Source organism: Urocampus carinirostris, chromosome 1, assembly GCF_059441175.1.
Source record: "Urocampus carinirostris isolate Australia breed hairy pipefish chromosome 1, RoL_Ucar_1.0, whole genome shotgun sequence".
NCBI lineage: Eukaryota > Metazoa > Chordata > Actinopteri > Syngnathiformes > Syngnathidae > Urocampus > Urocampus carinirostris.
In genome coordinates, this window is record NC_142349.1 from 14,883,708 (window position 1) to 14,955,209 (window position 71,502).

Sequence of the window (71,502 nt, forward strand, 5' to 3'; positions counted from 1 at the left end):
ACCTGTTTTTCAGAATTTTGTCAGTGATTTTTTTTTTTTTAATTAAATCTTTGAGTTTGAAGAACACTCCAAGTACCCAAGGGATTTATGATATTCTCAAGAATGTATTGATTAAAACACGTTATATTTTATTTATTTTATCTATTTACTGTCTTTGCATTCCTACAGCAACTCATGTTCTTTTGAAAAATGTAACTCTGTATTTTTGTTTGTAATTTTGTTTTTATTTTTCCATGTCAATTTTGTACAGCATTTGCAATGTTCAAGATCGTTTAAAAAAAGATCACCATGAAGTAAACTACTTTAGTTGGCTTACAGATACAGCAATATATTGAAAGCAATAGTATTATTTAGCGGGTCTTAAAAAAAGCATAAACATTAATTTAAATGATATTTTAATGTGTGTCAATGCACAATTTTCTAGAAGCAAATGTGACGTAATGGTACTTTGACTTCTGAGTTCCTGTCATGCGCAGTACGCCACGATCTGACGACTGTGGCAATGATGGCGTCTTCCGCAGCCCGAAGTTCCATGCGCTGGCTGTCTGTCATGGTGTCCTCCGGGCACCACAGCCACCCCTCTGCCGCGTGGGCCTTCGTGTCCGCTTCACGTAACTCGCTTCGGGGTGTCTGCACGTTTGGAAAGGCGACGTTATGGACCGGCGGGAGCTCGTCGTGCGGCGGCACTTGGTTGACATTGAGGGGACTACCAGGTAAATTACGTTTGTTTTGCGCATTTGGCCAAGGTTGGCTAAACCTGGGAAAAGTTCATCTTGCCCGCCCTAATTTTCCGTGACTGTCAAAAAAGAAGCAAGTCTTTAGCCCATTTCTATCCAAAATGATGATTTTTTTTTTAATAAACACAAACATTCGCGCCGCTAGCGGGCAGTAAAGGTGTAAAAGTAGGTTTAATCTGCCTGTTCAGTCATTAAATATATATTGGATTTAAATTGTTATTATTTCAAAGCAGTATGACCGTTGAGGCCAGCATATTATTTATTCATAGCCCCCACTTGAGTTTTTGTTTGTGGTGAGTTGGTTCAGATTTAATGCTGCAACTTAATTGTTAAAATAAACTACCGGTAATTGTTTAGAAGTGAAATGCCAAACATGAAAACTATTTTATCCCGATTATTTGCGAATAGATTGGCTGTGCCTTGAAAAAATCCCACCATCCGTGCTTGTAATTTGTACAGTAGGCCAAAAATGAAGGCTGAATGTACCTTGCTGCCTGGTAAGTATATTAGTACATAAAACAAAGCTAAATATTTGGCTTTTTTTCACTGATCCGGTCCTCCTGAGAACATAAAGCCTGGATCCAGATCCCAAAGTTTGACATGCCTGGGCTTATCCGTACTCAGTTTTTTTTTTATTTCCCTTTAGATTTCTTCTCTGAAGTTCAAGCCTTTGCGGGTTGATAAAAATGCTATCACATACAACACAATATACTTTATCTGTTTGTGCAGATAACAGTGCGATCATTTTAGTGAATTGCTGCCCCTCATGTTTGGGAAAGCAGTTACGTTTCTCAAGGCCTTCAGGCATCCACATTTGACCCAATTCGAAATTGGATTGGCTGATTCAATAGTGATGTCCCAGCTATTTAATGCTGCAGCGCCGCCTGCACATATAATAGTGCAGGCCTACTGGTATATTTCTGAGCCTAGCAACAAGCAATCTTGAAATGTGATAGGTTAAATGCTTGGATAGGAAAGCACATGTCTGGAGGGGAAAAGCAATGAAAGGAAGCTGACAATTTGGAATTACTGTCTTCTGTGTTCACTATCATTTCTTTTGTTGGCTTGTCTCAGAAAGAGATTTTACTTTGCTACTCAGACTTGAAGGCCAGCATCTCGAAGTCACCTCTTAACTGCAGATGTTGAAGCTGGTGTTTAGTGGGAACTATTTAACCAAGCTGCTAGTTGAGGACCTGTAGGGTGTGTATTTGTCAAACAAGATACTCTAATGTACTTGTCCTCTTGCTTTGTTCTGCCTCTTAATTCTCTTCAATCTCTGGTTAGATCCTGTGTGTTCTGTTCTCTGAAGGGAGTAGTACACACCGCTGTAGGAAATCTTGGCAAGTTCTCTCATGTAATAGCCTTTATTTCTTAGAACAAGAATGGACTGTCAAGTTGCACACAAAGCTTTATTTTTTTGTCATTCTGAAAGTAAAATCACGCCCACAAATTTGATGATCCAGATAAGAGTTCAAAGGAAGGCCAGTTTGGTAGCTTCTATAGCCAGCTAAACTCAGTTGTGTTAACAACTGAAAGGGTTCTATCTGCACTATTCACTTTTACTTTATTTGAATTCATTGATTTTATTATGTTTTATCTGTGGTTTTATTGCATTTTAAAAACCACATTTTAAATTTTCAATGTCTTTTCTTCTATGTTTTAGCTGTAATTGTGTGTTTTTAACCTGTCTCTTTGCCATTTCTGTAAAGCACTTTGAATTGTCTTGTGTATGAATTGTGCTATACAAATAAACTTGCCTTGCCTTGCCTTACCTTAACTTGAATACACAGGGTTTTCTCATCCTTTATTAGCCGTTTTATGTAATTAGCAAACACAATGTACTATTAGAACACTGGAGCGCTGGTTCCTGGAAATGGGTCTTCATACTCCTATGTAGATATTGCATTAAATACCAGACAATGGCAGCTAAAATAGTTAAGTGTATGGGGTGTATTTCTGATTAGTTTCATGTTCATTGGGAAAAAAAACAAAGCTTTTCCTTGGAAAATAAGGACATTTTCTAAGAAACTTTTGACAGTAATGTATATGCAGATTGTTGAACGGTGCCATGTAAATGTTCTCATTAAGGCTATGTTTTATTAAGTTAAATATTTTTGTTAGCATGTCACAAAATGATTTTGTAAAAAAAAAAACAGGCTTTTTTTTTTTTTAAGTAAATTATTTATGTATTTGTTTAACACAAAGCTTTTTGCTGTCTTGTCCCCAGGTTTCAAAGCAACACAATGCACATTTCACACGAGCACTTTAGCTAATAATAAGCAGGACTTCTACCATGTCCTTGGTGTTCCTCGCACTGCATCTCAAAAGGAAATCAAGAAGGCCTACTATCAGGTTTGTTTGTGGCAGGTAGATTTTCACCTCAATGTATCTGTAGTTCTAAAGCCAGAATGTTTGTCGTCTGCAGCTGGCTAAAAAATACCACCCGGACACAAATAAAGACGATCCAAAAGCCAAGGAGAAGTTTGCTCAGCTGGCTGAAGCTTATGAGGTTTTGTCTAGTTTTCTTCTTGCTTGTGTGTCTATAATGCAACGTTTGTTTGTCAGGTCCTCAGTGACGAAGGAAAGCGGAAACAGTACGACACGTACGGCTCTACGGGCTTTGACACCGGACAGGCTGGAGGAGGACAGCAGTGCTGGTCCGGACAGTCACAGAACTCGAACCCAGAGGAGCTTTTCCGCAAGATATTCGGGGAATTCTCTGCGGGACGAGGATTTGGAGATTTTAATGCCATTTTTGATCAGCCGCAGGAGGTCTGTTGTACAGTAGTTGCAATATGAGCCCTATCATACTTTGCCATGATAGTTGCTTATCATTGCAAGATTAACATTACCGCATCTACAGTGGCTTGTGAAACTATTTGGCCCCATGAACTTTGTGACCTTTTTGCCACATTTCAGACTTCAAACATCTAGATAAAAAACTAATTTCTTGTGAAGCATCAACAATAAGTGGGACACAATCATGAAGTTGAACACACTTTATTGGATGTTCTTAAAAAGTGGGTGTGCAAAATTTTTCAGCCCCATTGAGTTAATACTTTGTAGCGCCACCTTTTGCTGCGATTACAGCTGCAAGTTGCTTGGGGTACGTCTCGATCAGTTTTTCACATCGAGAAACTGCTATTTTTGGCCATTCTTCCTTGCAAAACAGCTCGAGCTCAGTGGGGTTGGATGGAAAGTGTTCGTGAATAGCAGTTTTCATTTTTTTTCACAGACTCAATTGGATTGAGGTTTGGACTTTGACGGCCATTCTAAAGCCTTGATATGTTTTTGGGTGAACCATTCCATTGTAGCTTTTGCTTTATGTTTTGGATCATTGTCTTGTTGGAAGACAAATCTCCGTCTTATGCGGACTCCATCAGTTTTTCTTCCAGAATGGTCCTGTATTTGGCTCCATCCATCTTCCCATCAATTTTAACCATCTTCCCTGTCCCTGCTGAAGAAAAGCAGGCCCAAACCATGATGCTGCCACCACCGTGTTTGACTTTGGGGATGGTGTGTTGAGTGTGATGAGCTGTGCTGCTTTTACGCCAAACATAACGTCTTGCATTGTTGCCACAAAGTTGGATTTTGGTCTCATCTGACCAGAGCCCCTTCTTCCACATGTTTGGTGTGCCTCCTAGGTGGCTTGTGGCAAACTTTAAATAACACTTTTTATGGATATCTTTAAGAAATTGCTTACTTTTTGCCACTCTTCCATAAGGCCAGATTTGTGCAATATACGACTGATTGTTGTCCAATGGACAGATTGTCCCTTCTCAGCTATAGACCTCTGCAGTTCACCCAGAGTGATCGTTGGCCCCTTGGCTGCATCTCTGATCAGTTTTCTCCTTGTATAAGCTAAAAGTTTAGGGGGCCGGCCGGCCCGATCTTGGTAGGTAAGCAGTGGTCTGATACTACTTCCACTTCAATATTATTGCTTGCACAGTGCTCTTTGGGATGTTTAAAGCTTGGGAAATATTTTTTGTATCCAAATCCAGCTTTAAACTTCTCCACAACAGTATATCGTTCTTCCTGATGCTCTCTGCGCTTTAAACAGACCCCTTAGACCAGGGGTGTCAAACTCATTTTAACTCGGGGGCCACACGATAGAACAAACATTCTGTCGGGGGCCGGACTACTAGATTAAAGAGAATGAAAAAGAGATACAGAAATAAGAGATGGAGGGAGGGTGGGACAAAGAGAGACAAAAGAGATAAAAAAGAGAAGTCATGAGAGAGGGGGAAAGAAAGAGAGCGGAAGAAAGAAATCCAAACAGAAATAGAAAGACAGAAGAAGAAAAAAGAGCGCGAAGGGTAGGAAGAGAGAAAGATAAAAGAGAGAAAAGGAAAAAAGGAAGTTAGAGCAAAATAAGTTAAAAAGATACAGAGAGAGAAAGAGACAGAGCAACAAAGGAAGAGAAAAAGAGAGACACAGAAAGTTAAAGAGAGAGAGAGAGAGAAAATAAATACAAGTACAGTGTCTTTGTTCGAGGCACCTGGCTTTGGCAACATGTAGTTTACATATTTCAACCTGCAACTCATTTTTCTCTTGTGTTTCTTTGAGTGCTGTCTCGCGGGCCGGATTCAATCCCTTAGCGGGCCTGATCTGGCCCGCGGGCCGCCTGTTTGACACCTGTGCCTTAGACTATCACTTAGACATTTAGTTCAACATTGAATCATTCAGAGACCCGCATTGAACTTCTGGACAGAGTTTGCTGCACTGAAAGTAAAAGGGCTGAATAATTTTGGACACCCACTTTTTTGTTTTTTGTTGAAGTTTAAAATATCCAATAAAGTGTGTTCCACTTCATGATTGTGTCCCACTTATTGTTGATGCTTTACAAGAAATTAGTTTTATATCTTTGAAGTATGAAATGTGGCAAAAGGTCGCAAAGTTTAAGGGGGCCAAGTTGTTTCACAAGCCCACTGTATCTAAAATGTTCAATGCTATTTACCATTGTGGGATAAATACATATTTTAAACTTGTACAAGTTACTACTGTATCGAAAATGTTAGTGTAGGATGCCTTTCTCAACTGAAGGTATTCAAACTATATTAGCAATAATGTAATGAGTGTTGTTGTTTCCAATGCACAGTACATTATGGAGTTGACATTCACTCAAGCTGCCAAAGGAGTCAATAAGGAGATTTCCATTAACACAGAAGCTGCATGCCAACGCTGTGATGGAAAGGGCCACGAGCCAGGCAGCAAGGTTCAGCACTGCCACTACTGCAATGGATCCGGAATGGTAAGACTGTTTTTTCCTCACATTTCCCTCTCATGTCTAAAACCATATTTCTGATTTTAGACATTTTATGAAACTCTTTTTACAGTCATCCATTGTTTTTCACAGGGGTAGTGTTCAAAAAAGTCTTGCGAAAGTCAAACGCTGTGAAGTAGAAACACATATTTATTGGTTATTAGTAACATAATATTTACAAATGATCTACAAAAAAAACACAACACTGAGTTGGAGTTGAATAAATGTCTTTATAGTCATTACTCAATTGTACAACAAAATTGGAGGGCTTCTCATTTCAGTGTAGGAAAGCTATTTAAAGAGTGGCCAGGTAGTTGCGTGGGATCCTTCGATTAAGCCAGGCCTTTGTCATGATTAAAATATCACAGTAGCAAATGTAAAGGTTTACCACAATTTGTAGCTCCAAGTAAACCATTTTATGGATAATGGATATGGTGTTGGTGAGATACAGGCTTGACAGGGATGCTTTTTAGAGCTGTTACATAGACGCAACATAAGGTTAGACCTGTAGCTCTATAATTGCTTCCTCTCCCGATGCCGCCTCAGTCTTTCCCCGATCCGGATAATAATCCACAGAGCACCAGCTGATGATCAGCATTTCTTTGCACATTTTTCACTTTCCTAAGAGTACTGTTTGATTGTAAAAAAATACCGTATTTTCCGCACTATAAGGCGCACCTAAAAGCCTTTATTTTTTTCAAAAGCTGACCATGCGCCTTATAATACAGTGCGCCTTATTTATGGATCAATATTAAGTCGCAAAGTCTTGCAACTGACTTGCAGCCGCCGACTAGATTTTCCCCCGAACGCCAAGTAGTCCGCGGTGTATGCTGGGATTTATTTACCGGCGTTTCATTGGCTAAAGTTATTCGGAGTTAAAGGGGCAGATCCTTTTTATCATTTACAGGCTGGCATAGGCTTGAGCGGCAAAACAAAGCCTGCAATTGGCCGAAAAAGATGTGTCAATCATCAGTTAAATCGATCACTATTGGCTAAAGTTATTCGGAGGTAAAGGGGCAGATCCTTTTTATCATTTACCGGCTGGCATAGGCTTAAGCGGCAAAACAAAGCCTGCAATTGGCCGAAAAAGATGAATGTGAATAGCACGTGGGGTTGACGGCATAGAGAAAGTATTTTTTAATATTCTGTATTTGTAAATATTTTATTCTCCTGGATTTACTACACTCACGGATATAAGAGGACCATGGCTGCACATTATTATTGAACACAACGACTTCGGTGAGCTATATATTTTCCCTGTATCTTGTTTCAGACTGAACTCGATGTTTCTGTGATAAGCGGTGCAGATAATGGATAGAATGGAGTGTCTATTTTTAAATTAAACTCAATTCCAAGTGTTTATTGTCATATGCACAGTAAAGTTGCGAGCGAAAAAGAAACTAGAAACTAAGGAATGGTTGGCATTTCTTGAATCCCAAGACTTTAACCTTCCGAATGATATTTTGAACGATGCATTTGAGTGACATCGTACGGACACCGCATCCGCACGTGTTCTCGACACGTGTTTGCTTCTTTGCAAGCTTTCGGAATGTTAAGGGGGTAATAAGTTTGACTGAACTATCTGACTGTTTTGTCGACGTTCCCATTGTAGCGCCTTATAATCCGGTGCGTCTTATGTATGTCAAATATAGGACCAAAAACTATTTTTTCGGTGTGCGCCCTATAACCCGGTGCGCCTTATAGTGCGGAAAATACGGTAGATGTAAGTACTGCTAAAATACTAGCTGTCACCGTGTTTCTCAATTGATTAACCATGGACTTGTGCGCCAGCCCAACTATTTGGCTGACCGCATACACCAGCTTATCAGTCGCCCACCCACATACACACAGCCCACCGCAACCTGCCCCGTGGTGGTATTTTCTGTGCGTTGCCCCTGCAGACCCCAATGCACAATGAAAATCCGCAAAGTAAACCGCAATACAGCGAGAGATTTTTGTACACCTCAACTTAATCCGCAACCATTCTTCTGACGTGGAAATAATTGTTTTCCCTGCAGGAGACCGTAAACACTGGTCCGTTTGTAATGCGCTCCACGTGTCGACGCTGCGGTGGAAAGGGGTCAGTCATTTCCAACCCTTGTCACACATGCCGTGGGACCGGACAGACCAAGCAGAGGAAAACCGTAACAGTCCCTGTGCCTGCAGGTCCGCTTTTCAGGAAAATGTCGTTGATGGTTACCAGCAACAACGAACCTGTAAATGTGCTTTCTTTTCAGGAGTGGAGGATGGTCAGACTGTGCGGATGCCTGTTGGAAAGAAGGAGATCTTTATCACATTCAGGGTGAGTGACCATATGGTACTTTGCTGCGTGAGTTGTTAACTTCAATAAAATGAAAGACTTGCTTCAACTAGTGCTTCCGTTTGTCTTTTAGCAGGTTAGAGTGTCACATTACGTCCTGTTACAATTATTCTTCGATTAATCATTAGATGGGCACCAGAGCATCCTTTCAAGTACATAAGTATAATTTGTTTTGATTTGTTCACATTTAGTTCCAGAATTATCTATCAAAATTCGAAATATAAGTCAGCAAAAGTCATCACTGTGAAAAATGTACTAGTTGGAACACAACTCTGTGCTTGATTGACTCGGTGTACTAGTTGAGGCCTCTTGTAATACAAACAAATTTCCAAAGCAGGTGTTGATAAAACTTCCTTTGCAAATAGAAGATTTATTTTCAGGAAATGTACCCGTCAACGTTTTTTGTTTCAGGTCCAGAAGAGTCCAGTGTTTAGGCGGAATGGCGCTGATATCCACTCGGACCTTTACGTATCTGTGGCTCAAGCAATCCTTGGAGGCACAGCCAGGACACAAGGCCTCTATGAAACACTCAATTTATCGGTAATTGCTTTTTTTATAAAAAAGTTATGCAAACAAATAATTTGATTTTGATTCGAGGGATGTTGCTCTGGTACTTGGATCAGATCCCAGCTGGTGTCCAAACAGACCAGAGGATCCACTTGGCAGGGAAAGGAATCGCCCGTGTCAGTGGCTATGGCTTTGGAGATCATTATGTCCATGTCAAAATTAAAGTACCCAAGTGAGACAGAAGAAAGATTTTGGCAGATTTAGATTAAAAAAAGCAAAATCATTTTGGCTAACACTGTTTTTGATTCTTCCCCGTAGGACATTGACAGACCGCCAGAAAGCTCTTGTCATGAGCTACGCTGAGGATGAGCCGGACGTGGAAGGAACGGTAAACGGTGTTACAGCCACCACCACAGGTAGATTTTGCTCAACATTGCTTACATAAGAAGAGTGTAAATATAAGCACACCCAGACTAGGGTCATCGTACTGTCTCCAAGCATGCTTGCTGTTAAAGTCCTGATTTAGTGAGTTAGTGTGACCACATTCAATCCATGCTTGAGCAGGGTACAGATCCCCAGCTGGGTACACTTAGGAAGGGTTGGCCAAAGCGTGGTAAGACTTCCCGCATGGCCACAGGGGTAATATTTGCACAAATGTAACCATGTTGTCACATTCAAACGCGGAATGCACATTGTGACCTGTCAAAAATGAAAAAAAGTTATTGCTACCAGTGTTCCGTCTAAGCTGCGCGCGTGCTCAATTGCGCACTGCTCGCACATTCTCAGCGCACAAGAAAATCTAGCCAGCGCACAAAAATGAGGGCTCAAAATTACTAACTAAGAAGCGACTTAAGTCAAAGTTGCAGTGCATAAAGGTAAAAATACACGGGTTCCCCTGACGTTGTGTCTTAAATGCGGTATTTTCAAGTCGAGTTGTAGTAAAATGAAGTTGAGTAAAGTTAGTAGAGAACCGGCTTCTTCGGATCGGCTCACTAAAAGGAACCGGCTCTTTCGGGTCCTAAACGGCTCTTCAGGTTGTTTTTGCTTCCTTAATCCCAACATGACCAAATATTAAGTAAACTTATGCACAACATGACTTAAAGGGGGGAATAGAACAAAAAAGAAAAAATACCAAAATGAAAAAGTAGTGAAAAGCTGAGAAAAAAAGAAGGAAAATTTGAGAAAAAAGGCCAGAAAAAAAGAAACGAAAGAAATGTAGGAAAAAATTAAATGGAGAACAAAAAGAAAAAAGTAACAGCTCGGAAAAAATAAACACAGTGAGATTTTTTTTAAAGGATTTTTTTTAAAAAGTAGAAAAAAACACGGAAAAAAGAAGAAAAAGTTTGTGTTTCATTCAAATAATTTCCAATCATATCAAGTGAATCTTGTTGCCAACATTGGTCTTCCACTAAAAAATGTGATTAAGTACAGTTCTGTATCTTACAACTGACTAAATAAGCCCCCAAAAATGTTAATATGCGACAAAATATGTCAGGAAATAAAAAGAAATGGATATCTTGTGAAAGAATGTAAGAACAAACGACGTTTGTAGGCCGTACAACCTTTGCAATAGTACATTAGTCAATTCATTCAAAAGAGAAAAATAATTTTGCATTGCCGGAAACTCAGCAAAATGTAACTTGATGTCAAGTTTTGGACATGTTTGATGATTATCTTGCCACACTTGGGATTATGGTTGCTCACCATTGTTTCAAGCGTTGCTCACCGACTTTGTGTGAACGCTCAGACCAGTGGAAAACATTGATTGCTACCATAGTTCAACTAAGCCAACTAAACCATCCGCCTATAATGATCTCTTCTATGATGTATCAACATGACGACAAATTCAATATTTTAGAGGTGCCTGGGCAATATGGGGGGTGTTGAAGTCAGGCTTCAGCACTGTACAGGACAAATAGCCCTAGTGTGACTCCACCCTTAGTATGTGTGTCATCAACATTCAATGGAGTGAGTGTTTTGGCTGCCAGGTGCTTTTATAATGCATACACAACTGCATTTTACATTTTATTTTGCCAAAGATAATATATTGTCTTAAGATGCTAGCGTTAAGTTAGGGTATCTGCAGAATTTTATATTGTGTTCACCATGAAGCTTGCATATTTTTCTGATACAGGCATGTCAAACAGCCCGCGGCCTGATTTACCGTATTGTCACGACCACAGGGTGCACTGTGTTAAAAGTAGTCTCTGTAAATGGTTCCTAGTTCTGTATTTAACATGTACCATATTTTCACGACTATAAGGCGCACCCAAAAACCTTTATTTTTTTCAAAAGCTGACCCTGTGCCTTTTAATGCAGTGCGCCTTACATGTGGATCAATATTGAGTCGCTAGGTTACGAAAATAAGGCAAGCAGCCGCCGACATGGATATATATACCGGAGTTTCATTTCCTAACCAATGTGTCAATCATCATTTGAACCAGTCACTATTGGCTAAAGTTATTCGGAGGTGAAGGAGGCGGATCCTTTTTAGCATTTATACAGGCTTGCATAGGCTAAAGCGGGGCAAAACAAAGCCTGGAACTGTCTGAAAAAGATGAATGTGAATCTTACGTTGGGTTGTTCTACGCCATGGAGAAAACATTTTTTACTAGTGTATTTGTAAACAGGAATTATGGGGCTAAAAAGACAGCTAGCAACAAGCAGTGTCTATGGATGCAGGTGCTTCTCGGCGGATTTTTCTTTTATTTGTTGGCATTATTGCGTGTTTTGGAGTCTATAAATATTTTACACTGTTGGATTTACTACACTCACGGATGTAAGAGGACCATGGTTGCGTATTATTATCGAACGTGATGGCTGCAAGACGACTTTGGTGAGCTGCCCCGGCTTTATTTTTCCAGTATCTTTTTTCAGACTGATCTAGATGTTTGTGATGAGTCTGTTTTTAAATTCAATTCAATTCAAAGTGTTTATTGTCATATGCACAGTAAAGAATGAGGTTTCCCTGCACAATTAAGTTAATACTTTGCTGTCCACACAGTTGCCAGCGAAAAAGAAAATAGAAATTAAGAAATGCTTGGCATTTCTTGAATCCCAAGAGTTTAACCTTCCAAATGATATGTGGAATGACGCATTTGAGTGATTATTGACTTCGTACAGACGCTGTATTTGCTTCTTTGCGAACCGCCAGAATGTTCAGGGGTTAAAAAGTTTGAACTATCTGACTGTTTTGTTGATGTTAGCACAGTAGCGCCTTATGTATGGAAAATATAGGACTAAAACTTTTCGGAGGGGGTGCGCCTTATAGTCGTGAAAATACGGTACATACTGCGCACTTCATTATTGGGCGCAGGTGCCCTCTGCTGCGCCTGCCTAGCACACAGACAAGCATATAACCGTGTCTATTTAAAACTACAACAGGAGCAAAACTGAGTTTGTTTGTGGTTTATTTTAGTACTGATTACAAAGCACGAACATTTTTTTAACCATCAAAAGGGCAGGCAGGGTGAAAATCACGGATACACTTTAAAAAAAAAAAAAGAGTTTGGTAATCACATTTTTCCCGGTAATCTTTATCACAGAAAGGCATTGAAGTCATCATTCTGTTTCTGAACACAACAGCTCCGCTGAATCTCAATCAAACGGTTCACTTTCTTCACTGTCGGTTACTTTCCGTGCCGTGCGGCCCCTGGAAAATGATGCTGGCTTTTGCAAAAGCTCAAGCAACAGTCGCAGCAGACACGTTAGCCCAAGGGACTACAATCCATTCACAAATTGGGGCGTAACTGTCTTCCACTCTCTGTCAAACTGTGGTCTCCATTGGTCATCCATTGTTCCCCCGATGCTTGCATCCTTACTTTGAACAGACTGTTTCACACCACTTTCCAGCGGTTAACGCCCTTTGGTCAGGCCTTCTGGGATGACAGTAAGCGAAGAGTTCTTTTGCTTCACTTTTTCTTTACGAGGCCTGTCTGGGAAGAAACGTTTCATCAGTGACATACCAGTGTACTTTTTGGCTGATTTATATCGGCTTTATAGTTTTCGGGTACCTTGTTTCCGACTGATTGTGATGTTCTCTGATGAGTACATTTTGGAATGGTCCTTGTATCTTGAATTCCAGCAGTTTAACCTTCCAATGATATGTGTCATGACATATTTCAGTGACTGGTCACATCGTGAAGACACGACTTTGCTTCTGAACAGTCCGACACCCTCTCGTCTGGAACGTTAGGGGTGAAAAAAAAAACATGTTCTGCATAACGCACATACCCGTTCTTTCATATACTTTCCCACAAATCCCCACACTGTACGCTTTGGCCATCTCATGGTCTCCTCAATCATGTTCGCCCAACAACACACACAAGGCGCACTGCAGGAAAGAGCGCGCCACACAGTTTGAAGAAAACAAGACTTTTATGTGCGCCCTACTGTCGTGAAAACACGGTAATCTGACCAGCTGTGAATTTCTGAGTTTGTCTAAAAGAAACAAGTCTGTAGCTCATTTCTATCCAAGTCTTTAACATTGTTTTTTATATTTAATACAAACCAAATGGTCCTTCTCGTCGTTAAAGAGCTGTAAAGGTGGAAAAGTCCAACAAAAGGTTCTAACAATGTTTGGGACTACTTTGCGAACAGCTGTTTTTTGGTGAACAACAATGAAACAAGGCAGTGCTCAAGGTTAACAAACTCTTGAATGACATGGTTAATGCGCTGTTACTCCGGATTCCACACAGATATTGATGCACTTGTAAAAGCAAAATATGCCAAGTTTCGGGAGCAAGCAGCAGCAAGTAGACTGTGGGAGGGCAATGAGAAGGGACAAAGGTTTGGTGGCATATCTTTTGTTTGCACAGATCATTTATTACAAGATTAACCTTGTTTCATTTTAAAGACGATATTGTGAAGTATTTTCTCAGCTTCAGTGTGCCCAGCCTGGAAGTTGTATCTGATGTTTTTGCCTGTTCACTGCTAAATCTCCTATTTTATATTTAATGTTTTCAAAGCAGTATGACTATTGAGGCAAGCATATCTTGTTCATAGTGCACTTAAGTTAATTCAGTTGGTTCAGATGTAAAGCTGCATTTTTTTTAGCCGTTAGAATAAGCAAATTAACCCATTCTATGCTAAACATGAAAATCGTATTTTCCGTTATTTGTGAATAAATGTGTTGTGTTAAAAAAAAGATCCCATCCGTGATTATCATTTTTAGGGTAAGCCATAGTACTGAAAAACAAAGCTAAATATTTGGCGTTCACATTTTTTTCCTGATCTGGCTCACCTGAAAACAGTCTAGATCTGGCCCCAGAGTCAAACTGAGTTTGAAATGCCTGTTTTGATGTATGTTTGTACAATGTGCAGCTCTATTTGTTTTAGTGTATACTTAAAGGATGGAAAATTAGCAGTGTTTTCTTTTCAGAGCTTTTGGCCCATTCGAACTATTTCTCACTAAAAAATCAGTTAACGTGCAATGCTTGGCTACAACTACCTGTCATTGAGAGTCTGGCAACCCCGCAGGGTTCCTGCGTATCCTCTTGAAAGGCATTTAATTCATTATTCTAAACGTGAGTCCAAAATTCACATTGAAATGTCTGAAATCCAATTTTTAATAGTTTTAAAAATGTGAACATGTTCATAAGATTAATATTTGTTTGAACTAAAAAGATTTGGTAACATTTCTCAATCATATTTTTTAATAATTCACTGTTTTACTTGCCAATATCACGTGACCACAAAAATGGCACTATCAAAACAGTGATGTGGTTTCAGTCAGGCCTTCAAGAGCAGACACTTGTCTTTGGTCTACCCACAATACACATGGCAACTTTTTGCCAGGTACTGTGTACGAGACACGATGCATTGTGTGCAAGATATAGTTGTGTCCGTTTCAATGGTTTTTTCTTTTTGGGTTTTTTTTGTGTTTTTTTTTTTACTTAATCTTAAATTGAATTTCAAAAGGCTTAAACAAGTTAAAAAAACAACTCTTAAGTCTCAAATTCAGCCCAGCTCCAGCACATTTTGCACCTTAACAATCATCCCTTACTGTTCTCTGCTTGGGTGCATTTTGTTTGTACTAGTCTCATTTTAATTAAAACACTAATACACCCGTTTATTACACAAATTCTTCCCCATATAAGTGTTGGTTAAAAATGACAGTAATGTGTAGCATAGATTTTCAGTTGCAGGAAGTTCTTCCTTTTACAATTTACAACTGGGAAACGCTACCTTATCATTTTCCATTGTCCAGAATAATTATCCATAAGTAATCTGTTATCATTGCATTTATACACATTCCATAGTGCCCTGTTTAGGAGTAGCATGCACCTGTCCTCTTTGGCGCTATGTGTAGGGGTGGGCATGACATACCCTAGGATGCCATACAAACTGCAGCTGGCATTTATCACGAGTAAAGAATATGCAATGGCAAATTGAAGCCACCGGAGAGCATTGGCAGCGTCATTTTTAAGCGGACTTGAGAAACATGGTAACAATTTTTAGCATCTACAAGCGCTTTACCCAAAATTCAAACACTTTTCAATCATTGAAAAGATGTTAAAATTCAAGGATTTCTAGAACCGAAACAAACCCTGTTTCTGTCACTCTGGAGCAGGGGTTGGCAACATATGATAAGTGTGCGCACGGAAAAAAAAAATATATATATATGATATATATATGTTTTATTTATTTTTTAAAGCGCATTTACCTGAAATTTAGACATTTTCAGTTGCGCGCTGTGTTAAAGGCTTTACGGTCACGCCCCTCCTCCTCTGCTCCGTTTGTGAGCGTGCGTCTGCGCGGCGCCAAGGAGAAGAGAGATCCATGTTTTAACCCAGCCAACGAAACAGGCGCTTCTCCAGCAAAAATATCTCGTTCTTTTCAGCCAGCGTGGACAGATGACTGGGGCTTTGTGCAAGAAAAATGACCGTGCTGTTTGTGCATTATGCCTCGAGAGCGTTGTGCCTCTTATATCAAGGGTTAAACGTCAATACGTAACAAATCATGAACATTTAGGGACGAGTCTGACAAGGCGGAGACATTAAAACGCGCTGTGTCCAGGTACGGCAAACAAACACAGACCCTGGAAACCATTGTCAATGCTAAAACGCCATTGCTCAATGCATAGCAAAGTATGGAAAATCTTTTACTTAATGCGAATATATTAAAAAAGCTCGGAGGTTTTGTTTGGTGGCTTACCTAACAAATAGACAATCAAAAACAAGAATAAAACACATCCCCATGTCAGCCAGTAGTGTTGAACGTCAAGAGGATGGGCTGGAAGATAGATACTTTATTCATCCCACAGGGAAATTCACAAGGCGTGTGTGTGCGTGTGTTTCAATTTGATATTTTCTGCAATAAGATTTCATTGGTGAATAGTATGGTAGCCGTCCATATCACTTGTTTTTGATAGTAGTTCATTGTTGATGAAGAATGGTTGATTTTTGTGGTCAAAAGTTAAAGTCATGGATGTCTACAGGCCTTTCCACGCATTGCTCACATTATTTGAGTTTATTGATGAACAAGAATAGTGGAAGATAAATTGGTCAGTTATACGATTTCAATGTATATCCATGTTGTATATTTGGACTGGTGTAAAATGACAGCTCTGTTGGATTTTAAAATGTTTTTGTGTGAGTCATTATTCTTGGTGTGTGGCACAATGATTTACAAGGAAATTTGTAAGTGGCACTCCTCACAGAAAAGGTTGCTGACCCCTGCTCTAGTGCCTTACGTCTAGGTGACAACTGTCTCCATCAAACTAACGTTTACATTAAAAAACATTGCCATTATGTCAAGGGTAAGATATAACATTAATGCCTATAGTTTAGTGTGGAACCGTTTCAAACTGCAGGATGTATCCCGTCCAATTATTTATCAATTTCAAATCATGGTGATTTTTCACTTAAGGCCAAGCTCGTGTACAAAGAAAGAAAACATGTCAGTAAATTGAGGTACAAATACCCATATTAAAACTTTTCCTTGGCCTGAATATGCATCGTTTCCTTAGTCGTCTGTTGACTGATGCAGGATGAATCTGTGTCCAGCTGGGGGCAGTCATACTGAGTTATTTGAGGAAGGGCATGAACGAGGAAACTAGTTTAAACTGGGGTTTTATTTCCTCCACACTGAAGAAATTGTTTAGTTCTTCCTGACAGCCGCAAACCAGGTAGGGTGGTGAGTATGGTTCACCTCTGGTTTGTGGCTATCAGGCGCTAATGTTCTCTGAATTTCTTTCTCATCCAGGTAAAAGGTCCTCATGGAACTGAGATGATGCAAATATGCCCAGTGCAAGTGAAGCCAAGTTGTTCGCCCTCCTGTACGAATCCATCAAGGAAAATAAAATCTTATCATGATGGATTGACACTTTAAAAGACTTTAAAAGATGGCTGATCATAGCGGTCTTCATCTGCAGAAATGTAAATGTTTCAAGACACATTAAAGGTTTGTCTGTAAATGCTCTCCTGGTCTTCATGCTTTACTACACACGGAACCACTCTTGTAAACTTCAAGGTTGAAATTTAGCAGATTTGAAATGTGTGTGAAATAAATTGAAACTGCTTTTAATTTTGCGCTGCGTCTCATTAATTACACGTACCTTGCGTGGCCTTCAACACTTATGCACGGTATGTGAGGCCTTTATGTACAAAGACCCATTTATAAAATGTGTACATTTTCTAAGATTTTGGTGGCTGAAAAGGTCATTTCGAGCACATCTGTCATAAAACTTGGAAAAAATGACATAGTAGTGATTGGCTGATAAAACTACTATTGATACAGGAATATCAGCCAAACACTATTCAAGAAAATATGGTAAATGTACAATTAAACCAAAAGTATGCTTCCACATCGATCAGAGTTTATTTCATTACAAAAGACGTTTTTTTTCCTACAATCCAGTTTGGGGATTTCGATTTGTCCCAAATAAAATGGCACTGTAGGGAGCAAACCCCAAACCGAATAAACAGCCTGGAGAAGGATGGGCACCACTGGGTTATACTTGCCTAAGACACCCACATGAAGTGCTTAAGGGATCAGTATAAGTGCATGAAAATGTTTAAGCTTTGGGTTTAAATGTACAAGACTGTCTTCAAAAAATAGAATATTCGGATAAAGTTCCTTATTTGCGGTATTGCAAATAAAAAAAATGTAATTTTCTGTGAATCGTTTTGTAGTTCAGTGTTGTGTCAGCCTGCGGTTTGTCAGCTTGCCTTCTACCACATTCCTTCTAAGAAGCATCACTTCAAAGAGCATTAAGTTTAATTGTCCTTCACAACAATCACAAATCAAATGTTGCAATTTAAAAACAAGTTAAATACAAACCATAATCACAAACGTGCAATTAATGAATCAGACGGCGCCTAATTTCAGCCAATTAGATGGCGTGGCAGACGACAGCCCAGCCCCTTTTGTATAGCAGACAGGCATGGAAACGCTGTTGGGTCGGTCAGAGAGAAGTTTGTACGTTACTGCAGCCGCTTTACTTTGAGTAAGTCACTGCGCCCTAGTTAGCATATGACAAAAACAAATAAAAGCAAAGGTGGCGTTTTTCATTACAGTAAAACTTGTAAATGTATATATTCATATACTATTATCTCACGAATCTGTTTCTATGTGTAGTTGGTCCGGGGCTTCTGACTTCCTCATAGATTGCCACCATTTTGCATCCACTCTTACAAGGTTATTAGCGTCTTTGGGCTTTTCTACTGACGTTTGCGATACATTTGCATAATAAAGGAGGAAATTATACAGCTATGCTATCGGGAATAGCGACTTAAGAGTCACTCACTTGTTTCAGCCGCCCCATTTGCGCCGCGTGTGATACATGGATACTGTAACAATGGTGGGCGTGGCTTGGCGCTCTGTCGGAACACTCTTCTCCACAGTCTTATTCTTTAAAATATTACCGTATTAATAGTAAAGGCTTTTTGGCAAGTCTTCATGTGTTTAATTTCTTCAACCTCAAATAACTTCCCATTATGGACGTCCTTGCGCATAGCAGATTTTAAGATATTGTAATGAATTTGCACATAATTACAGGGTTCGTATGGGTGCTTGAAATCTTTAAAAATGCTTGAATTTTAATGTGTTTTCAAAGAGTGGAGAGCGCTTGAAATTTGGGTTAAGTGTTTGTAAATTTAAAATGGTTGTCACGTTTCACAAGTCTGCTTAAAAATGACACCGACACTGCGGGTGGCTTCACTTTGCTATTGCATTTCTTCCCCTTGTGATTAACACCAGCTAGCATTTGCTTGTATGGCATTGGCCTATGAAGCGTCATCAGCCCCAACAGTCCCAAGCAGATAGCTTCCATGTTACACTTGAAATATGCAAGGATAATGTATCAATTATAGACATTTGTTATGGGCCATGGTAAAATTAAAGTCGAGTTTCCCAGTGATATAAAATGAAGAGCGTTCTGCGACTGAAAGCATTAGCTACATGTAACTGTCATTTGTACCTCACACCTACAGTATATGGAGAGATTTGTCTCAAATGTATTTACAATTTTTGAATTTGGCCATAAAATGTATACGAACCCTGTAATTAAACTTGATTTATTTGAGATTCATTGTTTTGAATATTTGATAGGTAAATGTAATCATCCCATATGTAAAGAATGACTATTGTATACATCGTAGCCCCCACATGGGAATGATAATGTTATATTTTTTAAATGTTCAGAGTCCACATCAGTTTAGACCAGGGCTCTCTAACCTTTTTCCAAGATGAGAGCTACTTTTTGTTACTTATCAGCCCAAAGGGCGCCCGTTTTGATATGCATTTGTATCATTAAAACATGTAATTACTACGTTGTTACTCTGTTATTACCAAGTTAATTTGAAGGAGGATTAAATACTGAGTCAACCACTAAAAAAAAACATTTCGCTAGAAAATCACAATGACCCAACACTGGTAAGCCATTTATAGAACAAGTCCGCAGGCAACCCACTTTGTCCTTAGGGGGCACCCTGGTGCCCGCGGTCACCATGTTGTGAGACCCCTGGTTTAGACTTTGTAGAATTCAACATTAAATAAAATACTCAAGATTACATGTGAGAAATCAACTGCTCTATCAGTAAATATTTCACAACACTTTGTTGCTGTTTGATGTATGAAAGTGCTATAGGAATACATTTGAATGCAATTAAAACACATCGTTCCTGAGTCAAATTGAGTCGCTGTATGGCCAACATACAGAAGTTCGCTCTTGGTTAATTTATACATAGTCCGTTTTACCAAGCAAATATTACAAATCTTTCAATTAATGTACAGCATAATCTGTGTTTAAATCATTTAAATTAGAGGGAGGTGTGAGAAAACCTGATGCAACAACCACTGTACTGGAGGGTGGGGGGGTGCAATAGTTGCTGTTGCAGAGATAGAAAAGCGCTTGCTGGATGAGTGAGAGCGTGAGCATTGTCCTTAAGATTAACGCATTGGAATTCCACATCCAGTTCGATTTTGTGTGGCTTCACGAGGCAAAATCCAAGCTTTTGGAAACGTCCGTTATGCCTTTCCTCCTTCTGCGCCTCTTGTTTCCTTACATCACGTACCATGCGGCAAGGCCGGCTAAAGCAGCAAACCATGTGGCGATGAGGACTTGGCCTGTGGGGTGACGTAGGAAGCCCATAGCCAGCTGGTTCGCGAATGCTGTCCCACTCGTGGCTGCTGAAATAAGACGAAAAATACTATAAAAACCCGTGGTGATGCCACAACTACCCGGACAAATATACAGTAATCGCTTGCTACTTCGCGCTCCAGTTATCGCGGGTTCACTTATTTGTCGATTTGGAATAGAATTGTCTATATCGTCATTGCTAAACATATTGTGCTCTGCAGCAGACAGCCGACAGCAAATGCTATCACGGGGCAAGTTGTATGTGTGTGTGCGTGTGTGTGTTGGGTGGACATGACTGCCTGTGTGTGGGAGACTGTGACAGGCTGGTTCATGCAGTCAAACAACGAGGCAGGCGCACAAGTCAATATGGCCACTATATCAAATTGAATCAATGTGGCCACTAAAACAAACTGCAAAGCTTTTAGCGGCTTGTTACATTGAAAATAAATTCATGCATTAAATTGGACTCTGAGGAATGTCAGAAGAGCGCACAAAAATGGTGATCATCAGCGGGTTCTCTGTGTATTGTTATCGGATTCAAGGAGAAGAAGAATTTACTTTTATTGTCATTCTTTGTAACCATGCACACAGAACGAAATGTCGATACACCTGACCTGTACAGTTAAACTGTAGCGAGCCGATGCAGCCGCAGCCAAACAGGGCGCAGCCATTTTAGTCATCAGGTGACCAAACCCCCCAATTCCAACCCTTAATGCCGAGCGCCAAGCAGGGAGGCAATGAGTACCAATGTTGTAAGTCTTAGGTATGACTCGGCCGAGGCTTGAACCAGCGACCTCCCAGTCTCGAAACGGGCGCCCTCCCATCTAGGCTACCGAGCTGGTGGAGTAGAAGCGACTGAGGCGGCGTACTGCAAATCCGACCTACTGCGGCTAACAACCTTGACAAGCCAACCCTGCCGAGGATGTATAACCACCACCGCCCAAACCATTACCATGAAACTCGTGGGAAGCGGCTACAGTAGGGATGGTTGTACTTGAATCAATGTCATGCTCAATCTAAGGATACCCGATGCTAGCTTGCAGCTAACCAACCACTCTCTAAATTGCTTTCTTACACTGTAAGGAGAAGCCCTTCAATTTTGTTTTACTTTTGTATAGTGACAATTTAGACCATTTAGACAATTCTGTATTTTGAGTCTTTATTTGTAGATATATACCGTATTTTCCGCACTATAAGGCGCACCTAAAAGCCTTTATTTTTTTCAAAAGCTGACCATGCGCCTTATAATACAGTGCGCCTTATTTATGGATCAATTTTAAAGTTGCAAAGTTTTCCAACTAACTTGCAGCCGCTGACTAGATTTTCCCCCGAACGCCAAGTAGTACGCGGTGGATGCTGGGATTTATTTACCGGCGTTTCATTGGCTAACCAATGTGTCAATCATCATTTGAATCGATCACTATTGGCTAAAGTTATTCGGAGGTCAAAAGGCGGATCCTTTTTATCATTTACAGGCTGCCATTGGCTTAAACGGCAAACAAAGCCTGCAATTGGCCGAAAAAGATGTGTCAATCATCAGTTGAATCGATCACTATTGGCTAAAGTTATTCGGAGGTCAAGGGGCGGATCCTTTTTATCATTTACAGGCTGCCATTGGCTTAAACGGCGAAACAAAGCCTGCAATTGGCCGAAAAAGATGAATGCGTATAGCATGTGGCTGACGGCATAGAGAAAGCATTTTTTTCTATTCTGTATTTGTAAATATTGTATTCTCCTGGATTTACTACCCTCACGGATATAAGAGGACATAGCCTGCACATTATTATGAACACAACGACTTCGGTGAGCTATTCCGGGTTTTATATTGTCCCTGTATCTTGTTTCAGACTGAACTCAATGTTTCTGTGATAAGCGGTGCAGATAATGGATGAAATGGAGTGTCTATTTTTAAATTAAACTCAATTCCAAGTGTTTATTGTCATATGCACAGTAAAGTTGCGAGCGAAAAAGAAAATAGATACTAAGGAATGGTTATCATTTTTTGAATCCCAAGACTTTAACCTTCCGAATGATGGAACGATGCATTTGAGTGACATCTTACGGACACCGCATCCGCACGTGTTCTCGACACGTATTTGCGTCTTTGCAAGCTTTCGGAATGTTAAGGGGGTAATAAGTTGGACTGAACTATCTGACTGTTTTGTCCACGTTCCCATTGTAGCGCCTTATAATCCGGTGCGTCTTATGTATGTCAAAAATAGGACCAAAAACTATTTTTTCGGGGTGCGCCCTATAACCCGGTGCGCCTTATAGTGCGGAAAATACGGTAGTTGTTATTTTGTTAGTCATTTACTCTCAGTTGATAGTGACGTCATCTCGGAGCAAGTTTGACCCTTGAGGGTTTTTATGAAGGGGCCACGCTACTTTGCCTATTTCCATCTTTCGCGGGGGGTTCTAGTCCCCCTTTAACCGTGATAACTGAAGGATTTATTTATACCTACATGGAAGATATAACGTTTATATGACAAATAATCTATTGCTTTTAAAATAGGATAAATATAATAAACGATACACATGATTGTTCAGCAAAGATGATTTACAATAAGTGAATAAAATAATAATATAATATTACAATTATCATAATAATATATTATAATTATAATGAACGTATAAAATAAAATATGTTCCTTTTATATACGTTCGGGTGAAAAAACAAAAAGAAGCGTACCCATTTTGGCAGCATAATAGGGACATTTGCAGATGTCGCCTCCTGCATCTCCATGAACGGGCATTTCTGCTTCATGTACTTCCTCCTGGAATGTTTTTCCAATTTCTTCCAGCTCCTCAAAAACCTATCAAAATAAAATCATTTCAGACGATAGAACAAAGTGGACTTCATGCATCATAAACATTTTAAAATACTTATTCTAGTGACTTTAATTAAACCTCCTGAAAAGCTAAAAAATATACTACAATAGTCAGATGAAAAAGCACTATTTTCCAATAGCTCTTTCCTTCTTTTCCTTGATATAAAAATTCCCATTACCGGGTACATGTATTTTGTCTTTTTTTTTTATGGGAGGTTTTTTTAACACTTATTAGGTGCTAAATAAAACAATGTCCCTTTAAAATGTCGATTTTGGCAGTTTAAAAAAAGGTAAATATTATGTACTCTGTCTTAGTCTTTTTGGAGAGTAATTTGGAAATGTTCAACATTTAATTTGTATCTAAGGCAGACATGTTAAACGTAAAGCGTGCAGGCCTGACCCGGCCCACTTAAATTGCCGAGTATAGTTATGACAAAAAATATATCAAGTCCCTAGCTCATTACTATCCAAGTTATGATCTTAAATACAAACCAAATGCTACTTCTGTCTGCTTTGAGGGCAGCAAATGTGTAAGAGCTGACATTTCAGTCTGGTTTCATTTTAAAGAGATTATTGTGCAGTATTTTCTCGCTTTGTGTAGGCCCAGCCGAGTAGTTAGATCTGATGTTATAGCCCCTTTACAGCTAGAACTCTATTTTATTTGTAATTATTTCAAAAGCTATAGAACTATTGAGGCGGATTATTTTCATAGCTCCCACTGTAATGTTTGTTTTTGGTGAGTTGGTTCAGATGTTAAGATGCTTTTACTCAACTGTTAAAATCAACAAATTAGAGTATTTTCCATGATTAGAATTTGTAGGGTAGCCTACAAATATAGGATGAAGCTAAATATTTGGTATTTACATTTTTTACGTGGGTCAAACTGTTTGATATGCCTGATCTAGGGATTCGTTGTAATAGTAAAAATCTAGAATTGCAGGTTACAAGACTGGCTTTTACCTCAATGTTGTACTGAAAGGCCTCTTTGGCCTCATCCACCAGGTTCTTCTTGGTCTCAGCATCCAGTTCTAACTCGTTCATACGGCTGCGGTAAAGCTGCTTGAAAGCCTTGGCGCTATCAATGGCGTCAAACTGATAGAATTCCAGGCCCTCTCCTGTGGGAGGGAGCTTTAAAGCTCTTTGCGCCACCTTCTTCAGTACCTGACCCCCTGACAGGTCGCCCATGTAGCGGGTGTAGGCGTGGGCCACCAGCAGGGCCGGATCCTCGCGGCCCACCTGGTGGATTCGGTCCACGTAGCGTTGGGTGGCTGGCGAACAGCTGATCTCGCTCTTCCATTCGGGGCCGTAAAAAAACTCCAGGTCGCGGGCCAGGGCTTCGTGGCGGTGCAGCTCTGACGGGAAATAAAGCGGGGCAAAATGTGGGTGGTCCTTGTTGAGTTCAATTTCCTCCTCCATGGCGCTGTAAGTGTAGTAGAGGGCTACGGCACCCAGCTGTTGAGGAAAAAACACTCATCATAATTTCATTTGCATCAAAGCCATCGGTGTTGCTTTCATCTTGTAGTCCCTCGCTCACCTTGAAGAGCTCTTTGTGTATCCGTCCTCTCAGGAAATCCTTTACAAATTGTGTGTTTTCTGCCTTTTCATGAACCTCTTTGGTGCCTGCAGCTAGCATCTCTGATAGATCATCAGGCCTGGGGAGATGAAGGAAATAATGTATTGTGCTTTCTCTAACGCAAACTATATTTTTTCTTTAAACACAACATACAATATAGATTTTTTAATCATAAGACACTTAAAATGACATAGAAATTTGTATTTCTTTTTTAATACTCATAGATGGAGACATTTTTTATTTCACATAAGATGAGGCTCACTTACAAGGAGTTGACATATTTGTCAGTTTCTCTTTCCTAAGGTACCCTTCGGGAAGACACTGTATTTTTCTTTTTATTCCAATTTATTTTTGTTCTTTCTTTCACCACTTTTCTCATTATTTTTTTTATTCTTTTTGCGCTATTTTCTATTTCTTTTATTCTTTATTCTTTGACTTCCTATATTTTCTTCTCACTCTCTTTTCAATTTCATCCCCATGAATAGTACTTCAACAGGATGAAGCCACATACTTACAGTGGCTTGCGACACTATTTGGCCCCCTTGAACTTTGTGACCTTTTGCCACATTTCAGACTTCAAACAAAAGATACAAAAAAACTGTAATTTCTTGTGAAGAATCAACAATAAGTGGGACACAATCATCAAGTGGAACATACTTTATTGGATATTTTAAACATGTTTAAAAAATAAAAAACGAAAATGTGGCTGTGCAAAATTATTCAGCCCTTTTACTTTCAGTGCCGCAAACCCTGTCCAGAAGTTCAGTGAGGATGGCTTGTTGATCTAAATGACTAATGATGATAAATGGAATCCACCTGTGTGTAATAGAGTCTCTGTGTAAAAGTGCAGAGCATCATGAAGAACGAGGAACACACCTGGCAGGTCCGAGATACTCTTGTGGAGAAGTTTAAAGCTAGATTTGGATACAAAAAGATTTCCCAAGCTTTAAACATCCCAAGGAGCACTTTAGGAGCACTGTGCAAGCAATAATATTGAAATGGAAGGAGTATCAGGCCACTACAAATCTACCAAAATCGGGACGTCCCCCTAAACTTTCAGCTCATACAAGGAGAAAACTGAACAGAAATGCTGCCAAGAGGCCCATGATCACTCTGGATGAACTGCACAGGTCTACAGCTGAGGTGGGAGAATTTGTCCATTGGACAACAATCAGTCATATACTGCACAAATCCGGCCTTTATGGAAGAATGGCAAGAAGGAAGCCATTTCTTAAAGATATCCATAAAAAGTGTCGTTCAAAGTTTGCCACAAGCCACCTGGGAGACACACCAAACATGTGGAAGAAGGTGCTCTGGTCAGATGAGACCAAAATCCAACTTATCTTGGCCATTCTAACAAATCAAGGTGTTAGAATGGCCAAGTCAAAGTCCAGACCTCAATCCAATTGAGAATCTGTGGAAAGAACTGAAAACTGCTGTTCACAAACGCTTTCAAAGCGGCGCTGCCACAAGCGGCTGCCTTTTCCAGCAGCTGCCCTATTGTTTTATTGTCTGCTCCTATCTTAGGTGTTTTTCTTCCCGTTTTGACAACTACACTATGGATTACTTCTATCCTATGGACATGGGTTTTAGCGCACAAAAATGCGTTTATTCAAGGAATCAACTCCTTTCCCTGAAGAATTCTCGTGCCGGCGTGATGAAGGGGCCTATCGTGGAAGAGCCGGAGCTAGCTAAGCGGCTAGCGGCATTATAAGTCTTCGGTACCATCCGTAATCATGGCAAATAAGATCATCGAGTGCTGGTGGAAAACATCGAAGCGCACAGGGAGCGCAGTTGCTGTGTTTTGCGGAAACGTGGCTCACATTTAGCATTCCGGACGCTAACGTGTAGCCACCCGGAGCTATCCGGCTTCAACGCCGCTATACAGAGACACGAAAGCCCTGGGGAATCGGAGAGGAGGCGGACTTGCTAACACGAGGTGGTGTATCCCTGGATTTTCACAAAGAAAATATTTCCATCTGCCGCAGGGATGTCGAACTTTTGGACTAGCGTGACGTCATCCACACGGCTACAAGCACCCCTAGGGCATCATGTTAATCGGTTAATAAACAACGGGGTAGACTGCTGGAAGTGTGAATTTCCCTATGGGGATAAATAAAGTATCTATCTATCTATCTATCCATCCATCCAACCTCACCGAGCCGGAGCTGTTTTGCGAGGAATGGGCAAAAATATCAGTTTCTTGATGTGCGAAACTGAGAGACATACCCCAAGCGACTTGCAGCTGTAATCGCAGCAAAAGGTGGTGCTACAAAGTATCAACTAAATGGGGCTGAATATTTTGCACACCCACTTTTCTGTTTTTTATTTGTTAAAAATGTTTATAATGTCCAATAAAGTGTGTCCCACTTCATGATTGTGTCCCACTTGTTGTCGATTCTTCACAAGAAATTACAGTTTTATATCTTTATGTTTGAAGTCTGAAATATGGCAAAAGGTCACAAAGTTCAAGGGGGCCTAATAGTTTCGCAAGCCACTGTATAAGTCACCATCTCATTGATGCCAATTTGAAATCTTATTCAAGTGACTTTAAAAAATGACGTTCTTAATTTCCTTTTAAAACTGTGATTGCAACACGGTTAACGGTTAACTATTCACCATGGAGATACAATGCCACAGGAAATCTAGGCATCAACTACTTTGCCCGTGTGACAAACAAAACGGCGCTAAACACCAGCAGAGGGCACATTGGACCCTACAAAGAATTGTTGTCAACTGTCCTCAGCCAACAACTTCAGTTGTATGGTCACATGACAAGATCATCAGGACTGGCCAAGATCATTTTCCAGGGCACAGTAAAAGGGGACAGGAGGAGAGTAAGCACAAAAAAGAACTGGGCTGACAACATAAAGGAATGGACTGGTGCCAACTTTGCTACGGCCCAAAACCAGGCCAGGAACCGCCAACAAAGGAAAGAGCTGTCCAGAGTTGCATCCTCATTGGTGCCCCGACTGACCCGTGCGGTTATCCGTAAACACAGTTGCAATCACAGTTAATAAGAAAAAAATAAGCACCATATAACACACTTTTTTTCTATCATAATTCATTAATAAAAGTAATCAATTGTAGTTACCTCGTCATTTATTTTTTGCATTTGCATTTCTGCCATTATTTGTTCTCAAATCTTTTATAATTCATTGTGAAAAGTTAAAGCAACAGATATTCATTTTGATTCCAAACTTGAATTTTAGCTGTTATTAAAAGGTGTATATTTCAGTGAATTGAAAGGTTGTCAATAGTATATTGTACATTTGATAAATGTTGACATTGTGCTGTTATAGCATCTTTTATGTATGTATTTAATTATTAAATACATAAATCATTTGAATAACGATACAAAAATATACAAAGCACAAAGTCCTTTATTGGACAAAGAGCCTTCAATAGGTTACAAATGCAAGAGACATCGCATCGTGGCAGCAAGGTTTGGTTTTGAAAGCCATAAGCGTATAGTCCGATGTGATACTCAAAATTTTGTAACGAAAAAGTTTTTCCTCTGGTTATTTAGAGCGTGGGGCAGTAGCTCAGGAGGTAGAGCGCTCGTCTTGGGATCAAGGGATCCCAGTTCGAATCCCGGCTCGTCCGTGTTACATGTCGAAGTGTCCTTGGGTAAGACACTGAACCCCTAATACCCCCAATAAGCAGGTTAGCGCCTTACATGGCTGCAAGGCCGCTATTGGGAAATGTGGAGCACATTGTAAAGCGCTTTGGGAAGTCATTGACTTGAAAAGCGCTATATAAATGCAAATCATTTCATTTCATTTTCATTTCATTCAAACTGAATGAAAATATAGATTAATATTTCAGCAATAATAATAATAATAATTTCCTTTGTATTGTCATTCTTTGTAACAATGTACACAGAACGAAATGTCGATACACCTGACACGGTGTAGCAAGCCGATGCAGCCGCAGCCAACAGAGGGCGCCGCCATTTAACCAATGTTATAAGTCTTAGGTATTATTTTGTATAATGTACAATATTGTTGTGAACTGAAAAATTTTGAACTGATAACTGATTTGTATTACCGATAAATTGTGATGATTAAAACTGAATGAATATATAGATTTATATTATATATTTGTCGCCGAGTTACAATTTCAACCTCGATAACACTATATTTTGGGGACCCATAGATCTCTGTTGGGACCCATAGATTTTTGAGCATGCGAGTCCCAGGGACCCATCACTTTTCAGAGGTAAAATGAACACTGTGTGTGTCTCATCTCATCTCATCAGCCGTACCGCTTATCCTCATTAGGGTCGCGGGGGGCTGGAGCCCATCCCAGCCATCTCCGGGCAGTGGGCAGGGGACACCCTGAACTGGTTGCCAGCCAATCGCAGGGCACACAGGGACAGACAACTCATTCGCTCATTCACACCTAGGGACAATTTGGACCGGCCAATTCACCTGAAATGCATGTTTTTGGAACGTGGGAGGAAACCGGAGTGCCCGGAGGAAACCCACGCAAGCACGGGGAGAACATACAAACTCCGCACAGGAAGTCTGGAGCTGGATTTGAACCCACAACAGGTTCCCATGACATGAACTGTGCCGCACAAGCGCTAACCACTGCGCCGCCGTGCTGCCACTGTGTGTGTATATATATATATATATATATATATATACACACACATATATATATATAAATGAGAAAGTACACTCTGCAAAAACAATGTATTTAACAATAATAATATTCATCCATCATCTGCACTGCTTATTCTTAGTAGGGTCACAATAATAATACATTTAACAATAATAATATTACATACAATAGTACTGAATTGTCGTGTTTTAAGAGTTGCTGAAACAAGAAGAGGAAGGTTAACCTGAGGGTATCTCCTTTCTCCTCATACAAGGACCCACCGCCATTGGGCAGGCTCTCCGTCATTGTGGCCATTTTGTAAAACCGTTGTCCGACCTACAAAATCTTCAGAAGAAATCATTATCAATTGTTGGATATAGAAACATTAACGAAAGAACCAGGACATTTAAAAGCAAAGAAAATGAAAATAAGCGTATGATATCCTGGTCAATCAGTTAGGGGCTACAACAGTGGGGATCAACCCACCCACATTGCATGTGGATGTGAAAAAGCGATAACACGACTTAAATTACGTTTTTATTGTGGGGGAAGGGGAGATTGCAGATACAGTGGAGGCCGAACAGGGGTGTCTGGTTGTACAGTACTATAGCTGCTTTTAGAACATCAAGAACAAGCAGAATTCCAGCTATATTGTTGGTATTGTGTTTTGTCAGATGCATTGTATACAGTGGTACAGCTCGAGGCACGTGCCCAGTTGTGACTGACCGATGTTATAATGCTGTTCACAGGCACGAGAATGGGTCAGGACTTCAGAAGGTGAGGTGTGGAGGAAATACCGTATTTATCAAAAATCAGTATGAAATTGTTTGAAATTTTCTCAGCTCGAACTAAGCATTGAAAGTGACAAATGTTGATTACAAGATTCAAATAATTTATTGACAACTAAGAACACAATACCAACATAAATTGTACAAAGTATTTATCTCATGTCCTAAGTCTGATTCATCAGCAGGTACACCAAGGAGTTTTTTTCCCATGTCGTGCTTTTTTTTGCGCTTATATCTTTCAGGACGATGTTCTGTTTTCGCCATTCTCTAACATTTGTCTCTGGTACCGTAAATAAAAAGTGTCAGAATGAGATTATAGCTGATATGCCTGCACAAGCTACACCGATTTAATCCAAACTTGAGTCTTTGAATGCCCAATTCACTTTGGGAAATCTCACAAAACAACCCTAAAAACATCTCTTCTCATCTCATAAGCCGCACCGCTTATCCTTAGTAGGGTCGCGGGGGTGCTGGAGCCCATCCCAGCAATCATCGGGCAGTGGGCAGGGGACACCCTGAACTGGTTGCCAGCCAATCGCAGGGCACACAGGGACAGACAACTCGCTCGCTCATTCACAATTTGGACCGGCCAATCCACCTGAAATGCATGTCTTTGGAATGTGGGAGGAAACCGGAGTGCCCGGAAAAAACCCATGCAGGCACAAGGAGAACATACAAACTCCGCACAGGAAGTCCGGTAGCTGGATTTGAACCCACACAGGAGGTTCCCAAGACCTTAGAACTGTGCCGCACAAGCGCTAACCACTGCGGCGCCGTGCTGCCCTGAAAACATTTTCTCCTCAAATCCCTAGTACAATTATCATAGGTCACAGTTTTTTTTTACTTCAGAACGGTGATATTTCTCTTAAAGGTGATAAATCAGAGGTGGCGAACACGTGGCTCTAGAGCCGCATGGGGCTCTTGGCCAATAAGAATGCGTCTCTTTACCTCATCATATTTTCTATATACTGTGGCTCTTTGCCTTGTTTCATGTTGGGTTTTTTTGTGTGTATTGAGGGTGGACACTTTCCTTGAAATCAACACAAGAACAATACTTTTTGTATTGTAAGGAGAGGAGTGTGTTATGGGAAATAATATGTTCTTAATCGTGTGTGTCTGTCTGTCAAGGCAGGTCGGTGCGTGGTGTGGCTCTTTGACTCTCACAGTTAAAAAATTCGGCTCTTTGTGTCAAACTTGTTCGCCACCCCTGTGATAAATTGTCTTACTGTCAACCAAGACCAGAATACATATTTTTGTTTTTGAACATGAAATAATTCCTAGTTGTGTTAAAATACATCCGTAGCATCTGTTTTTGAATTACACCACATGTGAAAAGTTTTAACTGAGCACTACATACTTTTGCAAGTAATGACTGAATGACTACTTCTAACTTTGAGTTGAAACAAATTATTCCAATAAAAGCATACTCCTAATTGAGTCCATTTTTAATTCTTCTACCCACCAGGTAGGGGATTTGCCAGATCGGGATAATGGTCTTGGGAAGCTTTTCTGGCTCTGCTGTCTGGCTGATTTCCCTGGGAGGGTGAAGATAGGCTGCTAGATGAATCTGTAGATTTAAAACAAGACGTTGTATGGATGATACAGGCGAAGCAAGATTATCAACCGACCTGGAATTTCTCTGTAGGACAGGTCTAATGAAACACCGTGTGGTTAAAATCACACTTTTAATGGCAGGCAAAAAAAAGGAAGACAAAGGCCTTGTGTCACTCAACGTAGTTTATATGTGTCACGGCTACCACTTGGTCACCTGTTATCAATTAGAGCCATTTACAACCTTTATCTAAATACGAGGGATTAATCGCCAATTTGTTAGGGCAACATTGCAAATTACGTCACGATGACAGTAACAGCTAACTTTACTTGCTAACAATACACAAGCTAATAGCTAGCAAGTTTCTCGTACAAAAATACGCAATTGAAAATTCACGACAATAGTCTTTTAGCTTCGTTTGCTGTTAGAAATTACGTTTGAAAATAATCATTGGTGTACTCGAATAATTTTACGCCGTACTAACCTTCACTCCAGCCACTGTGGGTCGCTCAGATGAACTACAGACGTCTAGTCGGATCTCTACTAAGGGTAAACATATCGATTTAAATATCGATATTATCGATACTGAGTAAGTAGTAGAGCGGATCGATATTCTTGTCTACTAATTTTAATGAGCATTATAATAATGTTAGCGGGTCATTAAATGATACATACATTTTAACTTTCGAATCGGATCCAATAATGGCTACACTTTATCTGCATTACCGATCCTATTTTCAAAACGTTGTACAATTAAATATTTTTCAGACTATAAGGTGCAACCTGATTATCAGACGCACCTTCAACAACACTACGAAGTGAAAGATTATTTTTGATATATAAGGCGCATCAAACTATAAGGTGCACGACATTAAAACAGAAGATAAAACCTATATACTGTGATAGAGAGTCTTGTTTCACAACTAAAGTGAATCGATTGATTCATGAATGGTTACTGTATGTAAAAGTATTGCGTTGTGATTAAGGGTTTCTGGATTTATTCACTGTATGTACCGCACTGGTTTATAAGGTTCATGTTTGAACCTTTAGTCAGTTTTTGGATGAGTCTTATAGTCTGGAAAATTTTGTATTTTAGTAGTCCGGTTAACATTATATAACTTATACAGTACTTGTATTTCAATCACATAGCTACTTTTTTGGTTTGAATCCCTTGATTTTTGTTCTAAAAAGTTTTTTTTTTTTTACCAGAAATATTTATTTTTTTATTACTGTTTAAGGATTTCAAATTGCATTGTTCACACTATTTGCATTTTCAGACTTTATTTTGAACATATTGTGCTATGTAAAGTATTATAGTTTTCGTGTCGACCTTGTTGTATAGCAAGGTGGTCTTCCATATTTTCCTACTCTGCCAAATTTTCCTCCCGGAGGCTGATTCGATTATGAAAGTAATAACATTTTCATTCTTCACATGTATTTTATATACCGGTAATATATATACAATAACACATTCAAAAAACTCGCTCAGTAACGAGGAAGAGTAGAACACCGGCGGCATCTTTGCAAAGAAAGAAATTTTGCGAGCCACTAAAATGGAGCTTTTGTCAAGTAGAGTCATGTTTATTGCAAACCACAGACTATTACACCATCCCCTGATCTAAAACCTACATAAGGGCAAGGAAAAACCCAACTCCTCTTGTATGACTTTTTTGTCCCTTATACAATAAAATCGTTTTTATGAAAGCAAGTAAAATGGAGGAAAATAGTGTCTCACATGACCAGTTCAGATTTACAGTAGCTTGGTTCACACAGAAGTGAAACTTTAGAAGTTTTGCCTTTCCTTGGCTTGTACACACCTAAAACACTTTGTTATTAAGTCAAGTCATGTTTATTTGAATAGCCCTTTATCACAAGGAGTCTCAAAGGGTTGCACAGACCACAGATTATTGCAAACTATTATGTCTCTCTCTTTTCCACTCTTTCTCTTCTCTCTCTCTCTCTTTCTTTTCTTCTTTTTTTGACTCTTTCTGTCTCTTTTCCATTCCCTCTCTTCCTGCCTCTATTGTTCTCTCTCTTTCGCTTTCTTTCTCTATTTGCTTCTTTTTCTTCTCCTCTCACATTCTTTATTTCTCTTCTCTCTCCTACTCTGTATTTCTCTTTTGCTCTCTCTTTTTCTATTTCTCTGTCCCTCTTCATTTTCCTCTCTTTCTCTCTGGATTTTTCTTTTATTTTTCTCAAAGAAAACATTGCAAATATTTCTACATCTGCCGGTCTGGTCACTGAATAGGTGCTCCATCTTGCAGGAATGGCTCTGCTGGAAGAGCATTAAACCCATTAACACTAACATTTATTCATTCATTCATTATCTGCACCGCTTATCCCCAGTAGGGTCGCGGGGGTGCTGGAGCCCATTTTAGCCGTCTTCGGGCAGTGGGCAGGGGACACCCTGAACTGGTTGCCAGCCAGTCGCAGGGCACACAGGGACAGACAACTCACTCGCTCATTTGCACCTAGGGACCATTTGGACCAGCCAATTCACTTGATATTCATGTTTTTGGAATGTGGGAGAAAACCGGAGTGCCCGGAGGAAACCCACGCAAGCACGAGGAGAACATGCAAACTCCACACAGGAAGGTTAAATCTCATGACCGCAGAACTGTGCCGCACATGCGCTCACCACTGTGCTGCCATGCGGCCAAACACTAACAATTATTATTGAATATGTGTTATTTAATACGTATGATATAAAATACACATGAACAATGAAAATGTTATATTACTGTTATAGTCGAATCAGCCTCCTATAGGAAAATTCGCCCAAGGGGGAAAATATGGCGGAACAAGGAGTGAATGAGTAAGTGTTGAATACATTGTAAAGTGCTTTAAGAGGTCTTCAGTGACAGTGCAGATAATTTAGCATTTACTTATCTAATTAAGTACCAAAAACGATGACAGACATCGAAAATCCATTTTAAATTCAGTGCAAGTGACTTGAGATAGACGTCAACCTCCATTTTCCTCAATTAGTAGGTAGCTAGGCTGGCAGCGGATGAGTTTATTATTGGAAGTCGGGCTAAAAAGACTCAGTAAACCACGAACACAAATATTTACTAGAAAATCACAATGACCCAGTACTGGTGAGATTTTTTCTCAACAGGGCCACGGGCAGCTCAGCTGTCCTCAGAGGGCACGCGGGTGTTCGCGGGCACCACGTTGGAGACCCCTTTTGTATATGTATTTGTGTTAGTTTGCTGCTTTCTTCGTATTACTCTCTTGACTTTTGTTCTGAAACAATTAGAACATAAATATGAATATTTTTTATTCTGTTAAAGTTTTCATTTTCTTTTTTTTCTTTTTTTTTTCAATAAAAACATTTTTACTGCCTGAAAACTTTGTTCTTATTTTATTGTAATTCTAAACAAACTAGAGGGGTAATTGTATCGATTATGATATATTCAACATTTTTAGCTGAAGTGTTTTTTTTATTCCAGCATTTACATTTTAATTGGTTATCACTCCGGATCAATTGTAGCTTTGTGTTAAAGCAGAGGTTGGCAAACTACTGCCTGTGGGCTACATGCCAGGCTTACTCATCCGGCCCGCCAAACGAAAATGTTAAATATTTAATCAAAACGTCTTAGTCTATAGCCTCCTTTACCATATACATATTTTATTTACATTATTATTTATTTATTTATATTTTAGCCATGGTTCTTTCTGTAATAGGTGTTTCAGGTTTTGGGACTTTATTGTACACTGAAATTTGATTTAGTTTGGTAATGAAATTCCCACCCCCAAAAAAACCTTGGTATCAATCCATGCTACCCTATTTTTACTTGCAGCGGATCGATACCAACATTTGCAGTATCGTCCAGCCCCAAATCTCCAGTGCGCATGTCAGACTCCGCCTACAGCGCGTCTTTTTCTGGTCACATGTTGTAGTTACGTCATAAAAATGGAAGCGATAAAGGAGTTTATTTACTAACTTTAAAAAAACGATTTCGGAACAAAGTAATCAAATATTGTCGGCAGGCAAGAGGCAACTTTTTCAAAATACTACTTTGTTCATTCCGGTGAGACCAACAATCTGTTTTTGGTTTACTTTTCCCAACGTGTTACTAATGATGGTTTATTCTGTCATACAGATTTTCGGGCTAAGGTTTAACTAGTTTTACTTTAAAAAAAATTCTGATGGCGCATTTTAAACACGTTCAATCAACTAACCGTTCTTTTCTTTTCGAAGTCGAGCCCATTTAAAAAATATGTCGCTCCTTGCCACCGTCGAGACAGCCGTCAGATCATGCAAAGATGAACAGGCGCGGGTGCATGGTCAAATTCAAGTTTACGAAGAGATACTCCAAGGCCTGTGAGTACACGTCGCTTTTGATGTCCAGTCGGCCACTTAACTCTTGGAGAGAAAAGGGGATCCGGTTACAACCGTCAGGCGCTGTGGCTTAGTTGGTTAAAGCGCCTGTCTAGTAAACAGGAGATCCTGGGTTCGAATCCCAGCAGTGCCTTTTTCATCGTAATACGTTTTCCAGGACATTGGTTCTCAACTGGTTTTATTCAGTTCCACTATTCAACACTATTAATTAGTTGTGTCTCACCTAAAGAAACTAAATCACACTCTCATCTATCCTCGTCTTATGTCAAAACCGTGCACTTTAAAGCAGAAATACTGTATTACAATATATTCACCTTTTTTTTTCCTTCAAAAGACAATGACCAACCAAACCAAAACGATTTAAAACACACTACGTATATAGTAGCCTATAAGCCTACACATATCTAAGCAACTATCTAAAACAGCTTTAAAATAGCCGCATACCATAACTAATTCAAAATATTAATAAAACATCTACCTAAACAACACTAATTAACAAATTATGTAAACAATAAAGATTTGTATACTGTTTAAAAATCCCAAAAAATAACCTTTTCAAACCATTTACCCTACCTTACAGCAGTGTTTCAATGGCACCTTCGTAATTCACAATCATTTCCTTCTTTGGTTCAATTGTTGTGTCAAATTTTCCATTTTTCCTATCCCTTTTCACTAACTTTCCTGTGACCGACATTCATGGGCAGAAAAGGGAAACAAAACCAACAAAATCACAATAAAACAAGATGTGGTCCCTCTCAAACACAATTGAGACGGTGCTGTTTGACAGGAAAAAGAGATCAAGCAGGGCCATCTGCTCTTAAGCCGTATAATTGACCCTCAGTTTTTTCTTCTACTCAGCAAAGGCCAGTGGTCCACTAAAACGGTTCCGTGACCCACTTTTGGTTCCTGACCCACCAGTTGAGAAACTCTGTTGTAACATTAATCCATGTATTTAAAAGCATTGTTTTTGATAAACTTAAATACAACTATCTATCTATCTACCTTGGTCTTATCCCTCAAGAGGGGTGGCCGACAGCAACACAAACACATACAATAACAAAGGAAATAAATTGGGGAAAAAAAATAGCAAAAAAACACACAAATGTTTTAGGACCATGACCAACCCAAAATGCCCAAACACCCAAACAAGTTAGGGACCTCGGCACCTAGGTTGGTCATGCTTTCATCCCTTCAGATGAAACGGGACACAAGAAAGCGGCCATGTCACTCGGGTTAGGGTGACACAACACACTCTTCTGTTCAACAGCAGGGCCCGACAGCTTTCACTGGTTTACCCCTGCCGCATCATACAGGTGCCCTGCCCATCCCTTAGAACACGTCCAAACATCCCACTATCCTTTTACAACACCTCTCCACTCATTCCTATCTTCAACAAGAGCTCTAGCTTCCACTATATTTAGACCTCTCCCCTGCAGTGCAGTCATGACACCATCCATCCAGATCAATTGCGACCTTCCTCTTGGTCTCCTTCCTTACTTCTGCTCTGTAGATCTTCTTCAACATTCGCTCCTCATCCATCCAAATCCCTGTGGTGAGGGGCCCTCCCCCCTGGGAAATGTGAGAATTCTCCCACCGTGGTCCGCTGTGTGTCGTAAGAGGCGACTAAAGTGGAGGGAGTGAGGGGACTGGGGATCCTCTCCTCTCTATTTCTACTCCCTAAGAGACAGCAAGGCAAAGAAAGGGGGGCGGGAGACCGAAAGGTCCCGCAAACCCTAGTTATAGGGTCACTTAAATAAAACACTTTTAGAAAGAAATTCATGCAACTATAATTTCCAGGTATAAAATTCACCGTTTTGAAGTAGAAAAAAATGTGGCCTATGTGGATTGTGTAGAGGAGAACATTTTTTCATCGTGAGTTTTCGCAAAAAGTGAATGGTGTTTGAATTACAATCAGTGTACTTCAGGCAGGTAGGTCTACTGTTTCTGTGTATAAAACACAATTTTAGTTAAAATATATCACTCAAACTTTATGTGTGCATTATACACAAGGTTTTACGGTAGTATATTACTGTATATGGGGCAGCACGGCGGCGCAGTGGTTAGCGCGTGTGCGGCACAGTTCTAAGGTCTTGGGAACCTCCTGTGTGGCTTCAAATCCAGCTACCGGACTTACTGTGCGGAGTTTGTATGTTCTCCCCGTGCTTGCGTGGGTTTCCCCCTGGCACTCCGGTTTCCTCCCACACTCCAAAGACATGCATTTCAGGTGGATTGGCTGGTCCAAATTGTCCCTAGGTGTGAATGAGCGAGCAAGTTGTCTGTCCCTGTGTGCCCTGCGATTGGCTGGCAACCAGTTCAGGGTGTCCCCTGCCCACTGCCCGATGATTGCTGGGATGGGCTCCAGCACCCCCGCGACCCTACTGAGGATAAGCGGTGCAGCTAATGAGATGAGATTACTGTATATGGCAATGGTTGATCAGTCGTAAAACAATCGCTGGTCACAACTGCAAAACATTTGATGCAACGGGAAACCCGGGTCCGGTGGAGAGAGTGAAACCTAACCACTCGACCATCAGTGATACGGAGAGCTTACGAAAAGGGATACGATTTTATCTCATTACCACACTATTTTTATGGTACCAGAGATGAATGTGAGTCGTCCTGAATAATATGAATGAAGGCAAAAACGCATAATAAAGGAAACAACATCAGCAGGAAAACCCAGACCTCCGTATCCTGTGCCACTCCATCCAGCTCATCCGATGGACCCTAACTCCAGGCCTAGCTCCACAGGGCGAGGGAATTTTTGCTTCACTGGTAGTTTCCTTCATAAGGTGTCTGTGATCTGCGCTTCCTCCAGCCCCTCACCTAGTACCTGTTTGTCATGGGTGACCCTACCAGGGGCTTAAAGTCCCCAGACAACACAGGATCATTGGTCCACACACACTCCTCCATCACGCTAAGGTTGCATATCACCTAGGAGACTTTGTAAATTTTATATTGGTATACCGTACTCTAGTGTTTATTTGTTGGCCTGGAGAGGTATGGGCACCGCCATGCTGTACCTGCCCAAGGCACACCAAGGAAAGTTGTGCCCTTACGACCTTAGTGGTTAAGGAATCCAATTAACAAAGTAACCAACCATAGTGTTATTTTGTATATTGTATTCCTTTTGCTTATTATTGTATTGTTCTCAGCGAAAGGATGCTGCTGGAAATGTGAATTTCCCTGCGGGGATGAATAAAGTATCTATCTATCTATCTATCTATCTATCTATCTATCTATCTATCTATCTATCTATCTATCTATCTATCTATCTATCTATCTATCTATCTATCTATCTATCTATCTATCTATCTATCTATCTATCTATCTATCTATCTATCTATCTATCTATCTATCTATCTATCTATCTATCTATCTATCTATCTATCTATCTATCTATCTATCTATCTATCTATCTATCTATCTATCTATCTATTTCAATCATGGGGACATGTATTCAACAACATTTGACACTTACAATGCTTAGTTTGAGCTGAAAAAAGTGAAACAAAAAGTTGTACAAATGTTTGATAAAACATTAGGGGTACTTGTTATGCCTGTGAGCTTTTAACAAAGAGATAAATACGGGATTTCTTCCATACTCTTCTTACATTTTTACCCCTGACCCATGTTCATGCCTGAATTTTATCCAATTATTTTTAGCTGTAAAATTATTCTATCCAAGCCATTTTCTGTTTTGCTTACAGGACAGCTACAGAAGAACCAGAGGTGAATACAGATGTCCTGAGAGGTGAACATAATAATAGAAATGTGTAAGACAAGTTTAAAAAAAAATGGTGCGATTATTGTTAATTACATACAAATTCAAAGTTCACTTTACACGTTTCAAAATTAATTGCTTCAATTTGTCATTATAAATTATGGTCACATTCCATCTACACTTCTACTACCACCTATACACTCTCTTTTAAAAAGTTGGGAGTAAAATATGTTCACTTTTATGTAAGTGTTACCAAGCCCAACTGAGTTCAAAGAGCCTTTATAAAAAATCCACTGCACTTTTCTGCTTTTATCTTTCTTTTAGCACTGCTCTTCCAGAACTCGCAACACATTAGGATGTAGAATAAGAAAGAGGGGGGAGTGGAGATTCATTTCATGCTCGTTCCCGAGTTGTTGTTTTTTTGGTTAGTGTAGCCTGAAGATGGTAAAAGTAAGAAAAGGCCTGTTTCAAATAGTCAAGTCATTTTTATTTGTACAGCCCTAAATCACGAAGAGTCTCAAAGGGCTTCACAGATTATTACACTATATTACACAGACTATTTTTCAGAATATTATTATACGTTCCCCTGCTCTGGAGCCGACGAAAAGAGTAGGTTATTCATATGCTATAGAGTATAAGTGAGTTTTAACCTTAGATTTAAAAATTTCCACTCTAGATCGGATCTCAGGGGGAAGAGCATTCCACAGCACCGGTGCACAATCCAAATGCCACCCCAAACTCCAAAAAAGATGAAAAAAGAAGAGTTTGTTTATTCGTGAGGAATGAGGTGACTGACGCTACAATCATGACTTTAAACCAGGGGATGGCAGCAGAGAGTAGCAAAATTTCAAGTTGCGGACACCATATTTAAAGCCTAATTGATCAGGGATGCCCAATCCTTTTTATACAACATTACTGAATAACATGTAGTCTCTGTCCACAATGTGAAACTATGTTTGTTTATCTGGACAGACACTGCAACACAGACACCTGTGGAGACAAAAGCAATGGAACTCCTTGAAAAGGCACTAGAAAAAGCCCACTATGTGCGCACTGGCACAAGATTATCTGGAGAAAACCCAAAGGGAAACAGAACAACTCCACATCAAAAGGTTATTACTGCTGTCACTTCGAAATCCTCACCTGATTTCAAAGGCAATCAGACGGCCAGCAAATCTATCTTCAAATCCACCAAGAGTGATGAAAAAATGCTCAAAAAGCCTGTGACTATATCGAGATCCTCAGCCGCATCCGCGCCTGCAAAGTGTAAAAGTGGCACTAGTAAAAAGACTAAATCCCATTCGAAGACTGCGCATCATTGGGCTACAAAAAGTGTCCAGGACACTACTCCAATGAGCATCACTGGTGGAAATATGCTGAGCGGTGAGCACTTGACCAAATCTTCAGTGGCCACATCACATGACATTGGAGATTATAATCATCCTCAACAAAGAAGGTACAAACAGCCCACTATGTAATGGACCCAAAAAATAATCCATTTGTTCTGTATTTGTAAATACTGTTTGCAGTTTAGGGACACTATACATAGATAGGTATGAATGAGTGTGTGAAAGGATGTCTGTCTCTGTGTGCCGTGCAACTGGCTAGGAACCTGCCAACTTATGAATGCCTGGGGTAGGCACCAGCACCCCCACGACCCTGGTGAGGATAACGGGTGCAGAAAATGGATAGATTCATGTATATATCATATGGTGTCCAAAGTATTTTGCAAAGCCTATTATACGGTTATTAGAAAACGGAATGCTGCAGCAATGTTCTAAATACAGCATCATTTTCTATTAAAATCCACCTAAGAATGTCTGCTCCTGCGGACCTTCAGCTTTGACTAAATACTATAATTTGTCCAGAAGCTTCATTATGAGATAAGATTCTGAAATATATTGAAAACATTTAATCTTCTGGTTTGAGTTTGCTGCACTGAAAGTAAAGAGGCAGAAAAACAAATGTTTGTTTGATAAAGAAATATATAACATCCAATGCATTTTATTCCACTTCACAAATGTATCCCACTTGTTGATCATTTCAACTTTATTATCTTTAAGTTTGAAGCCTGAAAGTTTTAAAACTTCAAAGGGTGCAAACTATCTTGGCACGGCACTGCATATCGACTATTGAAATTTGCAGATTGTCAAAAAAATTAAACACATCGGTAAGTACCAGAAGGTCAAGTATGATTTATTGTGTATGGACTCCATAAGCAGTTTTACAGCAAGTCCAGTTGTGTTTACAGTTTTGTGTTTGAACTGTCATTGAAAATACTTGCCTGAACCTATTTGTTAGCTTCAAAACAAAACACCCATTCCGAGGATCATATCAAAGTCCCCAAATCATGATTAATTTTTATTTCACTCTAGTGAGTGAAATACCTTCCATTCATGCAAAGCAATAGTGTCTCAAGGCAATGGAATACATCAACAACATGGCAATATTACAATGTCTTTCTCCTTGCAGGGCACAGAGTGAGCTGAAGGAACGGTGGATTTGTCTGCACCTCAAGCAAACAGCGTAGGCAAAATGACATGCGTCTATTTGTCCAATTGTTATAAAACTTGATTCATTGCTTCCCTCCTCAATAGAATGTGGGACAAAGTTATGGCTGCTCAAGGGAAACCTGTGGTAGGGAGAAGTCACTTCATGGAGAGAATGAGAGCAACGGTACGTCCGTCTTCTTTTTGTCTGTCTTGCCGCGGTCTCTGCTTGTAAATCTCATGGGGAATTTCAACCTGCTGTTCTCCATATGTATGCGATATAAATATAATATTTATTTATGTAAGGAAATTTGTGTGGTAAATAAATTATTTTATCAAATTATTTTGACGGATTAAGATAGAGACAAGTTTGTTATTTTTAAACTCGCCTTGCCTTTCTGGGAGCACCACATACGTTTTTAGATCATTATATCAGGAAAACGGATACAAAATATTTTTTGGTCATTCTGACGGGTGGCTACACACAACTTTAGGTGAATTTTATCTACTGTTTTTGATAGTTTAATATACTTAAATCAAGGCACACACACACTCTCAGATAAATGGAGTTTTCTTTTACAAATAATCTACAGAAGAAGCTTAAATAGAACACAAAATCAAAGATGAGAAAATAAAGATAGGAGTTTAGATCTTAGATGGGACCATTTAGATAGAAAGACAATGTTGGCCTTATTGCTATGTCATTGTAATTTAATAGAATTCCCCATTAAAGTCTCACCAATCAATACCTAGCACCATGGGATAGAGTTTGGTCTTGATTCAATGAAGGTGATGGCCCAGTTTTGATATCCTCGGCGGTAGAGCAATGAGGAATCCTGAAGGCTGGAGACCCGGTCTTGAAGAGGACCACGGGATGCAATGTGTGGAAACCTTGTTTGTCGGCTGGTGGCTTCTTGGAGATTGCTGGCTGGGTCCCACCAGTTTGGCTGCTGGTGCAATCAGGCTTGGTCGCTGGCTCAGCAAGGTTCTCTGGTTGCTTGTTAAGCTGGGACTGGGTCAGAACCTTTTTGGTTGCGTGAGGGGGAAATTTTGGTCCTGTGCAGCTTGTTTGGCTGAATCTCTTGCTTCTTAGCTGGCTGAATTGCGACCTGGCAGGGGCTTTGGCTCACGGCTCCGGCCTCCTGGGGGAGCGGTGCCTCCCACCCCTCCTATCAGCATCTTCCTTTGTTTCACACAAGCATGCAAAATAACAAATCTCCCGCACCGCTGTTATCAGAAAACTTGGTCACTGTACATAATTGAATTAAAGCACAATATTCGGTTCACATATTCTAACATTGTATCATTATTTTCCACCCAAAGTTGAATGCGCTACATTTCTATTATTTGTGTATTAGTTTAGAATAGATAATTGATCTACCCTTGTAAAATGAAAAGATCCGGATGTTAATTTTAAATCTATATTGTAAAAATAAACAAACATTATTTTGTTATGGATCATCAACATTCTAATACGTTAGAATCTTGTTTATTGCTTTACAAACTAAAAGAAAATTATAAATGGCTTACTTCTTTCATAGAAAACTACTAAAGAGTGAGAATACTAATTAAGCTACTGAAATTTGGAGGAATTGGTAAACAAATCTAGAGCAATGTTGATTGTGATTACAAAAAATCTTTATTTATGTGGTACTTGAAAACCTTTATCTGTGCATGTACAAAAAGGAAATAAAAAGAAATTAAGAATAAATAAATGCATGAATATTATAAATAAAGAAAAACAGTATCAGCACCCTTCCTTGGACTTCCAAAAATTCAAATTTGCTTTGCAATTTAAGACCAATGGTTTCCAATCTGCCTGAAAGATGTGATGTGTGTTAAGTTTTATGTCCACCTCTTGTGTGAGTGGGTTTTCCCCTGGGATTCCTCCCACATTCTATAAGCATGCATGTCAGGTTCCTATATAACGGCCTGTGCTGTCGACCCACTGCATGAACATGATGTGATGGTTCTTCCCCTATAGTGTCTGCATTATGTTACACTATACCAAGAATGTGTTACAGCAACAATGTGCGACATTAGGTATTTGAGTTATGTTAATTTGAGTTTAGGGAAGCAATTGTAGCGAGCAGCCGGCTAGCTACATGCTATCATCAGGGATAATTGGGTTGAGCAAACTCTCCATGATAATTAAAATACAAGAGTCAAGAATGTAGCAGGTTCCCATGAGCTGTAGCTCCAAGTCATCTGTTTCTTGTGTAATGGGTGTGGCGTTGGTGAGACAGGTGGCTTGTGAGGGTCGTTACGTAGCCGTAGTAGGCCGGACCTGCGGCACCGCTATTGCTTATTCTCTCCCGACCCCGTCTCAGTCTCTTCCTGGACCTGATAACAATCCGCAGAGCACCCGGTGGTGATCAGGATTTCTAATGTGCTCCTCCAACTTTTCTTAGAGTCCAGAGTCTCAATTTAACGAGCCGCTAAAATACTAGCTGTAGCGCTGCTTTGCGGTTTGTTTTGGATGGACTCATTGACTTGTGTGCCTGCCCTGCTTTTTGACTTACAGCTATGCCAGCCTATCACAGTTGTGCACACAGACAGTCTCTCACTCACACACACACACAAACACCCCTCGGCTACCTGCCCCCGTGATAAAATTTGCTGTGTGTTTGCTGCAGAACACAATGCTCGATGAAAATCAGTAGAAACCATGAAAAGTAAACAGCCATACAGAGAGGGATTACTGTTTTAGTTCACCGTATTTTCACAACCAAAGGGCGCATCGTTTTAAAAGGCACAGTCTCCGTAGCTGGTTGTATTTCTGTATTTAACACATACTGTACATATGGTGCACTTGATTATTGGACGCTGGTGTCCTCGTTTCGGGGAGGTTTTGAAAAACTCCTCATTAAATAAAAAATACACATGAACATGTACGGGTTTCTTATAGAGAAGATAAAGTCGCCACCAGTTTACTGAATACACAACACAAAATTTCAACTCTTACGCGTACACTCTCTCTCATTGCTCCGCTCACGTCATCCAATTGCGCTTCACTTTCTGCGCCTACTTCCACCTCACAACAACGATGTTCCCTCTGAGCTGCGTGTGTGCGCATTTGCGCACTACCCAGAGCTTTTCCGCGCTCAAGTAAATCTAGCCAGCTCACAAAAATCAGGGCTCGGAATTCCTAATTAAGAAGCGAATTAAGTCAATGTTACAGTGCATGAAGGTAAAAATACACGGGTTCTCCTAACGCTGTGTTCTAAATGGAATATTTTGAAGTCAAGGTCGAAGTAGAACGAAGTTGAGTAAAGTCAGTAGAGTTTTTCGATAACCGGCTCTTTCGTGTTCCAAACGGCTCTTTAGGTTATTTTTCTTCTTTAATCCCTACATGACCAGATATTATGTAAAAATATGCAGGAAGGGGGGAAAAAGAGCAAAAAAGAAAAAAAATACCAAAATGAAAAAGTAGTGAAAAGCTGAGAAAAGAAGAAACAAAAAGAGAGGAAAAGAGAACAAAAGAGCAGGAAAAAATCAGAAAAAAAACAGAAGAAAAGAAAGACACAAATAAAGGAAAAAAGTTGATCGAGAACAAAAAAGCAAGAAAAAAGTAAGTTAGGAAAAAATAAACACTATGAGATTTTTTTTTAAAGGAATTTAAAAAATAGAAAAGAAACAGGGAAAAAGAAGAAAACGTTTGTGTTGCATTCAAATAATTTCCAATTATAACAAGTCAATCTTGTTGCAAACATTGTACTTCCACTAAAAAATGTGATTAAATACAGTTGTATATCGTGCAACCAACTAAATAAGCCCCCAAAAATGTTAGTATTATGCGACAAAAGATACCAGGAAAAAAAAGAAATGGAAATCTTGTGAAAGAATTGTTGTAAAAACAAATGACGTTTGTAGGACGTACAACCTTTGCAATAATACATGAGTCAATTCATTCAAAAGTGAAAAAAATGTTTGCATTGCCGGAAACTTAATCACAAACAAAATGTAACTTGATGTCAAGTTTTGGACATGTTTGATAATGACTTAGTTGCCACACTTGGGATTGCTGTTGCTCATTGTTGTTTCAAGCGTTGCTCATCGACTTTGTGTGAACGCTCAGACCCGTGGAAAATTAGAGGGAACATTGCTTTCCACGCCGCTTGCAGACTCACTTTGAACAGCCGGGTTACACCGAAGGCCAGCGGTTAAAGTTCCACACTTCACCCTTTAGCTTTCTTATGATGTCGCCTTATTACGTCCACCTTACAACACACAAAGGGCGCTCTGTGCGAAAGGACACACCGAACAAGTTAAAGAAAATCTAAGACGTATGTGCGCCGATGGTCGAGTAATTTCGGTAATTCCAGTTTACTGTACATTGATCTGGCTCATTCTAGTAACTCTACCGCAATGGTGTATTTAATGGTATGGCTAGATATTTTATTTCTCATTTGGCAGACGTGTGTATTCAAAAGTTGTTTTTCTGGAAATTCCTGAACGTGAGGGAGCAAATAAGGTCTGGGTGTGTTATTATACACTCATTCCCTTAAGTTTTAGCTTACAATATCCATCTGGGCAAATCGTATATATTCTTGATTAGTTTTGGTGGTTAGAGTATTGTATGTGCTCTCTCATTGTGGCATTTTTAGTTCCCTAAAGACTGGCCACCTGGAAGTCTGCAGCAGATTGGCGGTCTGGTAGGCAGACTGACTCATCGCGTCGATCAACTCGCTCAACAGTGCCAGGCCATCAACCTTGTGAACCAGCAGACACCAAAGCAAAGCTTGGAACCGGGTAATGTCTTCAGATCAGCCAATCTCGAGTGAATCACAAAAAACAACCCAAGCTGTTGAGGGGCATTGGTTGACTGTAAATTATGATTTCAAACTAATTTACTCGTTAAAAAAAAAAAGGGATTTCAAAGTGCAGTACATTCATGGTCCATCTTACTGAGTTTTAAGGTTGACCAATTTTATTTTTGCTTTGGCGTTGAGAAATTAATTATGGTTGTTACTGAATAACATGTAATCTTTGCGATTTCATTTTCCCTCGGTCCAGTTTTTGCATGACTGCAAGTCATGAGCTATGGAGGACAGATCCTGCTTTATGTAGAAATAATTGTCTAAATAAATCAATCTCGGTTCACGGATCCCTCAACCACCTGGGTTATATGAGCTCTGCATCCTGTTACTGGCAGTGCGAATTCCTCTTTACCCTGGTTTTTGGGGAGGGATTTTCGCCCACCGTTGTTTTCCTTCTCTCCAGATATGAGCTTGACCTCGGCAATAAAGGGCATCAGCATTTATGTGACAATACTGATATTGGGGAAAAACTACTTTGTTCCGAAATAATGAAAATCAAACGACTTTCACAATGTACAATACGCTTTGCATCATTTGTGGCTTTCATATTTTTGTTGAAAACCAAACTTTATGGCGATAAGGTTATGTCCTTTGCTTTTGTGAAATATGTCCTATGGTTTTGTGGCATATTAAACGCTCTTTGTCTCGTAAAGGACTTTGTATTTTGTATATTTTGGTAGGGATTGTCAAATTATTTATGCACTGTATTTAAACAAATAAATTCATGGCTCAAATATCCATTAACCCTTAACAAAGACTTCGTGATTACCAGTATTATCCGGCTGCTTCTCACACATTATGAAGGGGTACAGACAAGGAACAACCAAGTTGTGCTACTATTTCTATTGAAAATGGATATGAATTGTAATGAAGAATGTTTTGCTTCAAATCTTTTTACCAAGTACTGATGGGTCATTTAGTAGTATACCAAGTGACTATTGAGTCTTTTTTCCATGGGGCCAATGATTAAAGTGCATCCTTATTTGCAATCCCACTTAAATTTGGAGTTTGTTTCCCTGTTATTTCAACACCTGTCCCCACCGACATTTTGTAAATCACTACAAATATATGCCAAACCCAAAAATAAATCACCTGATACTTAATTATATAACATAAATGCAATTTATTCATTTATATATGCTTTTTTAAAATTCATTTATTTCTGTATTTTGTCATTTATTTTTTTCGTGTATTTTGTCACTCGATAATGTTAATCAAGTGAGGGGGGAGTCAAACTGGCCGAGCTTTTCAACCTATGGTTGCTTGACTGCTAGCTGAGGGAAGAAAACATTGCAGTTGCGCCGCTTTTGTTGAAACAAAATGCACGACTAAATACATATTTTTATTTTCATAAAAATATTATGTTATTTCATGCATTTAGGTATTAGGTGGTTTATTTGTGCTCATTTATTTTATGGCATTTGGTTGGTTGGTTGGATCCCTTAACCACTAGGGTGGTAGGGGCACCATTTCGTGTCTTGGGCAAGTTCAGCCTGGTGGCGTCCATCCCCTCCAAGCCACCATATGTTTCCAACCGATTTTGAACCGGGAATCTTTCGCGTGTTAAGCGATTGTGCTAACCACTGCATTTATTTATCTATGTGTTTATTTTTACATATGGCAGGATGGGTCGTCCAAAATGAGTGAACCAAAGCACATTTCTAAGTATCAACCTGCATTGTGTTTGCCTTAGTGATTTAACGAATTGAAATTGTGTTTATTTTTAATCAATGCAGAGAAGAGCGAAGACTGGTGTTTCGGTTTAACACCTGAAAGATTGCAAATAACGGCACTGGAGCTCCAGAATTTTGCAGAGAAAGCAAAACAAGGTAGAAATGTTTCCTTATGTTGGATTGTTTTCGTTATTTTCTATGCCAATTCAACAGAAATATGGAGCCAACTTTGTGATTTCATCATTATTTTTGGTTTTGCTTCATGTGTGCTTTTCCTCAGTGGCCCATTTTCAGGAATAATCTACCGTAAATTCTGGACTATAGAGCGCACCTGATTATAAGCCGCCCCCTTCACATTTTAAGGGGAAAACCGATTTTGTCCATACACAAGCCGCACCTGTACATAAGCCGCATGCACCCATTTCAAATAAACACGAAATTAATCCAAGCCAAACTTCAAGTCCCGCGATTGAAACTAAATGTCCTTCATTGAAGCACTCAGTCCAAACATCACAGCCGCCAAATTAAACGTAAAATGATATTTAAACTTAAAATTTGAAATTTAATTTACTTAAAATTTGTTGCAGACCTTCAGATTCTGGGTGCCCGTTGATAGTAATCCAAGGAAAAAAAGTGTATATTTCCAAAGGTAAGGGTGGGGAAAATATATATCCATTATTGTCCGCCGTGTCCACAAAAACTCACCTTTACCGGTCCCCACTTTCCCATCACCCCGTTTTTGCTCAGCCCCTCTTTTTTAATTTGCTCGTGCAGAATAAGTGTCTCAAATAAATACATTACAAAAATATACAGTTGCAAATACATATTACACATATTTACAAAGAAAGACGGTACATCGAGAGAGTTTTCAAAGCTTTAATAATAATAATATAACTTTCATCCTAAACCGTGCCTTTGGGCGGTAGCCTCACGCTACTAACAAGACGCTCGCACACGTGCTAATTAGTCTGTTAAGGAAATAAATGCCGTAACCGTTAGTTTCATGACTGACTATCCGCTTCTTCCTCCCACGTTTGGACGTCCAAGTTGTCTTTCTCAATATCGGAAAGAAACTTTAACTTAATGACGTCGTTCCACGCTCCCATACTTCATTACACTCCAGCAATATAACCGTTTGCCTCTAACATGGAAGCTGCGTCATGAGCCTTATTTTGCGCAATTTGCACGATGAGAGTATGTCAGCGTTCATAAGCTGTGATCTTCCTCGGCGCACGTATTCCACCGGTCTAAATCTTATCTCTCATACTCGAGCGCTGCTGGCGGTCGTTAAAAAAATTACATAAATTGGCCGCATCTCTGAATAAGCCGCAGGGTTGAAAATTCGGGGAAAAAGTAGCGGCTTATAGTCCGGAATTTACGGTAGTAAAGAATTATCGGTATTTGACTTTTGACACTTGATGGGTGGTTAGACATTCAGTAAACAGGCATGAAAATATCTCACATTTCGGCATAATTCGCTTTTGTGAGGTCAAAAAGGTGATATACGTGAATTGTGTAGATCTAAGGAGAAAATGTTTTCCCATGATTTTGTAGGATTTCATCCAGGCATTTGAGGCAGTGCATTTGAAGTAAAATTACCTTAAAAAGAACTCAAATTTTAGGTATGCCTTATAATGTATGAAAGTATTTGCGCTATGGTCGAAAAATATTGCTGACCACAACCGCAAAACATTAGATGTAATTGGAATCAATCAAAAGTTATGGCGGTAAGAGTGCTAGTCAGTATTGTGCTCATGGTTAACGTCGTCAATAAAGGATTCTAATCATAGCCGCACATATTCAATAACGTTTGTTACTTACAATGCTTCATTTAAGCGGGGAAAAAAGTGAAATTAAATTTTAATAAAGTTTTTTTTTTACCCAATAGGGCCGCTCATTATACATGACCCTCCTTACTACACCCTCCTTACTTCTTAACCCCTGACCCAATTTCAAGCCTGAGTGAAAAGTCTTCAAAACAATGCATAAGGGTGCTTGGAATCCTTGAAAATGCTTGAATTTAAATGTTGTGTTTTCACGAATTTAAAAAAATGCTTGAATTTTGGGTGAAGTGGTTATAAATGCTTGAAATTGCTGCCATTTTTCTCACCAAGTCTTAAAAATGATGCCGACACTGCCCTCCTGGCTTTGCCAATACATTTCTTCTTCCTTTGTGATTTATGGCAGGTGGCATTAGTTTGTATGGCTAAATGTTGTCAAACCTGAACAGGGCACAATGAAATGTATATTAGTGCAAGGATTACGGATCAATTTTTTTATGGGCCATGCAAAAAATGAAGGTAGCGTTTCCCAGTGATAAATTGTCATGGGAAGAACTTCCTCCAACTGAAAATGTAAGCTACATATTACCGTCATATTTACCCAACACCTTTATGGGGCGAGATATGTCACAAAAACAAATGTATTTGCGAGTTACTCGTAATAAATGTAGATGCAATATTAAAATTTGCATATGTAAATTGCAGATATATTTCTGGCTCTGTAAAATACATGATTTCTTCTTTGAATTTTACTGGAGAAATTGGAAACATGTCTTTGAAAGACCTTAAAAAAGAATTAAACTGGGCTGTGAAAAAGGTATTAAGTTCATCGGGCTATCTAAATAAGAATTAGCAGAGTTGATGTTTTAGTTGCCCGTGCGTTAAAAATAGCCATATTTTTCATCAGAGTGGCAAGCCTGGCATCAATGGAGACCTGAGGGAGTTTGTGCTTGCTTTGCCGGGCTCGGGGAAGATGAGGCATTTTCGCAGCATTTGCCCGTGACCATCACTTACGCCTCAGAAGCAGAGCTGCGACAGTTGGAAGCAATCAGGATAAGAGTGGCTCTGCTTCAGCAGGAAATTTACCTCCAGCAGGTGGGTGTCGGCATGTGATTGTATTTATTGCAAGAGCAAAATTCAAATCCAAGGTAAGTTACAGTATACCTTAATACTTAACAGCTGACTCCTAGTGGAATTGTCACTTACTTAATTCAGTTCAATTTTTTATGTTTAAGGTTGGGTGTGTAGTTTGAGGTGTTAAAATTAAGAATATTTTATTTAAGTATTGGTTAACAATGCTCAACAAAGTTCAAGTTATATATATATTTTTTGCTGCGCCTATCTGCTTTTGTTCTTTTATCATCTGTGTTCTGGCCACGGAGCACATAAAGCTGGGGGAAAGAAGGCGGGATTGGGGCAGGAGAGTAATTTAAAGTGCATGCTTGTGGTTTTCTTTTATTACAGGATGAAAATGGTGAAAGTAAGAAAAGGACTGTTTCAACTACAGTCCAAACGCCAACCCAAAGCGGAAAAATTATGAAAAAAAAAATGTATTCGAGCTAAGAGACACGTACGTGCACTGGCCAAAAGTGCAGCTTGACTGAGGATGCATTAAGGATTTTAGCCAGAAGTGTCACGGACCAGGAACTTAAACTCGACCCTATTGCGTTTGTTTTACTCAGCTTTATTTAGAAAGAGGAAAGGGTTTGCACCCACAACCAGGTGATCTCCTCGCTCACGGGCAGCAGATCGCTGGGAACGCGGAAGTGGCACTTCCGTGTCGAGCGAAGGCAATGTCGAGAGCGAGGAAAAAACAGGTCGATGGACGGGACGGAGGAGCAAAAACGGGTTCAGAAAAGAGGTCGGGAACGGGAATCAGACAGAAAACTGGGCAGGATAGAGTCAAGAGTCAAAAGTGCTGGCCTTGCGTGTAGCTAAGGTTCGAAGACGATCTGACAAATGTTGACAGGAAGGCAGGGGTTTAAAAAGAGGTCAGCAGCGCCAACGGAGCAGACTCAGGTCCCCGCATCAGTAATCATGACAAGAAGATGTTGCAGCAAGTAAAATATTTTGAGGTTACGGACACCAAATTTTATTTAACTGATGCCCATCAATTTACATAAACATTTCCATCAATTTAGGATTTCTGTGAAAACTCAAGATTTTCCTTAAAATAATTCAATTTGTTAGATTGTCTAAATATGATGAACATTTGTAAATTGGATTGAATCATTAGAGAATTATGCAACAATTAGTTTCTTAAACAATCTTGGTGTTTTAGATAATTTAGATAGATAGATAGATAGATAGATAGATACTTTGTTCATCCCCGAAGGGAAATTCACATTTCCAGCAGCATCCCTGAGCTGAGAACAATCGAGAACAATCGAAAATAACACGGGAGCTGCTGGAGTGGCTGCCATTCGTGACGGCGCCGGAAGAAAAGATTCAATTTGAATCATGTACAAACAAACAAACAAACAAAATATTCATGTTTCAATAAGTGGAGTGTTAATAAAATGGGGGGAAAATAATTTCTGATACTGATATAACCAGGTAAAACTAATTTTAAGTTACCTGTCCAAATGAATGTTGTGCCATCTCACCTTTCCCACTCTCTCTCCTCTCACCTTTCCCACTCTCTCTCCTGCAGTTGACTTGCTGCTGCTCGCTCCTGAAACTAATACTTACCTCGTCCATATTTCAAAGGCATGTCCTCATCAGGCAACATAACCTCTTAGAGTATCTTGACCTACACAAACTTATCCATGATCCCTGGTATGCAATAAATGGGCCCAACCTCAGAGTAGGAGAAACATGCCCAGACCATGACACTTGGACCACCATGTTTCACTGTGATTAATGTGTACTGAGGTTTGAATTCAGAGTTTGGAGGTTGTCTCACACACGGTTTGTGGCCCCTGGACTAAAACAGGACAATTTTACTTTCATCAGTCCACAAAATGTTCCTCCATTTTTCTTTAGGCCAGTTGATGCGTTCTTTGGCAAATTTTAAACTATTCTGCACATGTATTTTTTTGACAGAAGTACTTTGCGTGGGATTCTTGAAAATACATTTTCTTTACACATACGTCCTCTAACTGGCACGGCACTGACCTTTGCCATTCTGGTTATTCTTCGGTCACCTTAAATAGTTGTCTTCTGTTTTCTTCCATGTGTCTCTGGTTTTTATACCCATTGTAATGTATTGGAGATCAATTAAGGTGAACATTTTTTTTGCACCTATTTATAGGTTTTTCCCTCTCTAATCAACGTTTTAATTAAGAATGCCATTCTTTGAAGCAGTGTCTTATATACCAAAAACCAGGGATATTCTGGCTATTATTTTGAACAGCACTGTATGTCAAGGCATTTCGAAAAGTGACCTTTTGGAGACCAGTTTACAGCCCTAAAAACCTCCTCAACCGTGTAATTTACTTGTGCCAATTTTTAGACATTCTGAAAGAGTTGAAAATATTTGACGTCACTTTCCACAAGTCAGTATGACTTATTTGCATACTGACGCATGACAATCGCATGGAGAAAATTCTCCCTGGTTGCATTTACGCATGTTTATTTTTGGCTCTGATTTGAATATCTTCCGTAAAATTGCATACATTTATATTAGGAATTTCAATGGCTAACCAATGTGTCAATCAACATTTGATTCGGTCGAGAATGGCGTTAATCAAAATGTCAGAGGCTAACAAGCTATATTGAAATCATCTGATGAGTCTGTTATGTTTTAAAGGGGAAATACAGAGCAAAACAAACTGATAACAACATGGATCATCAAACGATGCAGAGGTGCTTTTAGGCGGATCTGTCGGTATTATGGTGTAATTTGGAGCAAAGATTTTACGCGGTTGGAATCACTGGACTCTCGTGAATATAACAATACTATCTTTGTGAATAATCGTTTCGTGACTAGAATATTACATCACTTGTGGGTAAGTTATACCGGCGCTATAGTTTTCTGGTATCTTGATGAATACGTTTTGAAATGAGTTTAGTCTTTCCAATGATATATGGCATGATGTATTTCAGTGACTGGTGACATCGTGAAAGACACGACTCTGCTTCTCAACAGTCTTAACGTTTCGCCAGCAATTTGTCTGATTTTACGAGATAATCTTCTGCTAAACCTAGAAAGTAAATTGTAAATGATCTAAAACTAGTGTTTCTCAACTGATCGGTCCCTGGGCGTCATGGAGCTGTTTTCAGTGGGTCGCAGTTCTTTGCTTTGGCAAAATATTGCTAAGAAGAAGAAAATGACTACACTAGGTTCAGCTACACTCCTTAACAGTATATTGTGATCAATCCTTGCTCGATCTCTTGCCACTCATTGTTTTTGATCTCATTTGATTGATTTTCCTTTTTAATTACTTTTTCTGCCCATGATATTGGATCCTGTCAGAGTTAGTGATAAAGCGAAGGAAAAGTGGAAAACAGTGACAACAACGATCGAGTCAATGATTCCCAAATACCAAAATTGTGTACGAGTGTCATTGAGGTGCTGCTTATATTTTAAGCTTTTTACAAGTATATTAATCTTTATGATATTTATTTTTTTCACTATTAATTAGTTATCATTGTTAGCTTTCATGTTTTATTGATATTTTAGGTAGGAATTTCCCGATAGTATGTGGCTATTTTAACGCAGTTTTGTGAGATCGCTTATATGCAAGTATATACAGTATTTGAATTCGTTTTGGTTTTGCTGCTCATTTTGTTTAAAAAAACGTGACGGTATTCTACTATCCCTACTTTAAACTGCAGAATCGTTTCATTCGATATATTCGAGTAGTCGAATTGCTTTCTTTATTTGGGGCGCACATTGTAATTAGGGTGGTATGCTGGGTCCTCAAGTCAGACTAGTTGAGAAACATTGATCAAAACCATGTAAAGGATGTAAATTATTTTTTAGCTTACCATAGGTTTTCATTATTATGCTTTATCGTTCAGCCTACTTTAGTAACCTACCCTAAGTAATATAACCATGGATGTTCAGGGATTTTTTTCTTTTAAGTATAACACATTTATTTACAAAAAATAGACAAATGTTTTTCATTTCCGGTACTGAATTTGTTTAGCCGGTTTATTTTAACAGTTGAGTGAATGCAGTTTCACACCTTAACCAACTTATCATGCTATACAAACTCAAGTTGGCGCCATGAAAAAATATAATTTCCGCCTTAATTGTCTCATCACTTTGAAATGAATGCAACAGAAATGCAAAATAAAGTTTTAGCAGTCCATGGGCAGTAAGATTAGACTACGTCAGCTCAAACAATTAGAATGGGGCTACCTAAGCTGAGAGTACACCCTTTACTGTCCTCTAGCTGCCAAAGGGAGCATTTGGTTTGGATTATTTTATTAATAAAAGAAAGTCATACCTTTTGATAGAAATTACTCAGAGACCCGCTTCTTTTCTGACATACTTAGAAATTTGTGCCACCTTAAAGAAATAAGAAAATAAAAAATGAATGAACTTAATTTAGGTGAAATATTTTGCTATTGGGGTTCAAAAAAGATTTTTATTCAGTATTAAAATGAGAAAAAACAATTTTTAAGTAGGTATACTGTATCAGTCATTCCTATTCACTATGCTTAATTATCTCACATGTAACCAAGATAGCTTGTAAAAGATAAGGAACATTTTATTCAATGTCATAAAAAAAAAAAAATTGTACATCAGTGTCATAAAATAAAAATATGTCTATAAATGTGAGGGACAGTGGGAATTTTGCAAATTCAATAGATACAAACATGCGTTTCCTGAAAATAATTAAACATGTGAAATTTGAATTGTTTGCATTGAGAACAGTCAAATCACAAAAAAGGGTGACTTGATGATAAAAAAAATCGTTGTGAAAGAGCACATTGGGTGGCCCTCATTTTTGACAAAGTATATATGTTTTTAAATTAATGACTTAAAGTGATGTTTATTTGTCCATGTTCCAGGCACTGCTCGATGCTGTGTCCCCTCAACTGGCCTCCATTGTCCTTTCATGTACCAACCACAGTGTGTTGAGAGATTTGTACTCTCTGCTAGGTGAAGGAGGTCAACGTTTTCCTGCCCTAATCCTGGACTCTGAGCCAGACTAATGACTTCCCATCTTTCCAAATCATTGAGATTTATTTGGGTGTGTGTTTAGTGTTCCAAGTAAATTGTAAGCCTTACATTTTTTTATATCCTGTGCAAGATCTGTAATTAAATATTAAAACCACATCAACAATCATTCATGTCATCGTTTCTTATGCTCTTGGCAGGGTGTTTTCGGATTCTTAAAATCCTAGAAAATTTGGAAAAGTAATGGAATTTGGGTAAAATTCTTGTTAAAGGCTTGAAATTGTTGCCATGGTTTTCAACAAGTCTGCTTTAAAATGTTTTAGACACTGCTCTCTGGTAGCTTCACTTTGCCATTGGTTTTCTTCTTCCTTCATGTTTAACAGCAGCTGGCATTAGTTTGAATGGCATTGTCCTATGAAGCGCCCAAGACGACAGGTGTATTCTACACCTAAACAGGGCACTATGAAATGTGTATTAGCACAAAACAAGTGATTCATATTGGAATTTTTTCATTTAATGGAAATGGAGAAATTGGAAAATTGACTTTTAAAGTCCTTAAAAAGTGTTTGAATTTAGCAAATTAAAAGGTGTATGAAGTTCATACTATGAACCGTGACCTGGGACCAGCAAAACTTTGGAGAGAATGTTTCAAGCCAATGTGATGGGCTTTCATTTGGAATTCAGGGATTAAATTTCTCAATACTTCTCTCTAGTTGTACAGAATACCACACAACTATTTGTAAGCCGTAGGAACTAAGCCATTTGATGGTTGATTTCCTCACAAAATGTGATGTGTGTGGAAGTCTTGGGAGAGGTGTTAGGGCTTGTGCCCGCAGATGACATGTGGATGGCGTCGACCTTAACAGATGGGGTAACAGGAGGCTCTGAGTTCACGCAGCAGGACGTGGGTGTTACAGGCCCGTGAAACACACCAAGGCTGAGATGAAATACATGGGGAGCGGGTTTCCACTGGTGGTGAACAGTGGTTGTTCTAGAAAATGAACTAAAGTTCTAATCTTCTCGTGAGTCATAATGAACAAAATCACTCAGGTTTCAATTCCACTTGCCTGGTAGAAAAAAAGCAAGAGCTTTCCTTTAAGATTTAGAGAATTCAAGCAATGCATTTAAACTGTGGACTGATGCAATGTGAGGAAGTATCCTCGACCAGATCACAACAACTCCAACACAGTCCCACTGGACATATCGCCCACGCCTATGCAGCCTTTCTTCAGCCGCTGAGCAGATAGCTGATCAGCTTGTGACCACCAACATTGACCTGCCCTGTTAAATTATTTTCATGCCATTGTGTATTATGTTCAAATGTTTTCACTGATATCCATTTTTTTTACAGAGGAAGCGGTTTCTATTGTCAACAGCAGCAATAATTTAGCCATCATTTTGGAAAATAAGAGTTTTTTTGGGCTCTTTTCTGGAAGCGTTGATAGGGGTTTCGCACGACTGCTATAAAATCCATCTTTGAGGCTAATTAGGTCAACAGATTGTGAACATGAGAGCCAATGCTTTTTTTACGCCCTACAACTTTTCACCAAAATTGTCTGCCTCTAAAGTTAATTCATTTTTAAGCTGCATGTCCTCACTAAGTTCGTGGAGCCCATCTCTGCTGACATCGGTCAGTGGGCAAGGGACACCCTGGACTGGTTGCAAGCTAGTTGTAGGGCACACAGAGACAGACAACCATTCACACACTGACTTGTATTGTTCTCAGCTCAGGGATGCTGCTGGAAATGTGAATTTCCCTTAGGGGATGAATAAAGTATCTATCTATCTATCTCTATCTATCTAGTAACAGTTTGGATCTACCTTGTATGTTTTTGGGATGTTGTGGCTCACCAAAGTGCCCGGAGGAAACCACTAAGGCACAAAAAACATGGAAACTTAACACAGGGAGGCCGAAAGCTGTAACCCAGGATCTTTTAACTGTAAAGCAGCTTTGCTAATCCTTCTTCCTCTCAACTTAACTATTAATGATACAAATTGACTTTGACAACAAACATGCATAAATTCTCCCCACCAACTGTGTCTGTGTATATACTATATATGGTGCAGTGTTTTCACAGAAAATGATGGGAAAGTACTGCATTGAAATCAACAAATCATAATCAGGCTTAGCAAGTAGTAAATAGTTAACTACCATAGTTCCTGTACTGTAGCTCCAGATTCCTTTCAAAAAGAACATGATTAAAACCCAAATATTTGTTCAAATGAGGCCTCACACTTCATATTTATGTTTTCAAGTGTTTTGTCTTTTTCAGGTTTATATAATTTTGTTGCAGCGTTTTAAACTAAAATATTGCCAATACTGGAGTTTTGTAGAGGCTAATAACGGTGTGGAGAAATAGTGACTGTTAGGCAGAAAACGTATGTGGTGGAATGGTAACCCATTTTGTCTTCTATAGAAGCGAAAAAGAAAATCCACAGAAACTCAAATGCTCCCCCAGGAATCTGCCTTCTCTTGAACATGTTGTTTTTCCCTCCACAGTACTCACAAAACATTCCTCTCAAATTCTTCGAGGCTAGAGCAACAACTTTGGCAGCTTAGTTCATCGGTTCAATTGCATTTGGGGGTGCTGTGTTCTGCATTCTCATTTGCAACATTAGCCGGAGCAAGGCGGTTTTTCGTGGAAGTCAACATTACATACTGTATGGTACAAGAAAATTAATCATAAACTAAGTGAGCATGCCTAGCCTGCGTATGAAAATATTAGCTAACAAATTATCTTGTTATGTAGGCCTTGAAGACCTGGTGTTCTTTGATTTAATCAGGACCAGATAGTCAAAGTCATGCAATGTCCTGTTATTTAAACCCCTAATTCATTTGAGTCTCCTTGAAGGTCTATCCACTCACCCACAAAATATTAGGTATCAACTTGGAGTATGGAGAGTCCTTGCTCCTCCATATTACTTATACTTGTGTGTTTTCTCTCCTTTGGGTTTGCTGTCTGGAATGGCTGTGTGCATTTATTTGCATGTCTCTGAATGCCTGGCAACCAGCCCATAGTTTCCCGCCAAAGTAGGCAGGGCAAGGCTCCAGGTCCCTCGTTATATATGATGAGGATATACACCATAAAGATTGGTGATAAATTGCATCTTGGTTGAATGTGTGCATGCAATTAAATGTCAAGTTTTTTCCACATAGTTGTTACAAGCAAGGAACACACAACTTTTTAACAAATGGAGGGGCTGGGCCGTGGTTAGCACGCGAGCGGAAGAGTTCTGAGGTTGTGAGATCAATCCCTCCTGTGTGGAATTTGCTTGTTCTCCCCATGCTTGTGTGGGTTTCCTCCAGGGACTCCGGTTTCCTCCCAAAAACATGCATGTCAGGTTAATTGGCCGGTCCAAATTGTCTCTTGGTGTGAATGAGCGAGTGAGTTGTATGTCTCTGTGTGCCCTGCAACTGGCTGGCAACCAGTTCAGGGTGTCCCCTGCCCACTGCCCGAAGATAGCTGGGATGAGCTCCAGCACCTCCGTGAGCCTACTGAGGATAGGCGATGCAGATAATGGATGGATGAATGTCAGTGTCAGAGATTTCCTAAGTGGGCATCCAAATCAAAGTAGCAAGGATAGCGATTTTTTTAATGGTGTCCGTAATGTCGCTTGCCCGGTTTTGATGCAAGTGAGTAGAAAATGAGTGAGGGTTATTGTACTGTATATTGCAATGTATATTGTTGAAATTGCCTGTTCAGCCTTTTAACAAGTGTTAGTTTTAAGGGACGCTCATTTAGGGTGTGGGTTTATTTACGTGTACAGGCCCCCACTGATGCATCAGTAGTGAATTTACTTGTGGCGGTGGCACACCTTTGTTATTGCAGAGTGGCGCACTGCACATCAAATATACAACAATGGAAGTGATTTTGCTTTACATAGCAGTTGTCTTCTTTTTTTTGCCTCTCTAGTGAATAACACTGATATACTACAATCGTGTGATATTGATTGGTAAAAGAAGGGAGATGTTAACTCTCCCCTCTTATTCTTTCATCACCCTCCCATCCTCCCACTTTCAAAGAGTCCTGACGTCACATAAAGGAAAACCAATAAGCGAACACAGATTTCACAAGAGCTCCGCCTACCTGCCACACTGCTTTATATGTGCCTGGCTGCTGTGCTCAGTCTAGTTTACAATGTGTGCTGCCTCAGAGTCAGAACAGCCGCTGTGTAGCGAGACGGTCACAAAGGGAGGAGAGCCTGAGTGTTGTTGAGGACAAACTTGATCAGAAAGTGTTTCCTGCTGTAGTGCACAGAGTTCTTATTGCTCCGTTCGGACGACATCTAAATGCTTTCCTCTACAAGGCCGTGGAAGTGAAGACTCCCCCTTCCCTAGCAGCAAGGATGGGCTGCACCACGGGTCCCCTAGCATGCCAACCACAGGAGGGCCAGTCTTCACAAGCTGAAAGCGCTAAAGTCCCTGAAGTGCTCTCCTCCTTGGAACGTCTGTCCCAAGCCACAGGTGGCATGGAGAAGTCTTGGTACCGCTGCATTTTCCCCTTCGGAATCATCTCACTGGTGATCGGCGTGGCCGGGACAGGGGTTACCTACACCTACAACGACCTGCCTCAGACCAAGGTTGTGTCAATGGTGCTCCTGGTCACGGGGTTGGTGCTCCTGCTTATGGCCACTGTCTGCTGGTCCGTCCACAAGAAAAAGAGGAAGAAAAAGAAAGAAGAACCCCAGTCCGCCTCGGAGCAGTGTCCACTGTGAAATGGATGTGAGGAGTGAAGTGTTGGAACTTAAGAAAAACTTTGGTTGGGGAGTTGAATCAGAAAGTCAGAAATCCACTGCCTACATGTGCTGTTGTACTGCTATTCTCTCAGCTTTGGGGATGCCTGTATATATGTAGCCACCCCAGATCTGTTTAGCCTGGACCATTTTGAATTGGCAAGGGGGGCTCCGTCATGACTCACATGCTTTTTACGATCAGAAATCGGGTGTCTGTTCGGGGTTAAAACCGCCTCCAATAACACACTGAATATGCACAGTAGATTAGGTGGATATTTACGTTCAGTGGCAGACTCTTCTGGCAATACACAAGCGCATCCAGAGTCAGTGCTGGCGTAACCGGGTGCGTCAGTGGTGGCATTCTCCCTGCCCCAGGATAGGTGATTCCCTGCGAGGGTAAGAGCGCAGCCCAAAGACGGCAACCCGATACAGGGGGCGAAAGAACACGCGCCTACGTCAGCGCACTGCGTCACTCCCTCGTCCTGTGACACCGCAGCAATGTGTTGTGAAGAGAGGGGCTTTTTTTATGCAACCAGAGAGCAAAATTTGAGCCCACTGGGATCCTTATGATATCTGTGTGGAGGCTGCTGCACTGGGCACAAAATAAAAGTTTCCAGGACTTTCTTACTGATGAACACAAATGTTTGCAGGAGCAAAAGCCTTGAACGGATCTTTTTCCTGCAGCGGACTTTCTGCCACGGTTCCTGTCCGGAGTACCTTAACTCTGCACAAGTCTGGCTGGGATTACTGAAGGACACATGCCATAACAGGGACCCTGACTGATCCTGCTCAGCCAGAAGCCCCTCCTGCCTCGTGCCTTGACCAAGCACACATGGAAAAAGGCTCTGTCTCGTTCATATGTTTCCATTTGGGCTCATGCCCCACCTGCCCTTGCCCTCAACACAACATTACTTTCAGCAGCACTTTTTCATCCCCCTTCTGCATCTGGATGTATCCCTTCACGTCATCCCAAATCATTTTCACAGCTGAAGACTATTTCCTGGCTTCATTGAAAAAAACAGACTTGTCCAAATAAGCTAACTCTAGGCCCCTCCTGTTTTATAATGATGCCTTTCCCCATGAGAGATAGGGTAGCAATGTGGAAGTAAATATGAAATACAGTAGTATTATTTCACTACCAAAATCTTGAATACGTGTAGGTGAATTCTGTAACGTGAATGATTGTAGAACTCTTTTCCTTATGAATAAAGGTGAAAACTCTCCACCTCGTTAATGAAAAGCTACCTCCTATTAGCTTTTTAAGTGTAGCATTATTGACATATCAAAAAAAGAAATTCCAGTCTTGTGTTAGATTTAATGAAAATATATGCAACAATGTTGATGGATACTGCAAAAAAATAAAAAATAATACAGTAGTGTTACTTTTGGAATAACATTTTATCACACCTCTTTCGCTCAGTGGAATTTGGGATTAAAAAAAAACATCCAACAGCGCACTTTGGAGGTATTTCTTTTAATTTTGTTATTTTTGTTAACACTTGCCAGTACAAATTAATACTTTGAGAGTTTACACTGTCAACACGATTTCCAGCCTTTCAAAGAACCTCCTGTCATTCATTCCCCTTATATGATGGAAGCATGATACACGTTAGATACACGGTTTTTATGCTGGCGCTTTAAGTTATTCCCTGTAAAGTGGGAACATACAGCAAATGTGCATTGTTGTGTGTCTGACATACATGTATATGAGTGTAACGGATGTAATAAGAACTTTGTGTACCTGAGCACACACATACACTCACGCACACAACCAAACGCCTCGATCAGTGGGTTGCTTAAAAATATGTATTCAATACTGTGTTTATAGACTTTATCATTCTTTTAGAAAAGGTGAGGTGTCATTTGTGTAAATTAAACGTGATGTTATCTACCACACTTTTCAGCAAAATGCACATGATGTTTAATCATGGTTTGATCAAATCTACAAAAATTGCATTACTCGTTCTGTGCCAAAACATATATATGCTCTTATTAGTCAAAAGTCTACTCTACTCTAAATTAACAGATCGCATTGGGGATTAGGCGTTTTGTTCCAAGCCAGAAAAGGTCAGATACAAGACTAACTCTATAAGACTGTCCGGAGAGATTTTCTCTTGTTGTTTTTTAATGATTTTGCCTGCATGGTCTGGTAATAAAACAGTACTGTACTCTCAGGCTTGAACCAAATCATCCGTTACATTGGGGGTTTTGTTGTGCAAAATAGGTTTAGAGCATCAGAACACGCATTCTGGTGCAGTGCCAAGTATGCCTAATCATCAACATGGAACTCCCCCAAAAATAAGGATTGACATTTTTGATAGTGAGAGCAAATTTAATATAAAACATATACATTTCTTGTTTTCTGCGTGTGAACCCTCTGACCCCAGAAACATCCCAACTGATTCCTGTATTTAAAATGTTTAGTTATTAGCCTTTCTGTGTTGCATTTTAACCAATGCTAAATGAGTTAATTGGACACGAGAGCGTCCTTATTATTGAGTATTTGTTAATTAATTATCAGAAAATAGATATAACATGCAAACAAATTATCAGCAGAGTTTTTGAAAAAATATATACCGTGCTCACAGTTAATATGAGTTAATATTGATATGATTCGGTGAGTTAGTTTAGTAAATCTAACAAATTTTAATAGATGCAAAGGCTGTATTAAATGTTTCATTATAGAAAAAAATAGTGTGATTACACTTAATAGTCTAACAAAATTTTTAGCACAATGAGGAAGTCCATTGGTTGAATGTGTGGAAACACATTTTGGCAGCGCTACTTACCTGCCCCGTTTCCTAATGCCCTTGAAAACCATTGATTGCTTTTGTGTTGATTTGCATGCGTAGGAAGCAGATACAACACTTGCTGCTCAAGTTAACTTTTGCGGTTGCGAATAATCTCTCTTTTTGTTCTTTTGTAAGTATCTCATCTCAGAAGGTATTTCCATAAACACTTGCAAGTACAGCTTTTGCCCTCTCTTTGGGTTTGGCCTTAAACATAAACATAACTAACATGAGCTTATTGCGCTCCTGATTAATGATTGCAAATCCCCACATTATGCGATATTAAACCTTACAAAAACAACGGGGCAGCTATTTACTCACAGAAAGACATGGTATGTAGAATGCAGCAATGTACGATGACGTCTTCATCTGTTTGAAAAAAAAAATGGTGCACAAATTGTTATACAATGTACACAATTTCAAATAGTTGCAAAAAAACTTTTAAATTAACAGATAGCATTGGGGATTAGGCATTTTGTTCCAAGCCAGCAAAGGTCAGATACAAAAAAAAAACTATGAGATTATCATGAGAGATTTTCTGTTGTTGTTTATTAATGATTTTGCCTGCATGGTCTGGTAAAAAAAAAACAGTAAAATTACAAATCTTGGAATCACTTTGGCACCAAACTGCTTTTTACAGGTCATTTCTGCTACTACAACAAGTCAGTTTACTCTTGTGTTATCATAATGAACTTAAACCAGAGACATGTGGCCCAATGATGTTGTTTCCCCATCTCCCCCTCCGATTTTATACATACCGGGTATTGATATGTGAAAAGCTACCTCTGTGCTTTGCATGTAGGCTTGGGAGCACTGTAAAGGTGAATTAAAGCCCCTAGAGGCAGGCATTGTTTTTTTCTGTTGTTGGTAGTGATTTACGCAGAGACTAAACATTTTGGACGTATATTTCTACGTTGATGTACAACATGCTTTGGAGTAAATCCATGTTTACGGAGACAAGTCCTCATTTTATTTGCTTTGAGTATGTAAAGGGACCTTGTGTATTATTTAGCGACTTCCAGTGATTGATGAAAAAAAACTCCCTTAAAAAATAACAATATTGATTTGTATAAAACGCAAAAATATGTGAGCTATCATATATTAGGGTAAGGGGTTAGAGGGATATGGGTTAGAGGGTTAGTGTGAGAGTTATCATTCAAATGTGAAATGAAATGAAATGATCTGCATTTATATAGCGCTTTTCAAGTCAATGACTTCCCAAAGCGCTTTACATTGTGCTTCACATTTCCCAATAGCGGCCGTGATCTGTGCAGCCATGTAAGGCGCTAACCTGCTTATTGGGGGTAATTGGGGGTTCAATGTCTTACCTAAGGACACTTCGGCATGTAACACGGACAAGCCGGGATTCGAACTGGGATCCCTTAATCCTAAAACGATCGCTCTACCTCCTGAGCTACTGCCGCCCCAAATGTGCATTTTTGTTTAAATACTTGTAGGTCGAGGAATCTGAATTCATTTTTCAGAACATTTTCTCTTATAGAGGGAGATGACGTGGTTATCCGACATCTTGCTGCTATGGTGGGCAAAACAATAGAAGAAAATGGCAATTTTTGGTCTCTGAGTCTCCGTAGTTGGTGTTGTTCCCTATGCTTTGGAGTATTGTACTTGTTTTCAGTTTTACTACACCATACAGCGACATTTAGTAGTCAAGTATTATGTAGTGTCCCTTTAGGAATTTATTTTGTTCTTATTTTTGTGTCTTTCTCCTATGCCATGAAAATAAATACGTGAAATATTTAGCCGAACATTTTTTCAATGTAATATCAAATGTTTTATCAAATGTTATATATACACATATATATATATATATATATATATATATATATATATATATATATTATATATATATATACCAAACCAATACTCAAATTAATTTTATTTAGCTAAAGGGTTACTCAACTGAAGGGTGGGGACCCTAAAGTGTTTCGCGGCCCTGTTTTCAGTTGGCCGTGGCAAAAAAATTGTTAAGAAAACAAATACAACTGAAGGTCAAGTACACTCCTAAAAAGTAGATGTAATAATGCCCTGTAAAAGCGAGATGACACCTGTATTTTCATACCACAGACAGTAAAGTTTGTTTTCACATGTTGAGCATGGCAAAGCCCAGATATTGTTCTCTGTCTATCGGGGTTAATCTGGACCACAAACTCGCAAGATATCCGAAAATCCACCAAGTAACCCCTTCCCCATTTCATCATGCACTCTGTCGGCCTCCGCTTGCAGCAATAGTGGACCGTTGATAAAAGATCGTGGCTGGATGGGTGTTGTTCATTTTATGTAATAAGAACAGAAAAGAAGAGCCGCCACAACACTTTTTTGCTCTCTCATCCCCGGCTCTCAGCAATATGTGATTGGGGATAATGGATTGGGGTCATACAAGTGCAGTTCACTTTTTAGTAGACAGTAGAACGGCCGCTAATCTAGATGAAAATTTTGCACTTTTCAATTTAATAATTTTCTTTTATTGCATTTAAAGCATTTTGGATTTCATTAAAATGCAGCCAATTAAGCACTGAAGGTAATATTGTGACTTGAAGTTGTTTTAGTTTTGCTGGTCATTGTGTATTTTTTTAAAAAAAGGAATATATTCTACTATCTCTGGTTTGGACTGCTTTTAAAGTAATACATTTTAAAACTGCAAGTTTTTCTCTTGATTTAGGTTACAGCTTGTAAATAGGTTGGGATTGTGGGTGCTGAAGTTAAATGTTAAATGTTGACGAGTACATGATGTCACAGAATATGTCGATTAATTCCTATAATTTATTTTACTGTTAAAAAAAAACCCTACTTGTGCTGGGAAACAGCTGTGTGTGTATCTGTGTTCCTTGTGTTCGAGCAGAGGCTAACAGAGCCACGGAGCACATGTGGTGGAAGCGTTTGTTACTTGGCAGGCCTTTGCACAGATGACAGGAAACAAGATCTGGGAGCATCCCATCCGCCTGTCCGTTTCCGCCCCTTTCCCGGATTTCGCAGTCAACCATTATTGATTTCACGCAACCTGGAAAGTTTGGAGTGGCAGTTTAGTGTCAGCTCACTCTCGAGTTTCGAATAACAGTCTTCCAGGATTGAGAGCGGTACTTAAAAAATGTACGGGTAATATGATACAGTTACTAGTTACCTGATGAAAAATGTAATCAGTAACGTTATCCAAGTAAGATAATATTGCAGTGATATAATTTATTTTTTTCCGATTGCAACCAAATATGCTAAACCACTTCAAACTAAACTACATAAAAATAAAATACCTTTAATTTGTTTAAGGTAAATGGCCAATGAAACCAAAATCCAGTAATTGCTTGTAGTCCAACAAAAAAAGTGCTAAAGTGCTGACCATGTAGTATACGTAGTTTATTGTGCAAAAACAAAACTTCCTCCTTTACATTGCAGACAAGATGATCTGTTTTGGTTCATATTAGAGCCCATTAAGAACCTAGTATTGTTTAAGCACACAAAGTATCCATTTTAATAATTACAAACAATGTCTGGGATTTCTTATCATGTCTATCTGTGTGGGGTCGGCAACCCGCAGCTCAGGAGTCGTATGCAGCTCTTTAGCACAAGTGAGTGGCGCTTTTCCAAAAATGTTTACAAATTAAAAAAAGATTTGGGAAGTAAATTTATTTCAGTTTTAATATAGTTTCTGTCTGAGAATAAACACAATTTAAACACTCAACCTTTCCAATGCCATAAAAATTTATCAAAAAAATATTACATTTCAACTAGGGGTGTCATGAGACAAGAGGGAAGATCATCTGGTACGAGTTTGCAAATGGAAGTGACACTTTTGACTGCAGCTCTCTCACCTGTCTCGGTTAATACAAGTTGTGGCCTTGAATGCAACAAAGTCATATATTTTGACATAAAGATGTGGCTCTCAGGCTTGAACCCCTGCCTGGAGGACTTGCAATTCAAAACTCCAGGGCTGCTCTTCTTGCTTGTTTTCCTTTCCACTGTCCCTTGTTAAAATAGCTGTGCGGCTCAATCTCTGCTCTAAAGCGTCACAAGCCGGGAAAGTAGTTGTTTTTAACAAACTGGCAAATGTGGGATCGGCCATGGACCCAAATATAAAAAAAGAAAAATAACTGCATAGAAATCATACTTAAGATGTGTTAATGTGATTTTATTTGCATTTCAAAAGGCTGCTATTTTATATTGTAGGAATACATGTGTGTTTTGCTGTATTTTTCTGTTTCCCACATAAGAGGCTCATTACACATTATCCATTTTGTTGTTGTTTTTTGAATCTTCAAAATAAAAATGAAATCAAAAATTTGATTTATTTGTTGCACAAACAGACATGATTTGTTTTATTAATAAAACTAATGTAAACAAAGAAAAGAATAAAAAGAGTTCAACCAACTCCCACCGGACTTCATCATTGTCTCCTGAAATGTGCAGGATAAATATACTTTTGAATAAAATTGTAATCCTGTAAAGTAATCATTATCTTTACCAAATACACCTATAATTTGATTATGTCTTTTTTTCTGTAACTGTTATAAAATACAATTAATTTTTTTGTATACTAATTACGTAACGCTGATTCATGTATTCCGTCGCACCCCAAGCCTTCCCCAAGGGGAAACAAAAGATGAACTTGGCTTTATCAGCCGGAAGACACATTCAAGGTATGCACTCTACATTTGAATTGTAGTCATATTCTGTCCATTTTGTCCAATAATTTTTGGGTTGGTCTGTTGATTGGTCTGTTGGTTGGTCTGTTGGTTGGTTGGATCCCTTAACCACTCGGGTTATAGGGGCCCACTTTCCTGTGGTGTGTCTTGGGCAAATACAACCTGGTGGCGCCCATTCCTCTTAGGGCCAACTTATGTTTCCACCTGGTCTTGAACCGGGGACCTGAAGCAAATATGCTAACCTTTCTTAAAACGTTACACCTCATGTAATATGACTTTTCCATACAAAGTAGACTCCCACAGCATTTATTTCTAACTTCATTATTCAATTCGTGAGATGAGATCTCATAAAAAGTTCTGTAATAGATTTCTATTACAAAAATGAATTAATGTTCAAGTAGTAATAAAAGATGCAATATTTAATCCAGTTATTTTATGACCATAGGTGGTTATTTCCCTATCCGGAACTAAAAATTCGAGTGATTAAAAATTTGTCAAAAAATCATGTAATTCAAAGGGACGATATTTGGCCACCATATATCGCTTATTTTGTTGTGCAACCGAAAACATGTGCTACAAAGCACAAGGAAGAACACAAACAGTGGAAACTCAAAGTGACCACTCGCACTATTTTTCTTCCTATTTTTTATTTTGTTTTGCCTACCCTTTCACAAAATATTGGGTTTGGGGGAGTAACATAAGACCAAGATAGTGGACAATCATGTCAGCTCCAATCATGTTATGTCAAATAAATACAAATTTCTTGACCTACATTTTTTTAAATATGTATATTTATATGATAGATTATCTGTTTTGCTTATTTTTACAATCAATATTTTTTTTTTCTTTACCACTGGAAGGTAAATAATACACAATGTCCCTTTAAGCAACAATTCTACATGAATTGTATTGTTGTTTCTTTCGATTTTTCAGATTTTTAGGAGGATGTGTGTACCATGAGTACAAATGATATAACAACGGTATCGGTGTTAGTAACTAATACCGCAATCATTTAGCAGCTAAATGGCTAGCGCGTCCGTGGCACAGGAATGAGGTCATGAGATTGGACTTTCCTGTGTGGAGTTTGCATGATCTCCCCGTGCTTGCGTGGGTTTACTCTGGGCACTCCGGTTTCCTCCCACATTCTAAAAACATGCATGTCAGGTTAATTGGCCGTTCCAAATTGTCCCTAGATGTAAATGAGCGAGTGAGTTGTCTGTCTCTGTGTGCCCTGCGACTGTCTGGCAACCACGGCCCGAAAATGGCCGGGATTGGCTCCATCACCCCGCGACCCTATTAAGGATAAGCGGTGCAGATAATGGTTGGATAGACCGCAATCATTTGACAACTGTCGAGCAAATACAACAATAAAGTTGCTCAAGGCTCAGGTGATAACCAAATGTCACAACCAATCGCCGGATAGGCTTCATAAAACATGTGAGTCCTGATTAGTCGATTGGCCATCACTTCAGCCCCGTAAAAATGAAAAACTGTCTGTTCCGTGAGCTAGATTTTGCTGCTGAACTTACATTCTATAAGTAAGAATCTTATGCAGAATATCATATTAGATTGTTCTCTTACAGTATATTAACGATTCCAAAAGAGAGGAAATATATATATATATATATATATATATATATGAAAATCATTTCTACTATATGTTTGCATTTTCTTGCAGTGACTATTCTAAACAATGGTTTCATGTGGAGATTGATTTTGTTTTTCCTGAGACATTTACTGGTCATTTGGTATTTTATCGAGTGTTCTGGAAGAAGTTTCCATGGAAACTGAGGCTACATCCACACAATAAGAATGTCACAGCCTGCGCTCCAGCTGAAGTCACGTTTTAGTGAGTTACAGGAACAATTGGATTGGAAACACCACAACGGTGTGAGAATATCATGTCGGAGTTCATCCATCATCCTGATCTTTACGTTTGAACTTATTCTTCAAGAGCATTGACATGACACATGGTTTGTTATTAATGCTTTAGAGTAGGATTTTTCCTGCTTAATGTGGGGTTCAGTGGCTCTCTTCGAGTCATGACTCCAAATATTTTTTAAAAATACCAACCCTAAATTTCATTTCATGCCCACTATGCAGCATTACGATAACTTAAGTGTTCATGGACTATAAAATAAGCAGCAAAATCTACTTTTTCTGTCTCAGGGGGAGGCAATGTTTACATTTGATGAGTGAAGACCTAATTTACCAAACTATCACCGCTCTACTGCAATCGTTTTTAACTTGACCCCTGTGCTGTTTCAATGTCACTTCCGTTGGTCAGCAAGAGGTGGCAAAATGGCTGCCCCTGTGATGGACAAAACTTGGTGGATCCTGCTTTTTGATCAATATTCTACAAACACATTACTAGTCGGAATTCCTTTTTCTTTAAATAATAATACAATAATTTGAAGGAAGGCTTCTAGGAGAGAAGGAGGACCACAGAACAAACTCTTAATCCGCGCATCCTATGCGAAAAGTTGCAACAACACCATAGAAACCCTCTATCACGTCTTTGTGGATTTCAAGAAGGCGTTTGACAGAGTAGGTCTGAAATTGGCCGGTCCAAATGGCCCTTAGGTGCAAATGTGTTGCAGTTCAGGGTGTCCTCTGCCCACTGCCTGGAGTCAGCCGGGATGGGCTCCAGCAATCCCACAAC

General features: G+C 39.5%; 4 protein-coding genes and 1 non-coding gene across 19 annotated transcripts; 4 read left to right on the plus strand and 1 right to left on the minus strand.

Moving 5' to 3' along the window:
• Positions 1 to 452: 452 nt before the first annotated feature.
• Positions 453 to 17,353, plus strand: dnaja3a (DnaJ heat shock protein family (Hsp40) member A3a). Its single transcript, XM_088327841.1, has 11 exons — positions 453 to 713; positions 2,965 to 3,089; positions 3,163 to 3,246; positions 3,303 to 3,509; positions 5,836 to 5,988; positions 8,019 to 8,166; positions 8,238 to 8,302; positions 8,732 to 8,860; positions 8,944 to 9,059; positions 9,146 to 9,243; positions 17,033 to 17,353. Exons 1-11 carry the CDS (start codon positions 503 to 505, stop codon positions 17,053 to 17,055), a joined length of 1,359 nt encoding a protein of 452 aa, XP_088183967.1. The 5' UTR covers positions 453 to 502; the 3' UTR covers positions 17,056 to 17,353.
• A 270-nt stretch (positions 17,354 to 17,623) lies between these two features.
• On the minus strand, positions 17,624 to 35,988 carry hmox2b (heme oxygenase 2b). 8 transcript variants are annotated; one of them, XM_088327936.1, is made up of 7 exons: positions 35,943 to 35,988; positions 31,668 to 31,772; positions 29,662 to 29,762; positions 24,771 to 24,888; positions 24,197 to 24,688; positions 23,098 to 23,221; positions 17,624 to 20,458 (listed from the first exon to the last, which is right to left on the minus strand). In XM_088327936.1, the coding sequence occupies exons 3-7, from the start codon at positions 29,730 to 29,732 to the stop codon at positions 20,331 to 20,333; spliced, it is 933 nt and encodes a 310-aa protein (XP_088184062.1). In that variant the 5' UTR covers positions 29,733 to 29,762; positions 31,668 to 31,772; positions 35,943 to 35,988; the 3' UTR covers positions 17,624 to 20,330. The 8 variants fall into 8 exon arrangements, with proteins under 8 accessions (XP_088184062.1, XP_088184047.1, XP_088184055.1 ...); XM_088327921.1 differs by lacking the exon at positions 35,943 to 35,988 and adding an exon at positions 32,242 to 32,339; XM_088327929.1 differs by lacking the exon at positions 35,943 to 35,988 and adding an exon at positions 31,834 to 31,976.
• Positions 32,058 to 56,831, plus strand: tedc2 (tubulin epsilon and delta complex 2). Of its 8 annotated transcripts, none has more exons than XM_088327903.1 (10): positions 32,060 to 32,346; positions 39,813 to 39,856; positions 40,503 to 40,613; positions 40,799 to 41,282; positions 42,299 to 42,352; positions 42,424 to 42,502; positions 46,923 to 47,067; positions 48,872 to 48,964; positions 51,497 to 51,684; positions 56,554 to 56,831. In XM_088327903.1, the coding sequence occupies exons 4-10, from the start codon at positions 40,834 to 40,836 to the stop codon at positions 56,695 to 56,697; spliced, it is 1,152 nt and encodes a 383-aa protein (XP_088184029.1). In that variant the 5' UTR covers positions 32,060 to 32,346; positions 39,813 to 39,856; positions 40,503 to 40,613; positions 40,799 to 40,833; the 3' UTR covers positions 56,698 to 56,831. The 8 variants fall into 8 exon arrangements, with proteins under 8 accessions (XP_088183984.1, XP_088183992.1, XP_088184029.1 ...); XM_088327849.1 differs by lacking the exons at positions 32,060 to 32,346; positions 40,503 to 40,613 and adding exons at positions 35,662 to 35,791; positions 35,962 to 36,084; XM_088327858.1 differs by lacking the exon at positions 40,503 to 40,613 and having other exon boundaries at positions 32,058 to 32,306; positions 39,813 to 39,834.
• trnat-agu (transfer RNA threonine (anticodon AGU)) lies at positions 36,162 to 36,235 on the plus strand. The gene has a single exon. It is a non-coding gene; the product is annotated as a tRNA-Thr (tRNA).
• Positions 56,832 to 60,809: 3,978 nt separating the features above from the next.
• On the plus strand, positions 60,810 to 62,960 carry LOC148373666 (transmembrane protein 100). The gene has a single exon (XM_088327975.1). The coding sequence runs from the start codon at positions 61,010 to 61,012 to the stop codon at positions 61,376 to 61,378; it is 369 nt and encodes a 122-aa protein (XP_088184101.1). The 5' UTR covers positions 60,810 to 61,009; the 3' UTR covers positions 61,379 to 62,960.
• Positions 62,961 to 71,502: the final 8,542 nt, after the last annotated feature.

Coding starts and splice junctions, on each gene's coding strand:
- tedc2 (XM_088327849.1), top strand. CDS start 35,981: ATGTCGCTCCTTGCCACCGTCGAGACAGCCGTCAGATCATGCAAAGAT. Junction 39,857..40,798: donor GAATACAGATGTCCTGAGAG/GTGAACATAATA, acceptor TTATCTGGACAG/ACACTGCAACACAGACACCT. Junction 42,353..42,423: donor CTGCACCTCAAGCAAACAGC/GTAGGCAAAATG, acceptor CCTCCTCAATAG/AATGTGGGACAAAGTTATGG.
- dnaja3a (XM_088327841.1), top strand. CDS start 503: ATGATGGCGTCTTCCGCAGCCCGAAGTTCCATGCGCTGGCTGTCTGTC. Junction 5,989..8,018: donor ACTGCAATGGATCCGGAATG/GTAAGACTGTTT, acceptor TTTTCCCTGCAG/GAGACCGTAAACACTGGTCC. Junction 9,060..9,145: donor GTCAAAATTAAAGTACCCAA/GTGAGACAGAAG, acceptor TCTTCCCCGTAG/GACATTGACAGACCGCCAGA.
- hmox2b (XM_088327936.1), bottom strand. CDS start 29,732: ATGGCCACAATGACGGAGAGCCTGCCCAATGGCGGTGGGTCCTTGTAT. Junction 23,222..24,196: donor CCTTTCAGTACAACATTGAG/GTAAAAGCCAGT, acceptor TTATTTTGATAG/GTTTTTGAGGAGCTGGAAGA. Junction 20,459..23,097: donor CTATTATGCTGCCAAAATGG/GTACGCTTCTTT, acceptor GTCTTATTTCAG/CAGCCACGAGTGGGACAGCA.
- LOC148373666 (XM_088327975.1), top strand. CDS start 61,010: ATGGGCTGCACCACGGGTCCCCTAGCATGCCAACCACAGGAGGGCCAG.